Source organism: Arachis hypogaea, chromosome 1, assembly GCF_003086295.3.
Source record: "Arachis hypogaea cultivar Tifrunner chromosome 1, arahy.Tifrunner.gnm2.J5K5, whole genome shotgun sequence".
Lineage (NCBI taxonomy): Eukaryota > Viridiplantae > Streptophyta > Magnoliopsida > Fabales > Fabaceae > Arachis > Arachis hypogaea.
In genome coordinates this window covers 37408745-37480833 of record NC_092036.1, presented here as the reverse complement: position 1 = coordinate 37480833, position 72089 = coordinate 37408745, and the positions used below count along the sequence as shown (strand labels likewise).

Here is a 72089-nt window from a genome sequence, read left to right as displayed (position 1 = left end):
CCGGCTTTTACTGGCTGACTTTACAGAAAGAAGCCACCGAATTTGTCAAAACGTGCCCTCCATACCAGAAGCACGCCAATTTTCACACCGCCCAGTAGGAAGAACTCATCTGCATCACCTCACCTTGGCCATTAGCAAAGTGGGGGCTTGACCTCCTCAAACTATTCCCCCAGGGAGAAGGACAAGTCAAATTCCTCATCGTAAGAATAGATTACTTCATAAAGTAGATTGAGGCAGAGCCACTGGCCGCCGCCACTGCCCAGAGAAGTCAAAAGTTCCTGTACAGGAACATTGTCACAAGGTTTGGGGTTCCATACTCCATCACCACGGACGACGGAACTCAGTTCACTGACACGGGCTTCAGGAATATGGTGGCTGACCTAAAAATCAAGCACCAAATCACCTCAGTGAAACATCCACAAGCCAACAGACAGGCGAAAGCCGCCAATAAGGTCATATTGGCCGGGTTAAAATGCCGTCTGCAGGACGCAAAAGGAGCCTGGGCTGAAGAGCTCCCCCAGGTCCTATGGGCGTACCGAACAACACCATACTCCACTACAGGGGAGTCACCCTTCCGACTTGCTTACGGAATGGAGGCTATGATCCTCGTAGAAGTAGATAAAAAATCCTCTAGGGTGATCCTCTACAATGAGGACGCCAACTCCCAAGCACTCAAGGAAGAACTGGACCTGCTTCCAGAGGTCGGAGAAAGAGCTTGGATCAGAGAGGAAGCCCTAAAGCGTTGAATGGCCTCAAGGTATAATCAGAAGGTAATCCAATGAAGCTTCGCTACCAATGACCTCATCCTAATCCAAAATGACATTGGAGCAGGACGGTCAGGAGAAGGAAAGCTGGCAGCGAATTGGAAAGGCCCTTACCGGATCACAGAAGTACTAGGAAAAGGTTACTATATGGTGGCAAACCTCCAAGGGCGGGAGCTCCCGAGGTCGTGGCACGCCTGTAACCTAAGAAGGTACTACAGCTAGAAAAAGGTCTCGGACCAAGGCGCGCTCTTTTTCCCACTAAAGGGTTTTTTAATGAGGCGCCAGACCAAGACCTAAAGGCTGCCCGACTACCAAGGTAAGCCCTCATATGTACATACTCTTATTTCATTTTCTCATTATACTTTATTTCTAATAAAAATTACAGATTCCTTAAAAAGTTTCCTACCAAGACGCATTAATTTAGGCTCGACAAAACGCAAAATTCATTTCCCGACCACAAAGGTTGGCAAGGTAAAGTAATAAAACTCAAATTAATGCGAGAAGTTATAAAAGTAACCCGTATAAAGCGACCTGACAAGGTATGATAAAATATAACGTTACTAAAAATAACTTGAAAAGGCCCGACAGAGAAGTCGGACCAGCTAAAGGATCACTAAAAAGGGACCTAAGTTGCTAAGCTAAAAGGTAAGCGATCCAAAAAGGACGCTACCTAAAAAGCAAAAGCAATCACGAAATCGAGAAAGGCTCCAAAGTCGTCCAATTCAACTAAAAGAAAGGTTCTGAACAAGAATACTACCCAAAAAGTTATTGGAATTGACTAAAAGCCTACAAAGGTCGAAGCTGCAAAGGACTAAAACATCCAAAAACGGAGTAACATTAAGCTCAATCAAAGCTAGAAGAAGGTAGAAGTTATGAAAGAACACTACCACGAGATCATCAAAGCCTACAACACCAACCAACAAGCTACAAGGACGACATCACCAAAGGAAAAACAAACGTTGTCAATGCAACTAGGAAAAGGCATAGTTCAAAAAGCAAAGGTAGAAGTTCACAGAACGAACACTACCTCAAAGGATGCTACCACAGAAAGCACCAAACACCTAATCCTAAAGCATGAAACCCACAAAGGGATGCCATCCCCAAACAAAAAGGAAACAAAAGGTTGAGAAAACAACCTAAAGAGGAAAGCATTTCGCCAAGGTCGGCCAGCACACCGCCAGAACAGTCAAACACAAATGCTCTAAGAAATTAAAACATTAAAGACTCAAAGGTTGTCCAACGGCAACCCAAGAGTAAAAGTGTTTTGATTAAAAACCAAAAGTTACTAAGAAGCAACTATAAAGCGTCAGAAGAGTTATGCAAATAGTTACAAAACCAAGAGTTCAAAAGGTCTACAAACCGGACCATATCAATACATAATAAAAAGAGGAATAAAAGAGAGAGTCATAAGGGGTCTAGCTTTGCTCCTGTCGCCACGTCCTGAGGAGCAGGAGGAATGACTGAGATCGGGACAGCTCTGACGACACCATCAGGGCCATTCAAAATCTCCATGTCGGGATCAGCCTCAGGTCGGGTCGGCTCAACAGAAGAAGCTTTGGCAGAAGGATCTAGCACAGGAACCTCATTATCATCAGGGGCAGATACAATCTTTCATCCTCCACAACATTATTCATGCTAAACAAGGTGAGGTCGGCATAGGAGCAAGAACTCGGTGGGCTTTCAAGTTCTCATACAGAGCAGTCATACCACTCACCACATGGCCCTGAAGCTCAGCATAATCGTCATAAGCAGACTGGAGTTTCTTCTTGACCTCCAGAAGCTCACCATAAGTCTGAGTGTAGCTCTCCTTAGCCTTCTTTGCCATATCCTCAGCCAAATTGGGAGTAGCCTCCGTGGCAGTAGCCCGGGCCTTCTCCTTTTCCACAGCAAGCTCTAGCCCGACATTCTTCGCCTCCAGCTCATATCCTCAACCCTCGCATGCTCCCAAGGAACTAACGTTCTCAAAAACAATGCCGCAATTAAGGAGCGAAGGCAAAAACGCTTCGCATTATTGAAATAACATTTAAAGACGCGAAACTCGCACAAAAAGGAGCTGACCAGGCGCAACCGTACTGATGCTTGAACACAACTTCCCAAAGAGGTCGAAGCTTGGAAGCACAACCTCGTGGGAAGGTTGAAGCTCAAGCAGGGGCACTGTTCATACCCTAGACTGAGCTATAGGGTCCAGGTTGCACGAAGATAAGGGACCGACCTCTTTAAAGGTTGGCCCATTACAACGAACTCTCCACAAAGAGTTCGGACAATCAACACAAGGGCCCAAGGAGGCCCAAAGTGAGAGAACCACCACCTACTAGAAGGCGGTTGGCTAGAAGATATGATCTCACCTACAAAAGATAAGATAAATGGTAAATCATGATTCACACGTTTCTCACAACTCCGCGCAGCTGACCAGCAAGTGCACTGGGTCGTCCAAGTAATACCTTACGTGAGTAAGGGTTGATCCCACGAAGATTGTCAGCTTGAAGCAAGCTATGGTCATCAATTCATTGGTGGGAATTTCAGATAAGCGTATGGAGATGCTTTGTTCCCTCTGAGCTTCTGCTTTCCTATTGTCCTCATCCAATCATGCGTACTCCCTTCCATGGCAAGCTGTATGTTGGTGGATCACCGTTGTCAATGGCTACCATTTGTCCTCTTAGTGAAAACATATTTTCCCGCATGGCTAATCAGCTGTCAGTTCTCGATCGTGTTAGAATAAGATCCATTGATCCTTTTGCACACTGTCACTGTGCCCAACAGTCACGAGTTTGAAGCTCGTCACAGTCATCCTATCCCAGATCCTACTTGGAATACTATAGACAAGGTTTAGATATTCCGAATTTCAAGAATGCTACCAATTGATTATAGCTTATACCAATAAGACTCTGATCTCACGGAATGGAAGGCTCTGTTGTCAGGAGAGGCAACCATGCGTCGTGAACTAGGAGGCCAAAAGATACATACTCAAGCTCTCGTAGATAGAACGGAGGTGGTTGTCAGGCACGCATTCATAAGGGAGGATGATGATGAGTGTCACGGATCATCACATCCATCAGGTTGAAGTACGAGTGAATATCTTAGAACAAGAATAAGCCTGAATTGAATAGAAAAACAATAGTACTTTGCATCAATTCATAAGGAACAGTAGAGCTCCACACCTTAATCTATGAGGTGTAGAAACTCCACCATTGAAAATACATAAGTGATGAAGGTCCAGGCATGGCTGAATGAACAGCCCCCAAACATGATCAAGAGATCAAAAGTGATCCAAAGATAGTCTCAAAATGATCTAAAGATATGAATACTAAGTGTATGTAGTGCAGAAATCCACTTCCGGGACCTATTTGGTGTGTGTTTGGGCTGAGCATTGAAGCTTTCACATGCATAGGCTCTTCTTGGAGTTTAAATGCCAGTTTTGGTGCCAGTTTGGGCGTTTAACTCCAGCTTTGGTGCCAGTTCTGGCGTTTTACGCCAGAAAAGGGTCTCTGGTGGGTGTTTGGACGTCAGTTTGGGCCATCAAATCTCAGGCAAAGCATGGACTATTATACATTACTGGAAAGCCCAAGATGTCTAATTTCCAACGCAATTGAGAGTGCGCCGATTGGGTTTCTGTAGCTCCAGAAAATCCATTTCGCATGAAGTAGGGTCAGAATCCAACAGCATCTGCAATCCTTTTTTAGCCTCTGAATCAAATTTTTGCTCAGGTCCCTTAATTTCAGCCAGAAAATACCTGAAATTACAGAAAAATACACAAACTCATAGTAAAGTCTAAAAATATGATTTTTGCATAAAAACTAATAAAAATATACTAAAAAGTAGCTAACTCGTACTAAAAACTACCTAAAAGCAATGCTAAAAAGCGTATAAATTATCCGCTCATAACAACACCAAACTTAAATTGTTGCTTGTCCCCAAGCAACTAAAAATAGAATAGGATAAAAAGAAGAGAATATACAATAAATCTCAAGACATCAATGAAACTTAGTTCCAATTAGATGAGCAGGACTAGTAGCTTTTTGCTTCTGAATAGTTTTGGCATCTCACTTTATCCTTTGAAGCTCAGAATGATTGGCATCCATAGGAACTCATAATTCGGATAGTATTATTGATTCTCCTAGTTTAGTATGTTGATTCTTGAATACAGTTACTTTTGAGTCTTGGCTGTGACCCTAAGCATCTTATTTTCCAGTATTACCACCGGATACAAAAATGTCACAGACACATAACTGTGTGAACCTTTTCAGATTGTGACTCAGCTTTGGTAAAGTCCCCAGTTAGAGGTGTCCAGAGTTCTTAAGCACACTCTTTTTGCTTTGGATCATGACTTTAACCACTCAGTCTCAAGCTTTTCACTTGGACCTTCATGACACAAGCACATGGTTAGGGACAGCTTGATTCAGCCGCTTAGGCCTAGGATTTTATTCCTTTGGGCCCTACTATCCATTAATGCTCAAAGCCTTGGATCCTTTTTACCCTTGACTTTTGGTTTAAAGGGTTATTGGCTTTTTCTGCTTGCTTTTTCTTTTTCTTTTTTTTTTGCCACTTTTTTTTCGCAAGCTTTGTTTTTTTTCACTGCTTTTTCTTGCTTCAAGAATCAATTTCATGATTTTTCAGTTTATTAATAACATTTCTCCTTTTTTCATCATTCTTCCAGGAGCCAACAATTTTAACATTCATAAACTTCACTATAAAAAATATGCACTATTCAAGCATTCATTCAGAAAACAAAAAGTATTGCCACCACATCAAAATAATTAAACTAATTTCAAGATAAAATTTGAAATTCATTTACTTCTTGTTCTTTTGCAATTAGAAACATTTTTTGTTTAAGAAAGGTGAGGGATTTATGGGACATTCATAGCTTCAAGGCATAGACACTAGACACTAATGATCTTGTAATAAAGACACAAACATAGATGATGAGCGGATATTTTATACGCTTTTTAGGAGTAATTTCATGAAGATTTTAGCATGTTTCAGTTAGTTTTTAGTAGAATCATATTAGTTTTTAGGAAAAAATCATATTTCTGGACTTTACTATGAGTGTGTGTATTTTTCTGTGATTTCAGGTATTTTCTGGCTGAAATTGAGGGAGTTGAGCAAAAATCTGACTTAGGCTGAAAAAGGACTGCTGATGTTGTTGGATCCTGACCTCCCTGCACTCGGAATGGATTTTCTAGAGCTACAGGAGTCCAATTGGCGCGCTCTCAACGGCGTTGGAAAGTAGACATCTAGGGCTTTCCAGCAATATATAATAGTCCATACTTTGCGCGAAGATAGACGATGTAACTTGGCGTTGAACGCCAAGTTCATGCTGCTGTCTGGAGTTAAACGCCAGAAAAACGTCATGATCCGGAGTTGAACGCCCAAAACACGTCATAACCTGGAGTTTAACGCCAAGAAAGGCCTCTACTCGTGGATAGCTTTAGTCTCAGTCCCAGCACACACCAAGTGGGCCCCAGAATTGGATTTCTACACCAATTATCTTAGTTTACTCATTTTCTGTAAACCTAGGTTACTAGTTTACTATTTAAACAACCTTTAGAGACTTATCTTGGATCTCATGACATTTTCAGATCTGAATTACATACTTTTTGACGGCATGAGTCCTAAACTCCATTGTTGGGGGTGAGGAGCTCTGCAGCGTCTCGATGATTTAATACAATTCCTTTGTTTTCCATTCAAACACGCTTGTTCTTATCTAAGATGTTCATTTGCGCTTAATTATGGAGAAGGTGATGATCCGTGACACTCATCACCTTCCTCAATCCATGAACGTGTGTCTGACAATCACCTCCGTCCTACATCAGATTGAATGAATATCTCTTAGATTCCTTAATCAGAATCTTCGTGGTATAAGCCGGATTGATGGCGGCATTCATGAGAATCCGGAAAGTCTAAACCTTGTCTGTGGTATTCCGAGTAGGATTCTGGGATTGAATGACTGTGACGAGCTTCAAACTCCTGAAGGCTGGGCGTTAGTGACAGACGCAAAAGAATCAATGGATTCTACTCCAACCTGATTGAGAACCGACAGATGATTAGCCGTGCTGTGACAGAGCATAGGAACGTTTTCACTGAGAGGATGGGAAGTAGCCACTGACAACGGTGACACCCTACATAGAGCTTGCCATGGAAGGAGCCTTGCGTGTGTTGAAGGATTTCAAGGAAGAGTTGAAGTCAGAGGACAAAGCATCTCCAAAACTCCAACATATTTCCCATTACTGCACAACAAGTAACGATTTGATTCTCTTTTATTCTTCTTACAATTTTAAATACTTTGACTTCTTACAATTAAATCCAAATAACCTTATTGGCCTCCTGACTAAGATTAATAAAATAAACATTGATTGCTTCAAACCAATAATCTCCGTGGGATCGACCCTTACTCACGTAAGGTATTACTTGGACGACCCAGTGCACTTGCTGGTTAATTGTGCGAAGCTGTGTTAAATAGTCCATTAATATTGGCCACACAATTTCGTGCACGAAGTTTTTGGCGCCGTTGCCGGGGATTATTGAGTTTGAACAATTGAAGGCATATTTTATTTCTTAGATTAGGAATAATTTATTTTTGTTGTTATAGAGTCATCAAATTTTGATAGGATAATTTCTTTTCAAAAATTTCTTTTCAAAAATATTGTTTTTCTTAATTAACTGTTAATTTTTCGTGAGTTTAGTGTCTTATTCTAAGTTTGGTGTTAATTGCATATTTTATATCTTCTTTAAAATTCTCGTGTTAGTGTTCTTGGTTCTTCCTTGATATTTAAGTTGTTCTTGATAATTGGTTATACCCTTTGGAACCTTTTTCAAAAATAATTTTTCTTGGATTGAATCTTGTGCCAAATTTTAAGTTTGGTGTTTTCTTGTTAATCTCTTTATAATTTTCGAAAATTTTATTAAAGTTTTCTAAAAATTTTAAGCTTGGTGTTCTTGTGAATCTTCAAAGTGTTCTTGAGTTTTTCTTGTGTCTTGATCTTAAAATTTTTAAGTTTGGTGTTCCTTGGTGTTTTCCCTTCAAAAAAAAAATTTCGAAAATAAGGAGCATTAGATCTAAAAATTTTAAGTCTTGTGCCTTTTGTGTGTTTTTCTCTTTCATCATAAAATTCAAAAAAAAAATATATTTTTAACTTCTTTTTATATATTTTGTTTTTGTTTATTCCACTCTTATAAAATAAATAAAATCAACATATAAATTATCTCTTGTAATCCAATATGGAAGCAAGTAGGAATGGACAGTCCAAGAGGACTCTGGGGTCATATGCTAACCCCACTACTGCTTCATATAGGAGTAGTATCTGTATACCCTCCATTGGAGTTAGTAGCTTTGGGCTGAATCCTCAGCTCATTATCATGGTACAGCAAAACTGCCAGTACTCTGGTCTTCCACATGAAGAACCTACAGAATTTCTGGCACAATTTCTGCAAATTGCTGATACAGTACATGATAAGGAAGTAGATCAGGATGTCTACAGATTATTACTGTTTCCATTTGCTGTAAAAGATCAAGCTAAGAGGTGGTTAAATAACCAGCCTAAGAACAGCATAAAAACATGGAAACAGCTGTCAGAAAAATTCCTGAATCACTATTTCCCTCCAAAACAGATGACACAGCTAAGGCTAAGCATCCAAGGCTTCAAACAAGGAGATAATGAATCCCTTTATGATGCCTGGGAGAGATACAGAGAGATGCTAAGAAAATGCCCCTCTGAAATGTTTTCAGAGTGGGTGCAATTGGACATCTTCTACTATGGGCTTACAGAAAAAGCTCAGATTTCTCTAGACCACTCAGCTGGTGGATCTATACATATGAGAAAAACAATTGAAGAAGCTCAAGAGCTCATTGATACAGTTGCCAGAAATCAGCATCTGTACCTAAGCAGTGAATCTTCCATGAAAGAAGAAGCTAAAACAGTAACTGCAGAACTCAGTTCGGTGGATCAGGCTAATGAATTTAATCAGCAATTAGACTTTCTAACTCAGCAGCTAGCCGAATTCAAGGAAATATTACAGGAAACAAGAATGGCTAACAGGAATATGGAAGTGCAATTAAAGCAGACAGAAAAGCAACTGTCAAAACAAATAGCAGAAGAATGCCAAGCAGTTCAATTAAGAAGTGGGAGAACATTAAATACCTCACTTCAAAGCAGCAGGAAGCCAAGAAATGAACAGATGTCTACTCAAAATCCCTCTGAGGACAATCAGAGCCCAGAGAGGAATGATGCTGGCGCTGAACGCCCAAACCATGCTCATTCCTGGCGTTCAACGCCAGAAACAAGCATGAATCCGGCGTTGAACGCCCAAAGGGAACATGGTTCTGGCGTTCAAACGCCAGTAACAAATAAGGAAGTGGCGTCTAACGCCACTCCAGCTTCCACCCCTGGCATTCAAATGCCAGTGGGTGATCAGTCACATACAAGTGCTGATAACAACCCTTCTAAAAAGGCTTCCCAACCCACTTCTGTAGGTAATAAACCTGCAGCAACTAAGGTTGAGGAATACAAAGCCAAAATGCCTTATCCTCAAAAACTCCACCAAGTGGAACAGGATAAGCAATTTGCCCGCTTTGCAGACTATCTCAGGACTCTTGAAATAAAGATTCCGTTTGCAGAAGCACTTGAGCAAATACCTTCTTATGCTAAGTTCATGAAAGAGATCTTAAGTCATAAGAAGGATTGGAGGGAGACTGAAAACGTTTACCTCACTGAAGAATGCAGTGCAGTCATTCTGAAAAGCTTACCTGAGAAGCTTAAAGATCCTGGGAGCTTTATGATACCATGCACATTAGAGGGTACTTGTGCCAAGCAAGCTTTATGTGATCTTGGGGCAAGCATCAACCTAATACCTGCATCTACTATCAGAAAGCTTGGTTTAACTGAAGAAATCAAACCAACCAGGATATGTCTTCAACTTGCTGATGGCTCCATTAAATACCCATCAGGGGTGATTGAAGACATGATTGTCAAGGTTGGGCCATTCGCCTTCCCTACTGACTTTGTGGTGCTGGAAATGGAGGAGCACAAGAGTGCAACTCTCATTCTAGGGAGACCTTTCCTAGCAACTGGCCGAACCCTCATTGATGTCCAAAAAGGGGAAGTAACCTTGAGAGTCAATGAGGAGGAGTTCAAATTGAATGTTGTCAAAGCCATGCAACATCCAGACAACCCAAATGACTGCATGAGTGTTGATATTATTGACTCTCTGGTAAGAGAGGTCAATATGGCTAAGAGTCTCGAATCAGAGCTAGATGACATCTTTAAAGATGTTCAGCCTGATCTGGAGGAATCAGAGAAAATAGTAGAACCTCTGAAAATCCCTCAGGAAGAGGAGAAACCTCCAAAACCCGAGCTCAAACCATTACCACCATCCCTAAAATATGCATTCCTGGGAGAAGGTGATACCTTTCCTGTAATCATAAGCTCTACCTTAGAGCCACAGGAAGAGGAAGCACTAATTCAAGTGCTCAGGACACACAAGACAGCTCTTGGGTGGTCCATCAGTGATCTTAAGGGCATTAGCCCAGCCAGATGCATGCACATGATCTTACTGGAAGATGACGCCAAGCCAGTGGTTCAACCACAAAGGCGGTTGAATCCAGCTATGAAAGAAGTGGTGCAGAAAGAGGTCACTAAATTACTAGAGGCTGGGATTATTTATCCTATTTCTGACAGCCCCTGGGTGAGCCCTGTCCAAGTTGTCCCTAAGAAAGGAGGCATGACAGTAGTTCATAATGAAAAAAACGAACTGGTCCCTACAAGAACAGTTACAGGGTGGCGTATGTGCATTGATTATAGAAGGCTCAATACAGCCACCAGAAAGGATCATTTTCCTTTACCATTCATAGACCAGATGCTAGAAAGACTAGCAGGTCATGAATACTACTGCTTCCTGGATGGATATTCAGGTTATAATCAAATTGCAGTAGATCCCCAGGATCAGGAGAAAACAGCATTCACATGCCCATCTGGAGTGTTTGCATACAGAAGGATGCCATTTGGCCTGTGCAATGCACCTGCAACCTTTCAGAGGTGCATGCTCTCAATTTTCTCTGATATGGTGGAAAAATTCCTGGAAGTCTTCATGGATGACTTTTCAGTATTTGGAGACTCATTCAGCTCCTGCCTTAACCATTTAGCACTTGTTCTGAAAAGATGCCAAGAGACTAACCTGGTTTTAAACTGGGAAAAATGTCACTTTATGGTGACTGAAGGAATTGTCCTTGGGCACAAAATTTCGAACAAGGGAATAGAGGTGGACCAAGCTAAGGTAGAAGTAATTGAAAAATTGCCACCACCTGCCAATGTTAAGGCAATCAGAAGCTTTTTGGGGCATGCATGATTCTATAGGAGGTTTATAAAGGATTTTTCAAAAATCGCCAAACCTCTGAGCAACCTGCTAGCTGCTGACACGCCATTTATCTTTGATAAAGAGTGTCTGCAGGCATTTGAGACTCTGAAAGCTAAATTGGTTACAGCACCAATCATCTCTGCACCAGACTGGACATTACCATTTGAATTGATGTGTGATGCCAGTGACCATGCCATTGGTGCCGTGTTGGGACAAAGGCATGACAAGCTTCTGCACATCATTTACTATGCCAGCCGTGTTTTAAATGACGCACAGAAGAATTACACAACCACAGAAAAAGAGCTACTTGCAGTGGTTTACGCCATTGACAAATTCAGATCCTATTTAGTAGGATCAAAAGTGATTGTGTACACTGATCATGCTGCTCTTAAATATCTACTCACAAAGCAGGATTCAAAACCCAGACTCATCAGATGGGTGTTGCTTCTGCAAGAGTTTGATATAGAAATAAGAGACAGAAAAGGGACAGAGAATCAAGTAGCAGATCACCTGTCCCGAATAGAACCAGTAGAAGGGGCATCCCTCCCTCTCACTGAGATCTCTGAAACTTTTCCGGATGAGCAACTCTTTGCCATCCAGGAAGTGCCATGGTTTGCAGACATTGCAAACTACAAGGCAGTGAGATTCATACCCAAAGAGTACAGTAGGCTGCAATCAAAGAAACTGATCACAGATGCGAAGTACTATCTTTGGGATGAACCATATCTCTTCAAGAGATGTGCAGACGGAGTAATCCGTAGATGTGTGCCTAAGGAAGAAGCACAAAAGATTTTATGGCACTGCCATGGATCACAATATGGAGGACATTTTGGAAGTGAGCGAACAGCCACAAGAGTCCTCCAAAGTGGCTTCTACTGGCCTACTCTCTATAAAGATTCCCGAGCGTTTGTGCTTAATTGTGACAGTTGCCAAAGATCTGGCAATCTACCTCACAGTTATGCCATGCCTCAACAAGGAATCTTGGAGATTGAGTTGTTTGATGTATGGGGTATTGACTTCATGGGACCTTTCCCACCATCATACTCAAACACTTATATTCTGGTGGCAGTGGATTATGTATCCAAATGGGTGGAGGCTATTGCAACACCCACTAATGACACTAAAACAGTGTTAAAATTCCTCCAGAAACATATTTTCAGCAGATTTGGTATCCCTAGAGTATTAATCAGTGATGGGGGCACTCATTTCTGCAATAAACAGCTTTACTCTGCTCTGGTACGTTATGGAGTTAGCCACAGGGTAGCTACTCCATATCACCCACAAACTAATGGGCAAGCTGAAGTCTCAAATAGAGAACTCAAAAGAATCCTGGAACGGACTGTAATTAACCGTAGAAAGGATTGGGCAAGAAGCTTGGATGATGCTCTGTGGGCATACAGAACAGCATTTAAGACCCCTATAGGGACCTCTCCATACCAGCTTGTGTATGGAAAGGCATGTCACTTGCCAGTGGAACTGGAACACAAGGCCTATTGGGCAACCAGATTCCTAAACCTTGATGCCAAGTTAGCTGGAGAAAAACGATTGCTCCAGTTAAATGAGCTAGAGGAATTTAGACTCAATGCTTTCGAGAATGCAAAAATTTACAAGGAGAAAGCAAAAAGATGGCATGATAAGAAATTATCATCCAGAGTCTTTGAGCCAGGGCAGAAAGTTCTGCTATTCAATTCTAGGCTCAAATTATTCCCTGGGAAATTAAAATCCCGGTGGAGAGGTCCATATGTAATTACAAGTGTGTCACCATATGGATACGTAGAGCTTCAGGATAATGAATCTAACAAAAAGTTCATTGTTAATGGACAGAGAGTTAAGCATTATCTTGAAGGCAACTTCGAGCAAGAATGCTCAAAACTGAGACTTGATTAAGAGCTCAGTGGTAGTCCAGCTAAAGACAATAAAGAAGCGCTTGCTGGGAGGCAACCCAGCCATTTACAAAGTTTATTTACTAATTAAAATAAATTTTCTTTTCTTTACAGGTATGAGTCTAAGTATCTTCAAAGGTGAAATAGCAATTGGTTGAAGTCACAGAGTTACAGGGAAAATTTGGAAGCTCACTGGCATGAGAAAGCCAGTAAGAAACACTTTGGGCGTTGAACGCCCAAAAGAAGCACCCATTGGGCATTTAACGCCAGTAAGGGTAGCCATCTGGGCGTTAAACGCCAGAAAGGAGCATCTTCTGGGCGTTAAACGCCAGAAAGAAGCACCTTCTGGGCGTTTAACGCCAGTCTGCTAGCATCCTGGGCGTTCAGAAAAACGCCCAGTGACAAAGGACTTCCTGGCGTTCAACGCCAGAAAGAAGCATCAGCTGGGCGTTGAACGCCCAAGAGAAGCAACAATTGGGCGTTAAACGCCCAAAACATGCATCGTTTGGGCGTTTAACGCCAGGATGGTGGGAGGAGGTAAAAATTCGTTTTTAATCCTAATTTTTCTAAATTTTTATGTTTCAATTCATGATTTCTTACATAAACATATTCCAAATTGTCATCCATCATATCAAGTTAGTTTTCTAAAAACCCTGATTTCTAAAATTCCATGTTTCAAAAATTTTAAATATATCTTAATCCAAAAAAACAAATGGTTTTCCAATCCAATCCAACTCTTTTAAGTTTGTTTTCAAAACTCAATTATCTTTTTAAAATCTTTTTCAAAATTAAAAATTTTAGATTTATCTTTTAAATTATCATTCATATCTTTCTCTTTTTAAACTATATCTTTTTCTTATCATATCTATCTTTTATAAATCATATTTTCTATCTTATCTCTTTCTTATTTTCGAAAATTACCCTCCCCCCTCCCTATATTTTGAGTTCGGCGTCTCCTCCTCATCACCATCCAACACTTGCTCTCCTTCTATCCCTCTTCTTTCTTCTCTTTTGCTTGAGGACAAGCAAAGCTCTAAGTTTGGTGTGTTTTATCCGTGATCACAAAAACATACCCACTAAAGATCATGGCTCCTAAAGGAAAACAACCCAACCCAAGAGGCAAGAAAGAAAACACTCCAAAGCCACTTTGGAATCAAGGGAAGTTCTTAACTAAAGAACATTCAGACCATTACTACAAGATAATGAGTCACAGATCAGTGATCCCGGAAGTCAGATTTGATCTGAAAGAAGATGAATATCCAGAGATCCAAGAGCAAATTCGAAACAGGAATTGGGAAATTCTGGCCAATCCTGAAACGAAAGTGGGAAGGAACATGGTTCAGGAATTTTATGCTAATCTATGGCAGACAGAAAGGCAAAGAATAATTAGAGCTGCTCTCTTTGACCATCGGACTGTAGTCAGGGGAAAGATCATTCATACCAATTCTGACAAGATCAGGGAGATATTTAAGCTTCCCCAACTAAAAGATGACCCAGACTCCTTTAATAGGAGAATGATGAGGGTCAATAAAGGGCTGGACAAAGTACTGGAGGATATATGCATCCCTGGAGCCAAGTGGACCACCAGCACGACTGGCATCCCAGTTCAACTCAAAAGGGAAGATCTAAAACCAGTAGCCAGAGGTTGGCTAGACTTCATAGGGCGTTCCATATTGCCCACCAGCAACCGTTCTGAAGTCACTATTAAAAGAGCAGTAATGATTCACTGCATCATGTTGGGAAAAGAAGTGGAAGTCCATCAGCTGATCTCATGTGAGCTATACAAAATAGCAAACAGGAATTCTAAGGACGCCAGATTGGCCTATCCAAGCCTAATCTCTATGCTTTGCAAAGATGCTGGAGTAAAGATGGGAATAACTGAATATATCGTAATTGAAAAGCCCATTACTGGAATATCAATGGTCAGACAACAGCAACAAGATGATTCAACCAAAAGGAGAGCACAAGAAGCCCTCCTAGAACTGCCTCAATTCGAATATTGGGAACATCTTGAGGCTTCTATTTCCAAATTACAAGAAGCTATGGATCAAATAAAGGAAGAACAGAATAATCAAAGTAGCATGCTTTGCAAACTGCTCAAGGAACAGGAAGAGCAAGGGCGTGATCTAAGGGAGCTGAAGCGCCAAAAATTAATCCTTGAACAGCACCCCACAGATTAGAGGAACATCTACTCCTCAAAACAACAGGTTGCTGAGTTCCGATTTTTCTGCTTTAGCTTAGTGATAGTATTATTATAGAAATTCACCTTAGGAGATATTTAGTAGTAATTAGTATGTCTATTTTGATTTTATTTCCAATTAAGCTATAATTTATTTTTCTCATCATCATCAGGCATAAATAAAGTAGTAGATTTTTTTTAGAATAAAGAAGTAATCTATAATTTTCGAGTTCTCAATAATAAAAATTATAATTAATTATATGTGGTGGCAATACTTTTGTTCTCTGAATGAATGCTTGAACAGTGCATAATTTGTACTTTGAATTTGATGAATATTGGCTCCTGAAAGAATGAGGAACACGAAAAATATTATTGATGATCTGAAAAATCATGAAATTGATTCTTGAAGCAAGAAAAAGCAGTCAAAAAAAAAAGAGAAGAAGGAGCAATAGAAAAATCCATGAGCCCTAGGCAAGGGTAAAAAGGATCCAAGGCTTTGAGCATCAATGGATAGGAGGGCCCAAGGAAATAAAATCCAGGCCTAAGCGGCTAAACCAAGCTGTCCCTAACCATGTGCTTGTGGCATACAGGTTCAAGTTACAAACTTGAGACTGAGTGGTTAAAGTCGTGATCCAAGGCAAACAGAGTGTGCTTAAGAGCTCTGGATACCTCTGACTGGGACTTTAGCAAAGCTAAGTCACAATCTGAAAAGGTTCACCTAGTCATGTGTCTGTGGCATTTATGTATCTAGTGGTAATACTGGAAAACAAAGTGCTTAGGGCCACGGCCAAGATTCATAAAATAACTGTGTTCAAGAATCAACATACTACACTAGGAGAGTCAATAATACTATCTGAATTCTGAGTTCCTAAGGATGCCAATCATTCTGAAATTCAAAAGATACAGGGAGATGCCAAAACTGTTCAGAGACAAAAAGCTACAAGCCCCGCTCATCTAATAAGAATCTGAGCTTCATTTAAAACTCTAAAATATTATTACTTCTTAATTTCTGTTAAAACCTATTTTATTTATCTAGTTGCTTGAGGACAAGCAACAGTTTAAGTTTGGTGTTGTGATGAGCGGATATTTTATACGCTTTTTGGGAGTAATTTCATGAAGATTTTAGCATGTTTCAGTTAGTTTTTAGTAGAATCATATTAGTTTTTAGGCAAAAATCATATTTCTGGACTTTACTATGAGTGTGTGTATTTTTCTGTGATTTCAGGTATTTTCTGGCTGAAATTGAGGGAGTTGAGCAAAAATCTGACTTAGGCTGAAAAAGGACTGCTGATGCTGTTGGATCCTGACCTCCTTGCACTCGGAATGGATTTTCTGGAGCTACAGGAGTCCAATTGGCGCGCTCTCAACGGCGTTGGAAAGTAGACATCCAGGGCTTTCCAGCAATATATAATAGTCCATACTTTGCGCGAAGATAGACGATGTAACTTGGCGTTGAACGCCAAGTTCATGCTGCTGTCTGGAGTTAAACGCCAGAAAAACGTCATGATCCGGAGTTGAACGCCCAAAACACGTCATAACCTGGAGTTTAACGCCAAGAAAGGCCTCTACTCGTGGATAGCTTTAGTCTCAGTCCCAGCACACACCAAGTGGGCCCCAGAATTGGATTTCTACACCAATTATCTTAGTTTACTCATTTTCTGTAAACCTAGGTTACTAGTTTACTATTTAAACAACTTTTAGAGATTTATCTTGGATCTCATGACATTTTCAGATCTGAATTACATACTTTTTGACGGCATGAGTCTCTAAACTCCATTGTTGGGGGTGAGGAGCTCTGCAGCGTCTCGATGATTTAATACAATTCCTTTGTTTTCCATTCAAACACGCTTGTTCTTATCTAAGATGTTCATTTGCGCTTAATTATGGAGAAGGTGATGATCCGTGACACTCATCACCTTCCTCAATCCATGAACGTGTGTCTGACAATCACCTCCATCCTACATCAGATTGAATGAATATCTCTTAGATTCCTTAATCAGAATCTTCGTGGTATAAGCCGGATTGATGGCGGCATTCATGAGAATCCGGAAAGTCTAAACCTTGTCTGTGGTATTCCGAGTAGGATTCTGGGATTGAATGACTGTGACGAGCTTCAAACTCCTGAAGGCTGGGCGTTAGTGACAGACGCAAAAGAATCAATGGATTCTACTCCAACCTGATTGAGAACCGACAGATGATTAGCCGTGCTGTGACAGAGCATAGGAACATTTTCACTGAGAGGATGGGAAGTAGCCACTGACAATGGTGACACCCTACATAGAGCTTGCCATGGAAGGAGCCTTGCGTGTGTTGAAGGATTTCAAGGAAGAGTTGAAGTCAGAGGACAAAGCATCTCCAAAACTCCAACATATTTCCCATTACTGCACAACAAGTAACGATTTGATTCTCTTTTATTCTTCTTACAATTTTAAATACTTTGACTTCTTACAATTAAATCCAAATAACCTTATTGGCCTCCTGACTAAGATTAATAAAATAAACATTGATTGCTTCAAACCAATAATCTCCGTGGGATCGACCCTTACTCACGTAAGGTATTACTTGGACGACCCAGTGCACTTGCTGGTTAATTGTGCGAAGCTGTGTTAAATAGTCCATTAATATTGGCCACACAATTTCGTGCACCAATAGACAAACATAAAGCATAAAAAATCGAAAAACATAAAAACAAATAACAAGAAAATTAAAGAACGGGTCCACCTTAGTGATGGCGGCTAGTTCTCCTTCTTGAAGATCCTATGGAGTGCTTGAGCTCCTCAATGTCTCTTCCTTGCCTTTGTTGTTCTTCCCTCATGGCTCTTTGGTCTTCTCTAATTTCATGGAGGATGATGGAGTGCTCTTGGTGCTCCATCCTTAGTTGCTCTATATTGGAACTCAAATCTCCTAGAGAAGTGTTGAGTTGTTCCCAATAGTTGTGTGGAGAAAAATGCATCCCCTGAGGTATCTTAGGGATTTCTTGATGAGGGACTTCCTCATGCGTTTGTTGAGGTCCATGAGTGGGCTCTCTTGTTTGCTCCATCCTCTTTTTGGTAATGGTCTTGTCCTCTTCAATGAGGGTGTCTTCCTCTATGACAATTCCATCTAAACTGCATAGGTGACAAATGAGATGAGGAAAGGCTAATCTTGCCAAAGTGGAGGGCTTATCAGCCACTTTGTACAGTTCTAGAGGTATGATCTCATGAACTTCCACTTCCTCTCCAATCATAATGCTATGGATCATGATAGCCCGATCCACAGTTACTTTGGATCGGTTGCTAGTAGGAATGATAGAGCATTGGATGAACTCTAACCATCCTTTAGCCATGGGTTTGAGGTCAAGCTTTCTTAGTTGAACCGACTTGCCTTTGGAGTCTCTCTTCCATTGGGCTCCTTCCACACAGATATCCATGAGGACTTAGTCCAACCTTTGATCAAAGTTGACCCTTCTTGTGAAAGGATGAAGATCTCCTTGCATAATTAGAAAGTTGAATGCCAATCTCACATTTTTTGGACTGAAATCTAAGTATTTCCCCCGAACCATTGTGAGCCAATTCTTTGGGTTCGGGTTCATACTTTGATCATGGTTTCTAGTGATCCATGCATTAGCATAGAACTCTTGAACCATTAAGATTTCGACTTGTTGAATGGGATTGGTGAGAGCTTCCCACCCTCTTCTCCTAATCTCATGTTGGATCTCCAGATATTCATTCCTTTTGAGCTTGAAGGGGACCTCGGGGATCACCTTCTTCTTGGCTACAACTTCATAGAAGTGGTCTTGATGGACCTTTGAGATGAATCTTTCCATCTCCCATGACTCGAAGGTGGAAGCAATTGCCTTCCCTTTCCTCTTTCTTGAGGTTTCTCTGGCCTTAGGTGCCCTTAATGGTTATGAAAAATTAAAAAGCAAGGCTTTTTCCACACCAAACTTAAGAGGTTTGCTCGTCCTCGAGCAAAAGAAGAAAGAAGAGAGTAGAAGAAGAAGAAAAGTGGGAGATGGAGGCTTGAGAGGGCTCGGCCAAGGGGGATTTTTAGTGTATGTGATGTGTGAAAATGAAGGAGTAATGAGGGGTATTTATAGGGTAAGAGATGGAGTTGGTTCGTGTGAGAAGGGGTGGGTTTGGGAGGGAAAATGGTTTGAATTTGAGTGGGTGGGGGTAGGTGGGTTGTATGATGGGTTTATGGGAATTAGGGAATAGATGTGAGTGGTGAAGAGAATATGGGAAAGAGGGTAAGATTTGATATGTGAGTGGTGTTTTGGGTAGAGTGTTACGGAGAAGTGTAAAGAGGAGAGAGAGTAAGGTGGGATAGGTGGGGATCTTGTGGGATCCACAGATCCTGAGGTGTCAAGAATTTTTCATCCCTGCACCTTTCTGGCGTTAAACGCCCTCTATGTGCCATTCCTAGCGTTTAAACGCCAGGCTGCTGCCCTTTTCTGGCGTTTAAACGCCTAGAAAGATGCCAAACTGGCCGTTTAAACACCCATTTTAATACCTTTACTGGCGTTTAAACCCTAATTTGCCTGCCAGTTCTGGCATTTAAACTCCAAACTGCTGCCCATTTCTGGTGTTTAAACGCCCATTTTGGTATCCTTACTGGCGTTTAAACGCCAGTAAACTCGTCCTCTAGGGTGTGCCATTTTTGATGCTATTTTTTATTTTTCTTTAATTTTTTGCAGTTGTTTTTATGACTCCACATGATCATGATCCTAAAGAAAACATAAAATAAAATTGGGTTACCTCCCAATAAGCACTTCTTTAATGTCAATAGCTTGACAGTGAGCTCTTTTAGAGCTTCACAGATGTTCAGAGCATGATTGTGGCCTCCCAACACCAAACTTAGAGTTTGAATATGGAGGCTTTGCTTGACTTTGCATGGAGGGAATTGAATGAAGCTTTTCATGCTTCTTCCCCATGTTTACAGAAGAAGATCCTTGTGCCTTAAACACAAGGTAGTCCTCATTCATTTGAAGGACTAGCTCTCCTCTGTCCACATCAATTACAGCCTTTGATGTGGCTAGGAAGGGTCTTCCAAGGATGATGGATTCATCCTCATCCTTCCTAGTGTCTAGGATTATTAAGTCAGCAGGGATGTAAAGGCCTTCAACCTTTACCAAGACATCCTCTACAAGTCAATAAGCCTTTTTCTTTGGTTTGTCTGCCATCTCTGATGAGATTTTTGTAGCTTGTACCTCAAAGATCCCTAGTTTCTCCATTACAGAGAGTTGCATGAGGTTGATACTTGATCCTAGGTCACACAGAGCCTTTTCAAAGGTCATGGTGCCTATAGTGCAAGGTATCAAGAACCTTCCGGGATCCTCTTTCTTTTGAGGTAATTTCAGCTGAACCAATGCACTTAGTTCATTGATGAGCAATGGAGGTTCATCCTCCCAAGTCTCATTACCAAATAATTTGGCATTCAGCTTCATGATTACTCCTAGATATTGAGTAACTTGCTCTTCAGTAATAACTTCATCTTCTTCAGAGGAAGAATACTCATCAAAGCTCATGAATGGTAATAAGAGGTTCAGTGGAATCTCTATGGTCTCTAGATGAGCCTCAGACTCCTTTAGTTCCTCAATAGGGAACTCCTTGTTGGCCAGTGGACGTCCCATGAGGTCTTTTTAACTGGGAATCACTGCCTTTCCCTTCTCTACAGGTTTGGCCATGTTGGACGTGTAGATGGTTTTGCACTCTCTTTTTGGATTCTCCTCTGTATTGCTTGGGAGAGTGCTAGGAGGAGTTTCAGTAACTCTTTTACTCAGCTGACCCACTTGTGCCTCCAAATTTCTTATGGAGGATCGTGCCTCAGTCATGAAACTGAGGGTGGTCTTAGATAGATCAGAGACTATATTTGCTAAGTCAGAGAGGCTCTGCTCAGAATTCTCTGTCTGTTGCTAAGAAGATTATAGAAAAGGTTTGCTATTGCCAAACCTGTTTCTCCCACCATTATTGTTATTAAAGCCTTGTTGAGGCTTCTATTGATCCTTCCATAAGAAATTTGGGTTATTCCTCCATGAAGGATTATAGGTGTTTCCATAGGATTTTCCCATGTAATTCACCTCTTCCATTGCAGGATTCTCAGGGTCATAAGCTTCTCCTTCAGAGGAGGCGTCTTTAGCTTACAATCCAGTCAGACTCTGAAAAATCATATTGACTTGCTGAGTCAATATTTTGTTCTGAGCCAATATGGCATTCAGAGTATCAATCTCAAGAACTCCTTTCTTCTGAGTCATCCCATTATTCACAGGATTTCTCTCAGAAGTGTACATGAACTGGTTATTTGCAACCATTTCAATGAGTTCCTGGGCTTCTGCAGGCGTTTTCAGATGAAGAGATCCACCAACAGAGTGGTCCAATGACATCTTGGATAACTCAGACAGACCATCATAGAATATACATATGATGCTCCATTCTGGAAACATGTCAGAAGGACACCTTTGGGTTAATTGCTTTTATCTTTCCAAAGCTTCATAGAGGGAATCACCTTCCTTCTGTCTGAAGGTTTGGACATCCACTCTGAGCTTACTCATCTTTTGAGGTGGAAAGAATTCGGTCAAGAAAGCATTGACCAGCTTGTCCCAAGAGTTCAGGCTTTCTCTAGGTTGTGAGTCTAACCATGTCCTAGCTATGTCTCTCATAGCAAAGGGGAAAAGTATAAGTCTGTAGACCTCGGGATCAATCCCATTGGTCTTAATAGTATCATAGATCTATAAGAATTCAGATAAGAACTGATGAGGATCTTCTGATGGAAGTCCATGAAACTTTTAGTTTTGCTGCATTAGAGAAACTAATTGAGGCTTAAGCTCAAATTTGTTTGCTCCAATTGCAGGAATTGAGATGCTTCTTCCATAGAAGTTGGAAGTTAGTACAACATAGTCACCAAGCATCTTTCTTGCATTGTTGTTATTATTTTCGGCTGCCATGTCTTCTTCTTTTTCAAAAATTTCTATCAGGTTCTCTCCAGAGAGTTGTGCTTTAGCTTCTCTTAGCTTCCTCTTCAGAGTCCTTTTAGGTTCAGGATCGGCTTCAATAAGAATATCCTTATCCTTGTTTCTACTCATGTGAAAAAGAAGAGAACAGAAAAGAAGAGAAATCCTCTATGTCACAGTATAGAGATTCCTTTATGTGAGTAGAAGAAGAGAAGAAGAGAAGAATGAGGTAGAGAGAAAATAAAGAGAATTTGAACAAAGAGAGGGAGAGAGGGTTCGAATTTTAAGAAGGAGAGAAGTGTTAGTAATTAAATAAATAAATAGAAAGAGATGAGAGAGAGAAGAAATTCAAAAATTAATTAAAAGAAAAGAAAAAAGTATTTTTGTTTTTATTTTAATTATTGGTTAGTATTCGAAAATTAAGAAAAGGAATAAAATAAAATTAGAGTTTAAAATAATTAGTTAATTAAAAAGATTTTTGAAAAAAGGAAGGTGATTTTCGAAAATGAGAAGTGAAAAAGTAGTTAGGTGGTTTTAAAAAAGATAAGAAATAGTAAGTTTTGAAAAGATAAGAAGTTAGAAAAAGATTTTGAAATTAAAATTTGAAAAAGATATGATTTGAAAAAGATTTGATTTTAAAATTGATGACTTGACTAACAAGAAATTAAAAGATATTATTCTAAAATTTAAAGATTGAACTTTTCTTAACAAGAAAGTAACAAACTTGAAATTTTTTTGAGTCAAATCCTTAATTGTTAGCAAGGTTTTCGAAAATATGAAATAAAAATAAGAAAAAAATTTTGAAAATCAATTTTTAAATTTTTTTCAAAAATATTAAGAAGAAAAATGAAAAAGATTTTATTTTTTTTTTGAAAAAGATTTGAAAAGATAGAATTTTTAAATTGAAATGTTGACTTGACTAATAAGAAACAACTAAATTTTTAAAAAATTTTTACTAAGTCAACCCAAAATTTCGAAATTTATGAGTGAAATAAGAAAAGATATAATTTTTTTTGAATTTTTAATGAGGAGAGAGGAAAACACAAAAATGACTCAAAACATAAAAATTTTGGATCAAAACCAATGATGCATGCAAGAACACTTTGAATGTCAAGATAAACACCAAGAAAACTTTGAAGATCATGATGAACATCAAGAACACATTTGAAAAAATTTTAAGAAAAGAAACACATGTAAGACACCAAACTTAGAAATTTTTAAAGCTTAGATACTAACAAACTAAAAATGCATATGAAAAACAAGAAAATACACAAAACAAGGAAATCACAAGATCAAACAAAGACAATCATCAAGAACAACTTGAAGATCAAGAAGAACATATGCATGAGTTTTCGAAAAATGCTAGAAAAATAAAAACATGCAATTGACACCAAACTTAAAATTTGACTCTAGACTCAAACAAGAAACACAAAAAAAAAATTTTATTTTATGATTTTTATTAAATTTTTTTAAAAATTTTTGAAAATAGAACAAGAAGAAAATTACCTAATCTAAGCAACAAGATGAACCGTCAGTTGTCCAAACACGAACAATCTCCGGCAACGGCGCCAAAAACTTGGTACACGAAATCGTGATTCACACTTTTCTCACAACTCTGCGCAGCTGACCAGCAAGTGCACTGGGTCGTCCAAGTAATACCTTCCGTGACTAAAGCAAGCTATGGTCATCAATTCATTGGTGGGAATTTCAGAATAAGCGTATGGAGACGCTTTGTTCCCTCTGAGCTTCTGCTTTCCTATTGTCCTCATCCAATCATGCGTATTCCCTTCCATGACAAGCTATATGTTGGTGGATCACCGTTGTCAATGGCTACCATCCGTCCTTTCAGTGAAAACATATCCGCTACGGTTTCCCGCATGGCTAATCAGCTGTCGGTTCTTGATCGTGTCGGAATAAGATCCATTGATCCTTTTGCACACTATCACTGCGCCCAACAGTCACGAGTTTGAAGCTCGTCACAGTCATTGATAAACCACTATTTTATGGTTTATCTTGTGCTCAATTGAGTGGTTTTTATCAAGTCTTTGCACACTTATTCATACTAATCGCATGTTGTACATTTTCCTTTCTGATTTTGTGCTATGATTGAAAACATATTTCTTTGGCCCTATATTTGCTAACTTTAATCCTCTCTTATTACCATTCGATGCCGTGATATGTGTGTTAAGTGATTTCAGAGATTACAGGGCAGGAATGGCTTGGAGGATGAAAAGAAAGCATGCAAAAGTGGAAGGAATACAAGAAATTGAAGGAACTGCAAAGCTGTCAGCCCTGATTTTCTTCCCAACACTAATGTCTTATTTTCTTTATTAGTTCATTGTTGCATTTACATGTTTGATTGCATATTTTCTTGATTTTGTATATATTTTACCACTGCTTGGTTAAAGTAACGCATTTCTTTTTAAGACCCTATTTTCAAAAAAAAGAATTTCACTAATGTAAATCGAAACTTTTCTGTTAAATTTGTTTGAAGTTGTATTTGAAACATGGTTTTTGAGCCAAAGAATACACAACCTGTGAGACTTGAGCTTAATTACATGGTTATATTATTTAACCATAATATTTTATTCTTGTGTGTTTTTCTTCTCTATGATTGTAATCTTTACTTTGTTCCGTTCTATATGTCCAATGTTTAGTATATTTACATGCTTGCATATGATTGAGGCCATTACTTGTTTTTGCTCACTTATCCCAAATAACTACCCTTTTAAGTCACCCTTGTTAGCCACCTTGAGCCTTCTTATCTCCATTTGTTTAATATTTTACCACATCACTAGCCTTAAGCAGAAAAACAAATTAATTACCCCAAATTAAATCTTTGGCTAGCTTAAGATAGAGATTGTGCATCAACTAAGTGTGGGAAAACTGTGGGATCATGGGTTAATAAGGGAATGTATCATGTTTCTAATTCATTTTAATATTGGAAATTTGGAAACCTACTCATGTAAAACCAGAAAAATTAAAAATCCATGTGCATTGATAAGTTATGTTTATTTTTCTATTAAAAAATCCAAAAATATTCAATAAATAAATAAACAAATAAGGGGACAAAATTACCCCAATACAAAGTTAAGTTAATAAAAGATCAATGCACATGTGATAAAAGTAAAGAAATATAAAAAATTTGGTACATGAGTATGTGATACAAAAAGTGGGAATTATGGGTAGCTAGGTATGATTTTAGAATTACATAGAGTGTGTGTGTATGTTAGGTGAAAGCTTAGGTTAGCCAAAGATTCATATTTTTAGCTCACTTGGCCATACATGTATCCTTACCTTTACCTCAGCCCCATTACAACCCTGAAAAGACCTCATGATGTTTTCATGGGTATACTAAATATTTGTTGATTGGTTAGATGAAGAACAAAGTTTAGAAAGCATGACTAGAGAAGAGTAGAGTGAATTAACCCTAGACACTTGAGAGATTATAGTGCATATACACTAACAGTGAGGGTTCAATGCTTGATTCTATGTTCCCTGCTTTCATGAGCTGTCTTCTTACAAGTTTACTTGTCTTTTATTGTATAATTTGAATTAGTGGAATCTGATTTATGTTTGTCTTGAAAAATTTGTTTACTTTTAACCAAGTAGGTAGAAATATTTTGCATGTAGTTGCATTCACATAGATAGGTTGCATTTCATACTCTCTACCATTCCTCTTCACTCCGTTATAGCTTCTCTTGAGTTTAGCATAAGGACATGATAATGTTTAAGTGTGGGGAGGTTGATAAACCAGTCATCCCATCCCAGATCCTACTCGGAATACCACAGACAAGGTTTAGACTTTTCGAATCTCAAGAATGCTGCCAATTGATTCTAGCTTATACCACGAAGACTCTGATCTCACGAAATGGAAGGCTCTGTTGTCAGGAGAGGCAACCATGCATCATGAACCAGGAGGCCAAGAGATACACACTCAAGCTCTCGCAGATAGAACGGAGGTGGTTGTCAGGCATGCATTCATAAGGGAGGATGATGATGAGTGTCGCAGATCATCACATCCATCAGGTTGAAGTACGAGTGAATATCTTAAAACAAGAATAAGCGTGAATTGAATAGAAAAACAATAGTACTTTGCATTAATTCATAAGGAACAGCAGAGCTCCACACCTTAATCTATGAGGTGTAGAAACTCCACCGTTGAAAATACATAAGTGATAAAGGTCCAGGCATGGCCAAATGACCAGCCCCCAAACGTGATCAAGAGATCAAAAGTGATCCATAGATAGTCTCAAAAATGATCTAAAGATATGAATACAATAGCAAAAAGTGCTATTTATACTAAACTAGTAAACTAGGTTTACAGAAAACGAGTAACTAAGTGTAGATAGTGCAGAAATCCACTTCCGGGACCCACTTGGTGTGTGTTTGGGCTGAGCATTGAAACTTTCACGTGCATAGGCTCTTCTTAGAGTTTAAACGCCAGTTTTGGTGCCAGTTTGGGCGTTTAACTCCAGTTTTGGTGCCAGTTCTGGCGTTTTATGCTAGAAAAGGGTCTCTGGTGAGCATTTAGACGCCATTTTAGGCCATCAAATCTTAGAAAAAGTATGAACTATTATATATTGATGGAAAGCCCAAGATGTCTACTTTCCAACGCAATTGAGAGCGCACCGATTGGGCTTCTATAGCTCTAGAAAATTCATTTCGCGTGTAGGAGGGTCAGAATCCAACAGCATCTGCAGTCTTTTTTCAGCCTCTGAATCAAATTTTTGCTCAGGTCCCTTAATTTCAGCCAGAAAATATCTGAAATCACAGAAAAAAAACACAAACTCATAATAAAGTCCAGAAATATGATTTTTACATAAAAACTAATAAAAATATACTAAAACGTAGCTAACTCATACTAAAAACTACCTAAAAGCAATGCCAAAAAGCGTATAAATTATCCGCTCATCAAAAAGATAACAAACTTATCTCAAAGGAAGATCGTCAAACACCACTATAAACACATTGGAGTACCCAGGTATAACTCATACTCCAATTCTACAAAAAATCTGCCTAAAGCCCGTACTGACTTAAGCATCGGAGTCTCTTGCAGGTACCACCACCCCCCGGTGAATCGAGAACTAGCAGCACCTCCTACTCCAATAAGTCGGACGCGGCAGCATTGATCAAACCAGAAGATCTCGTCCGAGATCGACCTCCCAGTTTCAGGTAATCCTCGAAACAATGCCTAATTACAAATTCATTGTACTATCACTTGAAAATACAAAATGTGCAAATTAATCCCATAACTAAAATCACAATTATCAATCCAATGAACATAAAGGTCATTAGCATTATTGCAAATCTGACTTCTGCTTCCAAACTCTCCATTCTTCATGCAATGTTTACTTTCCACTCATCATGATTGCTCTCTACTTCCACATCAATTTCTGCATCTCCATTCCCTCCATCATATTCATCTTCATCAACCCGCTTGAAGAGGTTGTAATGGCTGCCCTTCTGTAGAAATTTAAGGAATCTTATGATTAAAAACCGCCACAACTAGTAACAATATTGAAGATAAAGGAATTTATGAGAATAACTCACCCGGTATCTTGGACATGTGTGGAACAATCTATCTGAGTTTTCCGAAGTTCCAGATTTTTCATTCTTCCTCTTTCTTCGCATAAACGAGCTAGACCCATAGCTAGCAACTGAGTGACAAGAGACCTCTCCACAATGACCTCTGATCCGTTTCCACCACCCATCATGCCGGTAACCTCCAATATTGGTCTCTGAACCTCTGTAACTGCACTCAACGTAAGGGGACATATAAACACTATGATGGGATTAGGGTTTATCAATTAGGAATTAATTTGACAAAATTTTGTGAAGTAGTCATGCTGGTAGACAACTAGAATGGATAGGGGTGTGCTGACATGCATCCTAATGTGCCACATCAGCTTCCGTTAACAGTGTTAGCGAGAGAGTTTACGGAAGGACTAACACTGAAAATCTTACGGGGATATATTTGATTAAAAAAAATATTTCGGGGACTAAATTGGAGATTGCATGATCTTTCAGGAACTATTTTGACTATTTACTCCACAAATATACATGTAAAAATATTATTGTCAAGTTATAGTTGTTGCATCTTCTGTCAACATGTTTCTCCATCGTATGTTTTATTATTGATACAAAATAATTTCTATGTTTTTTATATTTAAATATTTCTCTTAGAAAAATAGAAGATTTCATTTAAATAAATTATAAGTTGAATTGTACACGAATACAAAAAATATAGAGCATAGAAAAAACTACAAAATTTTAGTTTAAAAACACAGAAATTATTTTGACTTGTAAATATTTTTTAGTTAAATGATATAGCAAAATAACACACAAATTTAAGTTTAAAAAACATATATTTTAATTGAATAATATAAAAATTATTTTGAACTGTGAAAAATTTTTAGTTGAATGCCAAAAAAAAACACAGAATTTTAGTAAAAAAAACACAAATATTTCTTATCAAAAAGTTTTGTTCACTTTTAAATAATTTGTGTTTATTGTTCCAAAATTTTTGTAATTATCATTATAAATTTTTATGTACATTAAAAAATTTCTATATTTTTCATCACAAATTTATGTTTATTGTCAATAATTTTAGTATTTTTTCATATACATTTTTTCTTTTTCTTCTTTTTTTATTATTTTTTTTATTTTTTTATTTTTTTATAAGATTTGTTAAAATATACAAATTAATGATACAAAGAAGACAAAGAAGACAAATAAAAAGGAGTAAATGTAGTAGAAGTAGAAGATAGAACACGTAATAGTATAATATGTATGAATTTGATTGTGCTAGTATTAATTTCAATTTTATTTTGACTCTACAAGATGACATATAAATATTTGTAAGACCATATGTCATAAATAGTAATTTAAAATTAAAAGTGAAATTTATCTTTTTAATACTTAGTTTTAATTTAATTAGAATTTTATATTATTTTAGATTATTTCATCAATATAATCATATGAATGATAAATTTTATTAATTCTCTATTTAGGTAATATAGTATTTTTAAGGTGTAACATTCCAACTCTCGAATGTCCGAACAACTACTAATCGTCAGGTGTTACTACTCAATTTATCTACTAAACTCTAGACTCTATATTTATTTATATAATATTGAGCCTGTAGCGTTAGTCGCAATTGATTTTTTTGCATTTCTTTACGTTAGTGTGAGTTGATAAAACAGATAAAGATAAAGTGATCATAAGTACATACAAAAATATAACATAACACATGATATTGATAAAGTTTCATATAATCAGTTAGAAAGAAACTCAAGTCATATAGACTACACAGTATTTCGATATAGACGTAAACTCTATTATCATATATCATATATTATATAGATATTATACAAACACTTACGTAACTAACCCAATCTAGGTTTCAACCCATTCAAAAAGTTCTTAGTCTAAAACATGGTACCAACAGATAGTAGTAAAAATCTAACCCTTACAAAAATACAAACACAGGGAGGGGATTACTCTAGTCTTATGTATCAGCATAACAGATGTCTTCCAATTTATTAGTGAACAACAGTCCCCAACGTTTAGCAGACGACACTGTCCTCTCCACCTATAAGAAATGTGGAGGGAAGGGGATGAGAACCTATGGTTCTTAGTAGGGTACTAATGAAGGGATAAAACGTATATCAGTGTTAGGCCATCGCTCAAACGTTCATATCGTCATACATTTATCGTACTAACTCTAGGTTTTAGTGTTAGCTTCCGCTTATCTATCCTAGTCTCAATCTTTCAGTAACTAGGCCCATAATCTATCACAGAGTTTATGTAGTACAATAGTAAACAAATACAGATTAAACACAATTCAAAAAACAGAGATATTTCACAACCACAGAGAATAAGCATAGAGTACAACACAGAGAAAATGCACAATACGCAAACAATATGATGTATGTTGGTCCTAAGCAGACCATGAGCTCACATGCTGGTTGCTACACAAACCCGACATTACTCGGGACTAGACTCGAATATGATTTTTCCAACTACATATGTTTTGCATATGTGTCTAATGGATAAAAGTGCATTCTGATAGTCGGCAATTGTCGCAAAACTTGATGCCATAGTATGCTAGCATTTGGAGAAATAGTGTGCATTCTAATGGGTATCCTCATCATCATTCTAGAGAGACACAACCGCTACTCTTGCCAGGCATACATTCTAAAGGGGCATACGTTTTGAAATCTTAAAATCTCTACCTTTTTCTTTCAATGTTAAACTTATCATTTGTCGCTTCATTATCAATGTGTGCCCCTTGTTGCCCTTTGGCTTTTTGATAAATTCTAATTTTTTCCTTCTTATGTTTTATATTACGCTTTCATTTTACACCTCCATCTTTTAGTAAATTATCATTATGTTCCTTAATCTTTTCATAAAAGTCTTTCATATCCTCTTTTTTTGTAATTTTTCTTTTTATCCTCAGTTTTTAATTATAATTACAATTTTACTCTTAATATCTTTTACTTATGGCCATTTTCTTTACTCTTTAATATTATCATATTAACTTTATATTTTTTTAAAATAACTATTTTGTCCGAAAATACTTTCTTTAATGACAATCTTACGCTTTTTAGCCTAAATTACTATTTTATCTTTAATCTTTCATTTTTGTTTTGCTATTTTATTACATTTACTCTTTAGCCTCTAAATTTTACTAAAATTATTAATTATACCTAAAACTTTATTTTAATTACGTTTTTAGCCTGAATCTTTTATATAATTATAATTTTATCCCAATTTTTCTATGTTCATATTTTTTAACATATTTTTTTTATACTTTTAACCCATTTTTTATTCTTATTTATATAATTAACCCTAGTGGAGTCTCATACTTTTTCATTGAAGTAAAAACTTGTTTTATTCATCTTTTCTTTACTTTTCTTCAAATTCTATTCTTTTATCTTTTTAACCTTTCCAACTTTATTTTATAAACCTTTTACTCATTTACAATATTTTATAAAATTATAATTTTACCCCAAAGTCTTCTATAATCATATTTTTAAGCCTAATCTCCTATTCTTTATAATTTTAGCTTACTCTTTACTTTAAATTATATTTTAACATCTCTTGGTGCATTCATACATTTTTCATAGACCCAAACTTTTGTCTCTGTCTCTTTTAAGATCATTTAACCACTTTTCTTTCATTCTTTCAATTCTTTACATATTTAACCTTATTAGTCATCATTGTATGAGTTCTTAATCTTCCATATTCATCACTTATCTTTAATGATATTCTCAAGTCTTGTAAGGTCTTTTCTTAAAATTTTTCATTCTTTCTTATAATTAACTTTGGTAACAATTACTTTAAGAATTATTGTGGATTCAGATTATATTTTTACAACTAAAGAGTAATGTTATCAATCTTGACCTCTTCATATTCAAGTGATCATAACTTGAGTTACAAAGGTCTAAATGAGACATTTTTAGTGGTGTTAGAAAGCTAGCATCAAGAGCTTTGAAATAATATGCATATGTCTATGATGGATATTTAGCTTGAGCCACTCACAACCATCATTTTCAAGTCACAAAACCAGCGGCTAAGACTTCAGGTTACACGCCCAAAACTGGCATGCAACGCCCCCAAGTCACACCAAACTTCCATGCATGCCACAAAGCCACAAAGCCACAAAGTGGTGTGAAATGCCACTAAAGATGTGCAATGCCTTCGAGACTCTCCAAGCTGGCATGTAATGCCTTAAAAGTCCTAGAGCTTTGCAAGAATTGGTGTGCCACACCAAACCCAAGCGTGTAACACCGCCAAGCCCAAGTGCAACACCAAGCACAGGCATGCAACGCCTTGAAGCCCATAATAAATTGGCGTGCCATGCCATAAGTCCAAGTGTAATACCAATTAAGACCCATCCTCTAGAAAATGCAATTTTAGTCAAAGTTATGAAAGATTCTATTAAGATAAGATTTGGTTTGGTTTGGTTTTAATTAGAATTTGAAGTATTGTTATTAGTTGTCTTATTCTTTCTAAAAGATAAGATAAAGATTTAGTTTTTGAATTTGAATATTAGGTAAACCTAGGATATAAATAAGTGAACATGGTTCACAAGAGATGATCATCCAGGGACTTCGGATCCACGAAACCCTAGCCATATCCTTTTGTATTTGTTTTTCATCTTTCTCCATGAGTCACTAATTCCTTTGTTAAGGGGTTAGGAACTTTATTTATATTTTCATAGATTATTAATCTAAGTTTTATTTTATTTTATGGTTATGCATTGATTTATTTTCAAGATTGAGATTTCGTTATTCATTCTTCAAAGATTTAGAAGTATTGAAAAATATTTTAACTCTGTTTTGAATTCTGTTATTACTTTAGGAAATTTCATATCGAAATTATAGCTTAAAAACTGTAACACCCTACCATATAGAGTCTTATGCTTAAGTCATAATTCAGAGATGGCAAGATATTACGATCTCTAAAATAAAAATTTAGTACGAATAGTATTGTGAAAAATGATTACAACTAGGAGCCTTTTTAAGAAAAATGGGTAAAACAAAAATCGTAACTCAAAAAGCGCAACACTCCGATCGATAACGTAACGAACAAGGATAAACCAACGCGAGATTATATATATACAAAAGAGTGTCAAAAATGGAAATATCAAAACTCAAATCCGGATGCGAAGATAACCGGTCCGAGCATAGCAATATATACACATAATAAAATAAGGAAACCCCAAGGAAACCCAAAGGGACACAAAAACTGAGAACCTATTCTCCAAATCTCTTATAAGAGGAGTCATCACAGTTTGTATTATTCAATGGAGATAAAAGTATCTAAGAGAAATCATAAAATCAAAACAGAGTCCCGAGAACAAAGGATCTTCGCTAATCCAGAAGTCTCCAGCATGCTTCAACGAGAAGCCTCATGTCCTGCATCTGAAAACCACAAAATCCACATGGGTGAGAACCAGAGGTTCCCAGCATGGTAACAGCTTCCACATATATAATATGTCATAATAGAGGAAAGCCGAAGGCAATCCTAGGACTCCCTCCAGATAAAATCAAAGCTTATAAACCATCTAAACCATAAAGGGCATCTGACTAAAGATTCTTCAGTCTAACTAATACTTCTCTTTTCAATTCCTTTAAACCTCCCAACCACCAGCAGGAGTATAATATAGCAAACACAGTTATATCAGACAAGAGATATACAAATAGGAATAAATAAGGCATTTAGACAAGTAGCAAGTAATATGCATTCAAATAGGCAATCTCAATCAATTCACATAGTATGCATATGATGAATGCTTGTCCTTAATGGCTGATGATATCATCTGTCGGTTATAGAGCCAACCCCACAAGTCCTAGTAGCTAACCATTGGACTGTCCCTCTGTCGCGCATCCCCAACTCGAGTTATACTCATCATAATCCTGATCATAATCATGATCCATATCCATCACCCTCACTGGTGAATATTTACGGGGGCGAGCTCATCCGGGACTTTCACAGTGCCCGGCCACACTTACGACATACGGTCAAAAGAGCTTCATCTCAACCTGGAGCACGTGGTGGCTAGCCACTGCTTTCTCCCAGGGAAACTCTCATCTCCAATAGTGAAAGTGCAAACATTCACAATTCATTCAACAGCATATATGCATTTACACTTAGCCATAATCATGGCTCTGCCGTAACACGGCAATAATCTAGGCATCCGGCTCACGGTTAAATCCATAACCAGCCAATTCATTAACAATTACGGCCCTTCGGCCCATGGCATAACAAGCACTTCCACCATCATCTTCCGCCTCTCACATAATCATCTTTGATCCTCATTGATCATTCATTTTTCCCTTGCTTCACTTGCAAGTTACCACATTCACTAGCTCCTTTCCTCGTTGCTAGGCATATCATAATGATTTAAGACACAAGTGGTGAGATCGGAGGCTTAGAAGTGTGAAATTTGCTTTTAAAACTCAAAAATCAACTTTGGGATGAAAATAGGGCCACGCGTATGCGCACTCCACGTGCACGCATGGATGGCCACAAAAGATCATCGGCACGCAAGCGTCATACATGCGAACGCGTGGGTTAAAAATTAGCCAAACGACGCGTACGCGTCAGCCACGCGCACGCGCGGGTACATTTGTGCCCTAGGCACAAAATTGGCACAACTTTGGCACAACTCTCGGGAAAATGGCTAGGCATTGGGTGCATCACATCGACGCGCACGTGCACGCCATGCGCACATGTGGATGGTGCCTTTTTGAAAAACGGCGCGTACGCGCCAAGTACGCCTACGCGCGGAGGTTCATTCTGCTAAAAATTTTATAAGTTAAAAGCTGCAGAATTCCCAAATTCAACCCCCAATCTTCCGATGGACATAACTTTCTCATTTTAAAACATTTTTCGCCCGTTCTTCGAACGGCATGGACATTCCGGATCCAATTTCGTATCTAAAAAAGTTTGGTACAAAATGGGGATCCGTAGTCGAAGTTATGTCCTGTCAAAGTTTGCCCAAAAATCATGTTTTCATACAAAACCACAAAGTGCCATTTTCAAAACAAGCCATTTTCAACTCTTTTCAAAATCAACCAAAACATGCCAATTTCAACCCTTTTTGAAATCAATCAAAATGTACCAAAATCAACATCAAGCCTCCTCAACTCACACATTAATACTTCACCACAATTCACAACGCATCATCCCACTAATTTAACACTTCTCAATCAAATGGCTAAGAGACAATACATAAACATGTCATACATACTTTCTCATCCCAATTTCCAATAACACCATTTCCAATTAACCATCATTACACATACTCAATATCATACTCACCATCAACATGGTGTCACCCACAATCCAACCTCAATTACTCATCAAGCATATATCACAACACGCATATTTCTCATACATCATACCATCAAGGCATCAATAATCATCATCACATATATGACCACATCATATATCTCAACCATTCAACAATATCAACAATTCAATGCCTATTTTAGGGCCTATAGCCTAAGTATTTCCTACCACATTACATATTAGATACGAGAAACCGAGACCATACCTTAGCCGATTTCTCAAGCTCAACCGGAGCACTTCCAAACCACTTGTCCACAAGCCCTCTAGGTCTCAACACCTCCAAGAAAAAATTTTTACCACCAAAAATCTCTTTTCAAACTTTCCAAGGTCTCAATCAAGCCTCAACATTCACATACACACAACCTAAGCCACAATCATCATAACCATACACAACATCTCAATACCCAAACACCATAAAACAATAAATTACACTAGGGTTGAGAATCTTACCACACCCAAGGTCCAAGGAGATGAGATTAATCTTTTCCTTCAAGAAAGTTGGGTCCTATAACATCAAAGAGCCCAAAATCTCAACATTTTTGCTCATGAAACTCGAAAACGTGGCTTACCTCAAGATTGATTGTATGGGTTTTGTAGAGCTCTCCGCGATGAACACGTGGCCACAAACGGAGCGGCAATCGGAGCTCTAGATCAAAAGTTATGGTGGTTTGAAGATCAAGGGAGAGATAGAACTTGAAAGAGTGTTCTTCCCCCCTTTCTTTTAATTTTCAGCGTGAATGAGAGTGTGAGGAGGAGAGAGAGTGCTGAAAACTAGGATTTTGGTTTAGTTTAGTTGGGCCAAGGGCCCACTTTGGGTCCGGTCGGCCCGGTTTGGCCCGCTCGGTCCAATCTTGGTCCGATTTCTATAAAATTGGTACCCAAATTCTCGTCTCAATCTCCTCTATCATATTAAGCCATAAAAATCACATTCTTGGCTTTCTAGAATAAATTCTCATTTATGAGTTAATTAGCTGTTAATTAACCAGGTCTTATAAAAACTCTTTCTCATGACTTTTTGATCTAACTAGGAATAGTATTTTAAAAAGTGTGTGATGTTATTTCTTTCTTAATTCCCAATTGTTTAATACTAGCTTGAATATGTGACATATATAATTCAACCTGGTGTATGATCCGACAAAATTAACTAGTAAATTGATTAATTAGAACTATGTTATTTGGGATTAAGACGCTTGAAATATGTAAAAAAAATATTAGAATATATAATTTAGAAAGTTAACGGTAAAGTTTGAAGTAAGAAAATTAAATTAAGTGCAAAAATATAATTATTTTGGGAAAAATACATACCGGCATTAAAATTGTCTGTACCGGCTTAAATCTGTCCGGTACTGCGAGTAAGAAAAATTGAAATTGTAAAAATGATAAGGAAAAATATTTAGAACGAAAGCCCGAGCACTTATTTTAAAGGTTTTGGCTCAAAGTTGGGCCAAAGGGCTAAGAACTTGAATTGGGCCACACTGGGTCCAAGCCCAAGGCTTATAAGCCTTTCCCTCTTAGCACATTTCAGCATCCCCTTTCCCTATTTGGTTAAAGGGAGCCGCTGAAAGGGAGGAGAGAAGAGAAAGGTGAGGGCAAACCCTAGCTTCATCACCTTTAATCTACCATAACTTTTGTTTTAGAGCTCCGATTGACGAGCCGTTTGTAATCACGCGTCGCTCTCCTCATCCTCTTGAATTCTATTTGATTAGTTTGGCAAGTAACTTGATATCCCAGCTCCAATTTCTCATTCAAATATAATTTTACATTTTGAGCTTGGGTATTGAGAATTTTTGGTAATTTTGATGTTATAAGAGTTCTCGAACTTGTGTTCTTGGTGGTTTTTATTATTAATTTCAATGGTTAACGGTAAGGATCCCTTTTTTGCTCGTAGTTCATCAATTTATATGAGCCCTAGTTTTGACATTGTGCCAAATTGTATAATATGGTATTAGATTGAGTAATTGGAAGCTTGACTTGGTAAAATTTTAGAAAGAAAAGCTTGGAAGCTTGAAAGTTGCAACATTAAGGTATGGGTTTAAGTTTCGGATAAATACCATGTAATGTGACATGAAATTCTAGGCTAGTGGACCTAGGATTATTGTTGAATTATTGTAGTTGATTGTTTAGTTTAGTGGAAATTGTGATATTTTGGGTGTTTGATTGATTTGGAATAAATGTGATGATAGATTGGTACAAATATGCATATATGTGAACAATATTGGGGTATGATTGATTATGATATTTGATTGTTGTGAAAATTAGACCGAAGGCCATGTAAGGTGAGGAATCTCCTATGTGGAAAGTTGAGGTAAGTGGTGTGAATTGTTGCATGAGATTGACTATGTATGTTAAAGCATTGATTGAGAATATGGATGTATGAATGTTGTGTGTTGTTATTAAGAATGGATATAGTTGATGGAATATTTTAAATAAATTAAAAGTAGGTTGATTTAGGTTTAGAATGATTGAGGATTGATAAATGAGTGTTTGAAATGTGTAAAAATGATTTTGGAATGGTTTAGGATTGAATTGAATTGAGAATTGATGAAATTGAAGGATTGGGTGAAATTGGTAAAAATGAGTTTTTAATCAACTTTGATAGGCCATAACTTGGCATTCAGAGTTTGAATTTGGATGAAATTTGTATTAAATTAAAGGTGGTGTTGAAAGCTTTAAATTGGTTTAAGAATGAAGGAAAATGGAATTTTGTAGAGAAAGTTATGAATAATTGAAAATTAAGAACCACCACCTCAATATACACCATCTCCATATCCTTATCTAGAAGAACCACCTTCGTATTATGAGCCATTTCTCCCAACAAATGAACCCTCCTATCCACCCCAAGCTCCCATAGATGATACCTTTAATGTTATTTGCCAAGGGCAAAGAGAGCTTCAAACCACGCTTACCTCTACTCTCACTGGTCTCACTTAGTGCACTTCTTTTTCAACCACATAATGATATCTCCATCCCACCACTACCCTCCATGAAAGAACACTCATATCCATCAATCCAAGAGCAACACGACCCCAATTATGCTAGTGACATGGAACAAGAGAGAAGGGATCATCTTAGGGACTTAATGGATCGGATTCACGCATCCATACTTTAGGAGAAGCAAGAGGAGGCCCAAAAGGTGGAAAAGGTAGAGACCCTTGAAGATGAAGGAATAGTTGAAGAATTAGGAGAAGTTTAATAAGAGGGAAGTTCCATCATTGAAGACAACTCTACACTAAGTGACATTAAAGATCTTGTTGAAACTTCTTCCATCGGATGTGAAACCAATGTTGAGGAGGAATATACACACCCTCCAACACATGACTTGATCAATGAGGAAGAGTTGGAAGAAGTTAACAGGAAAGTGGGAATTGAAGAAAGTTGTCAAGAGGTGGAAAATATCAAGGAAGAGTTTGATTTTGTACTAGAGCAAGTGGAGAAAGCTGAAATTATCGAAGAAGAGGAAGTGGTTGAAGACTTAGGAGATGCGGAACCTCCATGGAAAACTCAAGTCATAGAGCCTCCTTTTAGAATATTTGAATTTGATGTTGAGGAAGGTGTACAACCTCCAAGGCATATCATGGTTGAAGACTTTAAGGAGGTTGATCATGAAATGGATTCAATAATTGATGAGTTTTTATCTACAATTGAATCCTTTTCCATTGGACTTGAAGAAGGGGTTGATATTGAAGAAGCTTGTCAAGAGGTGAAGATCATCAAGAGGAGCCCAAGAGAGTGAAGCATACATTGGCAGGGCCGCCATTGGAGACATCTCTCCCGAAGCCATCACCATCCGTCCTTCATTTAAGTGGGTAAATCTCTTCCCCTTAAGCTTTAATTTCTCGCTTGCATACAGTTTGCTTGAGACGGATGGATAACTTAGAGCTCTTTGTGGTTTTAAGAGTAAAAAGGGGATGGTTAGTGGTTGCAATACAATCCTAGGTTCGTTATGGTTGGATGTTCAAGGTCTAAGTGCACTGGTTGGTATAGTTCTCAATTGATTGGATCTAGGAAGTTGTTGGGATGCCTTAGTGAGAATTCGGATTACTTGCCACTTAGTTGGAACAATAATGATCAACTTAAAGACGAGTGTAGAAACAAGATTTGGGATTCCGGCATACAAGAGGATCAACTTTGGGAGCTCAAAACTTGTGAAGAACTTCATCAAGGCTTGGTGAATTCACTTGTAAATGTTGGAGCCTATTGGAAGTCCAAGCGTTGGTGGAAATTTCAAGATGAGTTCAAGCACAAGCCACTATGACAAGGAGCTCACCAAATGTCCAACTTAAGGACTTTAACTAAAAGTGCTAGGTGGGAGACACCCCACCATGGTAAATTCTTTCTATTTTATCTTTTATTTATATTGGTAATAAGTTGAATTTTCAACTTTAGTTAGGTTTATTCAGTTTAAGTTGTGGTTTTACTTATTTAAGAATGTTTGGCATTAATTTCATAGCTTGTTTGTTTATTTAAAAAAAAGTGTTCCATGCGTGCACGTGGCCGACGCACACGCATCATAATGAATGTTGCTCTCTGGTACATTTTCCCGAGAGTTGGGCTGGAACTGTGCGAGTGAGGTGCCTAGCGCACAACCCACCCCACGCGTACACGTGACCCACGCATACGCGTCACCCATCCATTTTTTCATTTCAAGCGTATGCGTGAGCGATGCTTACGCGTCGTTTTCTCACCCTGCTATCCACACGTACGCGTGACGCCTACGCATTGTTTCACTTCCTCCATTTCTTTCTTCTTTCTTCTCTCCTTTCTCCTTCTTTCATCTTCCTTTCTTACTTTCTTCTTCTTCATTTCTTTAACTTCTCATCCTTGTTCTCTTTCATTCTCTCTTACTTATTACATTTGCATACTTTCATTTATTACATTTTAACTTTATGCATATTTTTATTTCCTTTTCTAAGTTCGCTATTTTTCCATTGGTGTTGAAATTTCTTACTCATCTGTCGAATATTTCTTCTATTGTTTTGGTACTTAGTGACTTGTTTTACATTGTTAAGTGATATTATATATTTATAGGTCAATGCTACTCTTTTTTTACACTTGTATCCCTTTCGCATTGCTATGAACTTATATTGTCATTCATGACCCACTCTCTCTCCCTCCTTATTGCAATTCCTGCACTATTGATATGTCATTCGCCTATATTATTTTCTCACTTACATGTTGTAGCTACCATGTAGTTGAGAACTTCATTATTATTTGGCATTAGCCCACCCATATTTTATTTGTTTGCATATCTTTGTTTGTGGGTTATTCTTCTTCCTTTTTCTCTTCTTTCAGGATGGCCACCAAGAAGGGAAATGGAATACTTCTACATGGGGCGCCAAACACGTTCTGCCGCACAATCCTTTGATAAAAGCGCATCAGTTGTAGCAACCCGTTCACTTGCACATCTTTGCATGCACCGAGGATGGTACAATCTTTAAGTGTGGGGAGGTCGATACCGACTTCCGTGGGTTAGTTACTTTCTTTTCAACACCAATTCTTACTCTTCTTTGTAGTTAATTATTGCATTGCATGTGTAATTAGTTGCTTGCATTTATGTCTTACTTGGTTGAAGTGATGAATTCTTTTCCAAGAAACTATTTTAGAGCATTTCACTCATTTGAATTAAAATTTTTGTTAAACTTGTTTGAAGATATTTAATTTGGAACATGGTTTTAGAGCTCGAACACACAAAACTAGTGAGATTTTGAGCCTATTTGATTGGTTGCATTTTATCAACCAATATTTTATTTTGGTGTGTGTTGTTCTCTCTAAAATTGTGATATTTGTCTTTCTTGATTCTATATTTCCATTGTTTGATGTATGCATGTACTTATGTGATTGAGGACTTGTTTCACTAAGCTTACATACCCATATGGCCTTACCCTTTCATTATCCCTTGCAAACCAATGTTGAGCCTTTTTAACCTCATTTATTCTTTACTTTAGCTCATCACTAACTCTAAGCGGAAAATAATAATGTCCTTAGTTTGAATCCTTGGGTAGCTTAGACTAGTGAAAGTGTTCATGATTTAAGTGTGGAAAAATTGGTTTGGGAACATCTGGTTTAGGAATTGGGTATTGTATATTTTTGTGAAAATGTGAAAAAGATAGTTGAGCACATATTCTTGCATTCACTACTCTAATCATATGCATTGAGAAAAAACAAAAAAAAGAAAAAAAAGAAGAGAAAAAAAGAAAAGAAAAAGAGCAACTAATAAACGGGGACAAAATACCCCAAAGTAAAGGGTGATAGCAATGCATATGTACTGTACTCAAAATCGGATGCATGAATATGTGGTAAACATAGTTAATACGTAGTTAGATTTTGTATTGTGATTACATGGATTGTCTTAAGTTAGGTGGGAAGTTTAGGTTAATCAAGGATTCAAATTTTAGTCCACTTAACCAAATATAATCCTACCTTGACCCTAACTCCATTACAACCCTTGAAAAGACCTCTTGATATGTATATTCGTGCATTAAACTTTTGTTGATTGGTAGAATAAGAGCAAGTCTTAGAAAGCTAGCTTAGTAGAGAATTGAGAGGATCGAACCTTAAACACTTGAGCGATTAGAGTGTATACACTTCCGGTGAGGGTTCCATATTTGATTCTTTGTTTCTGGCTTTCATGAGCTTTCTTCTTGCAAGTCTACATGTACTTCATTTTATGATTTGAATTAGTGAGATCCAGTTCATACTTGTTCTTGGAGAATTTATTTACTTTTAACTAGGGGTGGAAACAGGCCAGGGCAGGCCAGGCTTTGCTCTTAACAGGCCTGGCCTGTCATACAGTTGATTGGCCTGAGCCTAGCCTGCAGCCTGTTATAGGCTCTTTATAAATTACTAGGCCTGGCCTGTTATTCAGCCTGGCCTGGCCTGAAGCCTGTTAAAAGGCCTGATAATTTTTTTACAAAAATAAAAATATTATTTAAAAAATTATTTTTTAATAAAAATAGTTATATGTAATATGTCATATATTTAATATTTATAAAAAATTTTAAACTTTTAACATATTTAAAATATACAAAAATATTTATAATAAAATATAATAAATTTAAAATATCTCATAATTTTATTAATAATAAATAATTATTTATATATTTAATTATATTTTAACAGGCCCAGGCAGGTCTGACAGGCCTATAAGGCTAATTAGTAAGCCTGAGCCTGGCCTATTAATATATTAAGGCTTTTAGAAGAGCCTGGGTCTGTACTTATTTTATAACAGGCCAGGCCAGGCCAGGCCAAACACAGGCCAGGCTGAAGGCTCCTGGCAGGCCGCCTGGCCTTTTTCCACCCCTACTTTTAACTAAGTCGGTAACAACATTTTGGATTTAGTTGCATTCATATAGATAGGTTGCATTTAATAAGTCCTATCATCCCTCTTCACTCTCTTGCTTTTCTTGAGCTTAGCATGAGGACATGCTAATGTTTAAGTGTGGGAAGATTGATAAATCACTATTTTATTATTTATTTTGTATTGAATTGAGTGGATTTTATCTATTATTCTCACACTTATGCATATAATTCGCATGTTTTACACTTTTCTTCCTAATTTTGTGCTATGATTGAAAACATACTTCTTTGGCCTTAAATTTGCTAATTTTTTATCCTCTCTTTTTACCATTCAATGCCGTGATATATTTGTTAAGTGTTTTCAGGGTTTATAGGGCAGGAATGGCTTAGAGGAGGAAAAGAAGCATGCAAAAATGGAAGGAACACAAGAAATCAAGTATTTCAGAATCTGGTAGCGACGCACATGCGTGGGCAATGCGTACGCGTGACCAGGAATTTGTTCACAGACGTGTACGCGTGATAGCACATCACGTGTTGCAATTTACAGAAAATGCTGGGGGCGATTTCTGGGCTGCTTTTGACCCAGTTTCAGGCCCAAAATTACAGATTAGAGGCTGTAGAGTGAAGTTGGAAGGGAAACTAACTTTCATTCACACAATTTTAGGTTTTGGATGTAGGTTTCTAGAAAGAGAGGCTCTCTCCTCTCTCTAGGTTTAGGGTTTCTTCTTTCAATTTCTCCTTAGGTTTAGGTTCAATCTTCTTTTAATTTAGTTTTATCTTACTTTCATTTGTTTAAGCACTTTAGTTCATCTTCTTCTCTTGTTAATTTCCCTTTTTCACCATTTTTATGTTTATGAGCTCTTGTTACGTTTGATATCTTTTAATGCAATTTATGTTTTCTATGTTTAGTGTTACTCTCTTTAATTGTTAGTCATTGACTCTTGCAATTGGTTATTTAGATTTTATTATCTCTTATTAATTTTCTATGTTTTTATTTTGTGCCTTCCAAATGTTTGATAAAATGCTTGGTTGGATTTTAAATTAGATTTTTATGTTCTTAACTTGGATTGATCAATTAGAGACTCTTGAGTTATCAAACTCTTTTGTTGATTGGTAATTGAAGATTGCCGGTTAGCTTGAACTTCACCAAAGCTAGTCTCTCACTATGAGTTGACTAGGACTTGCGAACTCAAGTTAATTGTATGCACTTAACCTTCTTCCATTGGTTAGAGGTTAACTAATTGAAGGCGGTTCACATTTACCATCACAATTGATTGATGATAATAAGGATAAGACTTCTAATTCTCAATCCTTGCTAAGAGCTTTCTTACTTATTAGTTTATTTTTCTCACAATCTATATTTTCTTATTCCTTATTTCAAAAACCCCAAAAATATACTTTCCCATAACCAATACTAAACTACACTTCCCTGCAATTCCTTGAGAGACGACCCGAGATTTGAATACTTCGGTTAAATTTATTGGATTTGTATTTCTGACAAACAATTTGAACATTGACTAAGGATAATTTGTTGTTTAGAACTATACTTGCAATGTGATATTTTTGTAAAAATCTTTACCGACATTTTTCCTCCGTCAATGTGCACATTGTATTTAGCTTGACTTGTTGAATAATTGTATCTATATGCTATTTGAGCTAATTTCTTTATCTGTTCTTTGTATTTGTGTATTCTTTGTATTGTTTTGAACGTGTTTTTGAACTACTGAGAGATCCCTTATGTTGGCGTTGGTCACGCCGAGGGTTGTTCTTGATGCGATACAATGAATGGAGGTTTGTGGAAAACTGAGAATAAATAGATAGAATAGAATCCCTTAAGTAAGTTGCCAATTTCTGGTTTAGTGAGAACCCTAGACTTGGATCAATAAAGCTTTGAAGATTAAGATTGCTTAGAGAATTTCTATTACCTTATATTGTATTGATTCGGCACTTTTACCCTATTGGGAACCCGGTGGTTTGGGTTCTCACCCATATATTATTTCTGTTTTCAGATGCAGGTCCCAGTGCTCCTTAGTGAGCGAGAGTTTTATCTGGAAGATGGCGAAGAAGATTTTTGTTTCTATTTTAATTTTAGATTCTCTCATTCTTTTGGAAAAACTTATATGATGTATTTATTTTAAAGACTTGCCTTTAGAGGCTTATGATGTATTTTTGGAGAGATAAGGTATGTATATAAAACTGTCTTACTATTGTAACTATAGCTGGCCTAATCTTCGCGGACCGAGACTGGTAGATATTTATATATACTTATATATGTTTCTTTACCCTTATTCTTTCTACAAGCTTTTAATTATCTACTTTTTCGACACGCTGATGTATGTTATCAAGTGTGAACAAATGACAAATTATCTCTTTATCCGAAGCTTAATTTTTTTTACAGAATTTGTCATCACAGCATTCCAATGTATTAGATTAGTATTTTTTGTTTATTGTGACATCACAATTTTAGGTTTAGATATTTTGTTAAATTTTAAAATCTTTTAAAAATTATTTATTAGTATCAGAATCTTTTAAATACTTATTTAGTATTTATCTCTTTAAAAAATTTATTAAAAATAACAAAAATTAGAGTTTAAGTATTTTTATCTTTTATCACAGAAAACTCATTTTTTATGAATATAATATTAATTTTCTTGTGTAATGAGTAGTTTTATTCGGCGTTTTTAGAATTCATAGATACAAATTATTGCTTTTCCAAAGTTAAAAAAAAAAAAGAAGAAGAAGGGATCCAAAAGGAATAACTGAATATAACTAGGACTATAGGCGGCCAAAGGTTAATCAAAACTCATAATTAGGAAATCCTCACACAAATAACCACACACCCCCTTTTGTGGCCTTATACTACTTACAGGCATACGCATTCATTGAAGGCCAAACTCTCTTCAGCACAAAATTTCTTCTACAACCATCCCCTCATTCAATTTTTCCCCCCTTACGCTAGGGTTTTTCACTTTTCACCTTCTATACGACAGCGTTTCGAGTTTCAACCAACTGTTGTCGTTCTTCTTCTTCACTGGCGAAACAAAGAAGAGAAAACGTGTGTGAATGGCTACAGCACCGTTGAAGTCTCAGCCTCTGCACAACTTCACTTTACCGTTTCTGAAATGGGGAGGTACCAGCACTGCCAAGAGCCACCACGCCACCACCTCCAACAACCACCACCGCTTCCGCCGCCCTGTCTCCGATCACGAGCATGACTCTGTCTCCGATAACCGCCTACCACGTGTCGGATCGCGACCACAGAGGACTAACCGCTATGCTGTTTCCCCTTCCAACCACCACAGCAACAGCCACAACCAAAACCAAAACAAAAACCACACTCCTCCACTTCATACCAACATCAGCAACACCAATAACGAGCATGAGGCCGAAGACGAGGAGGAGAAGAAGCATGAAACCGAGGTAGCTGAAGCGGCCGGGGCGGAGGAGGCGGTGCAGAAGCCGTGGAACCTGAGGCCGAGGAAGCAGACAGCGCCGGCGGTTACGGGTGGAACATCGAGGAGCGGGAGTGGCGAACGAGTGGAAGCGGCGAACGCGGAGGGAGGGAAGTCAATGAGGCTGAGAGGGATGATGGCAGCGATGGCGGGGCCGGCAGCGGCGAGGGAGGGACAGTGCTCGTCGGAGAAGAGGAAGTTCTGGATCGCGCTTTCGAGGGAAGAAATCGAGGAGGACATCTTCATCATGACTGGGTCCAGGCCCGCGAGAAGGCCCAGGAAGAGGCCCAAGAACGTTCAGAAGCAAATGGATGTACGGACACTATACGATACGAAATACAATACTACCAATGCATCCTTTTCGTTTTGTTTAGATAGGTGAAGTAACTGTTCCGTTTTATTGCTACTAAATTTAATCTATTTTTTTTAATTTTTTGTTAAATTTCAGTGTGTTTTCCCTGGGTTATGGCTGGTAGGGGTTACTGCCGAAGCGTACAGGGTGGCGGATGCTCCGGCAAAGGTTCTGTCTTTTTCTCATTCTTTTTATTATTATTATTATTTGGATGCATTTTGTGGTTGCGACTCGCAAAGCATGCTGTGTGGAGGGTTTGAAATATGATTGTGAATTTTTGTGATTTTGCAAGGACGAGAAAATTGATTAGTTATTTGGCGGTTGGTCATTTCTTTCTTGATTGCAGAGGTAACAAAGAAGCTGCGGGGGAGTGGTTTGCAGCTTCTTGCGAAGGCTGTTTTGGTTTTGGGGGAGGCATGGTAAATTGGGACCAGGAATGGAGGTATAAATGCGCAGAATTTGTGTAAAGACAGAAGGAAATTACATGTCTAAGTTGGGAAAAGAAGACCCAGCAGTTATATGATAACATATATGCTAGGTTCTTTTTGTCCTTCTTCCTTTTTGTAGCTGTTTTGTGTGTTGCTTCCTAGCACTAGCTTTGGATATGCAGGATGGCAAGTTTAGTTTAGATGATTACCTAAGTAGTTTAAGTTACTCATTCCTTGCAGTCTTCTCTGCAAGTAAAGGAATATCCATATCCATATCTATAACTATTTCTCTCTCTATATATGATATAATAGGTTAATTATGAATTAATTAGTAAATAAAAAATCTAAAGTCAGTGATGATTTCAGAGGTTTCTTGTTTGAATTATAGTTCTGATGATGTGTACAACCGGTTTCAACGTTTTGACAGGCTTCCCCTACATTGTTTTCTTTTTTTGTTTTTTCGGGGGGTGGGTGGGCTACTAGTGAGTGTTATGATGTTATAGTTAAATTTTGCGAACCAACAGGTCAGACACAGATGCATATGTTTCCTTCTGGCTTGGGAAGAGGTCTTTTATTTTAACATTCATGATGATGAGGTTGAAACTTGAAAGTTTTACGGCAAAATATTACTGCCTGCTTTCTTCCCCTTAGATGTTGAGTTTTATGATGTTAGTTTCATTAGATGTATTATATACACTGAGCCAAACGTATTTTCCGCTCTTGGATAGTGTGGGATCCACATAAGATGGGTCCACATCTTATTCAATGGTGAGAAAATGAAAATGAAAATGAAAATGTGTATTAGCACTTAGCAGTTACTCAGTTAGGGGTGCACAGCACAGCAGCACATGGGGCAGAGTTTGGGCCGGGTGAAGTGAGTTTAGTTTTGAATTCAATTTGGTCTTAAATAATGATTGGATTTAATTTTTTAAATTTTTATTTGGTCTTAGATTCTAATAAAATTATATTATTTTTGAATTATACTAAAGTTAGGTCTAGACTAGATAAAATTTGATAAATTTTATGCCAAAAAATTTATTTGTTATTAAAAAGTTAATATTTATATTTAAATTTAAATTTGTTCATAAATTTTAATTTTATGGTTATTTTATCTATTTTTTAATTTAACAAATTTGATTAAAAATAAAACAATAAATTTATAATTAATATAATATAATATTAAAATTAATTTAAAAGACATGTGTCTTTTTATGGTGCATCAAGACATCATCAAAATTTGAATTTTATATTTTTAAATTTTCTAAAACAATTATTTTATAATACTGCAACATTTACATAATAATAATTTAGAGTTTAATAATAATTTAAAATTCTATAATAATAATTAGTCAATTACACGCCAAAATATATATTCAAAGTCTCATGAGAATAAAATGTATTTTTTTTATGTAGGTTCAATGGGTTGGGTTTGAGTAGTCCAAACCCAATTTAATAAATTAGTAGGATCATTTATTGAAACTTCGAGTCTTATCGTCGGGCTAAATTAGTCCCAAAATAGATGGATCCGGACTGGATTTTTGAATCGGATTGAATCATAAACACTCCTATTAGTAATATATTGGCAGAATAATTATATAAAAGATGCGATATAGGATATTTATGTTACAGTAGCTACAGTAATTATGGTACTTTAAAAAATATTGTTAAAATTTAAATAATATTTTTTAATTATTTAACATTTTTAATTATTACTAAAAAAAAGTATTATCAAAATATAATTTTAATGTTTAACAACACTTATATAACTATCATAATTATCGTAAACATAGATATATTCTCTCTGTATACAATAATTTTTTAAATATTACTAAAAAAAGTATTATTAAATTATAAAAAAATTATAATTTTAATGTTTAAAAACACTTGTATATTCACCGTAAATATAGACATACTCTCCCTATATAAAAAACTTATCATTATATTTCACACCCTTTAATATTTGTTTAGCTTTGATAATCCTAAGCATAACCTCGCTAGCATTGCATGAGGAAAAGGCTAATCCTTTGACACCAATTAGAAAGCAACTTTTAAAGGCATTTCAAATTTCAAAATCCCCGTCACTGATTATAACCAAGTTTACAAGCTTTAAAATTAGTTGTGAATAGTCATTTCGGTTTTCCTTTCCAACCCCAAAAGAACCTTTATCTGCACATTTCTTTTTCAGCGGCATGGTTGGATGATATGGCAATCCTTTCCCTTTATGCTTTAGGCAGAGTTGAAATTTGAGCTAGTAAATTTGCCGTGAGTGTAATACTGTATGTGCTGAAGCTTTTGCAGGCTTGAAGCCAATAGTTTCCTTTTACGTGGTGGAACTGGAAGGGCTTTGAGTCTTTGACCTCGCTTGTTATTTTATTAGTCTTTGGAGACCAAGGAGAGTTTGAATGCTTGCTTCTAGTCGTCATTTTCTTTGACCAAAGAAACATGCTCTCCTGATTAGGCAAACATTGTTGAACAACGAGGCTACGGTCAATGATCCCAAACTCTCTTTGTCCAAATCAGTTCTGGTACTATTTATTATTCAGGAGGGGAAATCGTTGTTCATAGTCGTTGATTTTTCAATTACAATATTTCGATCAATTCTTTTTAAGTGAAGAGATTGGTCCATGAAATGGTTTTTAGTTTTTAGAATTTTTAGTTTTTAGAATATAAGGTAAGAAAAGAAATGGTCCCATGAAATCAATCCGCCACACGTTAAACAACTCTATTTTCAAAATAATTTGGTGCGATATTTTACTGTGTTTGGGTAAATTTTTAGTTTTCTGACATTCGTCACAGTTCTTCACAAATTTGATATATGCACATCTTTAGTAGTTTTTAGTTGTTATTTCTTTAAATAGTACTTTACTATTCTTATATTTTATTTTTTAGTCAATTACATTCTTACGGTTTAAGTTCTTGTAATTTAAATTTTCAGTACTTTACTTTTTCATTCTTTACTTTTAAGTCATTTATTGTTTCCATTTATTTATTACTTAAAGTGATTTACATTTTATGTTTCTCTTATCAATTGTTAATTGTTCCAAATCAAACTAAGAATTGCCTAACTGGAATACTCAATTAACCATTATTTGCTTAATTTCTTAATCCTCATGAGATCGACACTCACTTACCGGTAGTTATACGAGATTGTAAAATCCTGTATCAAATTTTCGGCACCATTGCTGGAGACTAACGGTAATTAACAAACTACCGGTTGATTAATTATCTAGATTAGGCATCTTTTCTCTTTTTGTTTTATTTATTTATTTACTTTTAATTCTTCTTTTCTTTTTACTCTTTAACTGTTTGTGTTATTGCCTAAATTGAAATTTCTTTCACTTTGATTGAAGAAATTTCAAACTCTCTTTTCTTTTGTTGTTTTCTTTCCGTACATACGAAAAAATCAAGAGGAGCCTCTCCTCTTTGATTCCGAAATTGAAAGAACTCTCTGGAGGATAAGAAAAGAGACAAAAAACAAAAGAGTGGTAGAAAAAGGTGACGGAATCTCAGAAAAAATTATAGCAGAACCTCACAACAACAATGAACCCAATGGTATCTCACATGATAGAAAGACATTAGAATCATATACTACTCCTAATCCTGAAAATTGTGGGAGTAGTATTTTGACTCCAAATGTCAATGCAAATAATTTTGAACTCAAGTCTTAATTAATCACTCTTCTTCAATAAAATTGCCAATTTGGAAGAAGCCCCCAAAAAGATCCAAACCAACACATTTCAAGTTTCATCCAAATTTGTGATACGGTAAAAATAAATGGAGTGTCACCGAAAGCCTGTAGATTGCTCTTGTTCCCATTCTCTCTTAGAGATAGAGCAGCTCAATGATTGGAGACACATCCTAAGAAAAGCATTGCTACATGGGAAGACTTAGTTAGCAAGTTTTTAGCTAAGTTCTTTTCCCCTCAAAGATTAATAAAGTTGAGGACGGAGGTGCCAATCTTTAGACAACATGAGAGAGAGTCATTATATGAACTATGAAGCATGGAAAAGATAAAAAGAGATATTGAAGAGATGTCCACCAAATACGTTTGTGGATTGGGTTCAATACCAAATTTTCTATGATGGAATCACTCAAACCTCAAGAAATTCATTGGATAATTCATCAGGGGGATCATTACACATGAAGACTCCTAGTGAAGCTATGAAACTCATTGACATTATTGTAAATAATCAATATCTCTACTCTTCATAGAGAAATTTGAACACAAAAAGAGGAGTAATAGAACTAGAAACTCTTGTGGCCCAAAATAAAATCATGTCTCAACAACTCTCCACACTCACTAAAAGAATGGGAGGAATGCAAGTCTCTGCCATCAACACACAAAGCTCATTGTATGACATGAATGGAGTAAATAAACTTGGTAGAAATTTTGACTCATTCAACACTGATCAACCACAAGTGGAGTAAGTCAATTTTATGAAAAAAATTTTCGAAACACAACAAAATGATCCATACTCCAAAAAATATAATTCTGGTTGGAGAAACCATCCCAATTTCAGGTGAAAAAACTAACAAAGGCAAGACTAAAGAAGCCACAATCTCAATCATGCAAACACTTTCAACTCTCAACCAAACATTCAAAATCACTTCCAAAACCAACAAAACACCCCCTTTCAATTCTTCAAACAATTATCACCAACCACAACCTACACAACCTTCTCAAGAGCCCCAAAAACTCTTTAATCTTAAACTTGTCCTAGAGAAATTTATGGAAGAAACAAGGTCTAATTTCCAAAATCAAGGTGCTTCACTTAAGAAATTGGAGATACAAATTGGCCAAATTACTCAACAACTAGAAAAGTTCACTAACACTTCTTTAAGTGACACTGAGGTCAATTCAAGAGAGGAATATATGGCAATCATATTGAAAAATGGAAAAATTGTGGAGAAAGAAGCCACCAATCATGAAGTGCATAATAAAAAAACTTCAAAGGAGGAATTGGAGGAGCAAAAGTAAGAAAAAAAAGTCTCCACACAAAGTAACACTCCAATGAAGAAAGAAGCAGTGGAGGTATATAAATCAAAAATTCCAATTCTGCAAAGATTCAAGGAAGAAATTAAAGAGAAGAAGACTCCAAGTTTTTAGAGGTATTCAAAATACTCCACATCAACATTCCTTTCATAGAAGTACTTGAAGAAATGCCAATGTATGCCAAGTTTATGAAGGAATTGTTATCAAAGAAAATATCCTTAAAAGGAGGACAAACTGTGGTCATGATTAAGGAGTGTAGTGCCATTATAAAAAAGGACTTGCTAACAAAGAAGAAGGATCCAGGGAGTTTTCAAATTCCCTGCACCATAGACAACACAACATTTGAAAGAGCATTATGTGATTTTGGTGCAAGTATTAATCTAATGTCTCTCTCTGTGATGAAGAAGCTCCAAATCCATGAATTACAACCAACAAAAATTGCTCTTTAATTGGCTGACAGATCCATGAAGCAAGCACATGGAGTTTTGGAAAATGTTTTGGTAAAAGTGAAAAAATTCTTTCTCCCAACTGATTTTGTCATCCTTGATATGGAGGAAGACTACAACACCCACATTATTTTGGAGATGCCCTTTCTGGCTACTGATAGACTTTGATTGATATTAAAAAGGGAGAATTGATTATAAGAGTGCATGACGAACACTTGGTGTTCCATGTTTTAAAACCATGCATGAGTCAAATCATGAGGAAAATTGTATGAAGATTGACTCCAGGAACCCAAACTTGAAGAAGACACCCAATGAGTCATTTCAAAAGCCACCACTCCCAAGCTTGAAAGAGAACAAAGAAGTAGAAGTGAAACAATAAGCTGAAGGGATCATTGGAGCTAAAGATGATGCAATCAGAGATCAATTACAGCAAGTACAATAAATAACAATTAGACCAAAATTATCAGATAGGCAAATCAAAATATTTAAACACACCCAGACAAAGCAAATAATTTTAGTATGATGCATCTCTGTCTTACTGGCTGTGAGCTCACGTGTTGGTTATTACTTTACCAGAACCTGACATATCTGGTAGCTAACCCAGATATCGCCCTCTTGAAAACCGGTAGGCGGTACATTACTTTTTCGGCATTGTTTTTAGGTAGTTTTTAGTAAGTTCAAGCTACTTTTAGGGATTTTTTCATTAGTTTTTATGATAAATTCACATTTTTGGACTTTACTATGAGTTTGTGTGTTTTTCTGTGATTTCAGGTAATTTCTGGCTGAAATTGAGGGACTTGAGCAAAACTCTGAAAAAGGCTGACAAAAGGACTGCTGATGCTGTTGGAATCTGACCTCCCTGCACTCGAAATGGATTTTCTGGAGCTACAGAACTCCAAATGGCGCACTCTCAACGGCTTTAGAAAGTAGACATCTAGAGCTTTCCAGCAATATATAATCGTTTATACTTTATTCGGGAATTGATGATGTAAAGTGGCGCTCAACGCCAAGTACATGCTGCTGTCTGGAGTTAAACGCCAGAAACACGTCACAACCCGGAGTTGAACGCCAGAAACACGCTATAACTCGGCGTTCAAATCCACTAAAAGCCTCAGCTCGTGGATAGATCAAGATCAGCCTAAACATACACCAAGTGGGCCCCGGAAGTGAATTTATGCATCAATTACTTACCTATGTAAACCCTAGTAGCTAGTTTAGTATAAATAAGACTTTTTACTAGTGTATTAGGATATCTTTTGACTATTCGGTCTTTTGACCACGTTTCATCTTTGGTCTCAGTTTTGTTTTATTCTTCATCTTAAGAGGCCATTGATCACGTTTAGGGGGGCTGGCCATTCGGCCATGCCTGAACCTTTCACTTATGTATTTTCAACAGAGGAGTTTCTGCACACCATAGATTAAGGGTGTGGAGCTCTGCTGTACCTCAAGTTTCAATACAATTACTATTATTTTCTATTCAATTCTCTCTTATTCTTATCCCAAGATATACGTTGCACTTCAACTTGATGAATGTGATGATCCGTGACACTCATCATCATTCTCACCTATGAACGCGCGTGACTGACAACCACTTCCGTTCTACCTTAGGCCGGGCGCATATCTCTTAGATTCCCCAACAGAATCTTCGTGGTATAAGCTAGATAGATGGCGGCATTCATGGGAATCCGGAAAGTCTAACCTTGTTTGTGGTATTCCGAGTAGGATTCCGGGAATCTGGAAAGTCTAACCTTGTCTGTGGTATTCCGAGTAAGATTCCGGTATTGAATGACTGTGACGAGCTTCAAACTCCTGAAGGCTGGGCGTTAGTGACAGACACAAAAGAATCAAGGGATTCTATTCCAACCTGATTGAGAACCGACAGATGATTAGCCGTGCTGTGACAGAGCATTTGGACCATTTTCACTGAGAGGATGGGATGTAGCCATCGTCGACAAGGGTGATGCCTCCAGACAATTAGCCATGCAGTGACAGCGCATAGGACCATTTTCCAGAGAGGATGAAAAGTAGCCATTGACAATGGTGATGCCCTACATACAGCTTACCATGGAAAGGAGTAAGAAGGATTGGATGAATGTAATATGAAAGTAGAGATTCAAGAGGAGCACAGCATCTCCATACGCCTATCTGAAATTCCCACTATTGATTTACATAAGTATTTCTATCCTATATTATTTTCTGTTTATTATTAATTTTCGAAATCCATAACCATTTAATCTGCCTAATTGAGATTTACAAGGTGACCATAGCTTGCTTCATACCAACAATCTCTGTGGGATCGACCCTTACTCACGTAAGGTATTACTTGGATGACCCAGTACACTTGCTGGTTAAGTTGAACGGAGTTGTAAGCTTCTCTAACAGTGCCTGTAACTCTTTTGGTCCAACAACAACACTAAGCTGTTGGTGCCATTACCAGGGATTATTAAGATCCCAATTCATCATACCATGATCTCTTTGGGGTATTTTTGATTTCATACAAATACAAGAGACCAATTTTGAGGATCACAATTTCGTCCACCAAGTTTTTGGCGCCGTTGCCGGGGATTGTTCGAGTATGGACAACTGACGGTTCATCTTGTTGCTCAGATTAGGTAATTTTCTTTTCAAAAACTTTTTCAAAATTTTTCTTTTCTTTTTCGTTTTTTCAAACTTTATTTTCGAAAAATATAATAAAAATACAAAAAAATCATAAAATCATAAAAATCAAAAATATTTTGTGTTTCTTGTTTGAGTCTTGAGTCAATTTTTAAGTTTGGTGTCAATAGCATGTTTTTAAAATTTATGCATTATTTTCGAAAATTCCATGCATTCATAGTGTTATTCATGATCTTCAAGTTGTTCTTGACAAATCCTCTTGTTTGATCTTGATGTTTTCTTGTTTTGTGTCTTTTGTTGTTTTTCATGTGTATTTTTCGTTTGTTAGAGTCCATGCATTAAAGCTTTCTAAGTTTGGTGTCTTGCATGTTTTCTTTGCATCAAAAATTTTTCAAAAATATGTTCTTGATGTTCATCATGATCTTCAAAGTGTTCTTGGTGTTCATCTTGACATTCATAGTGTTCTTGCATGCATCATGAGTTTTGATTCATAATTTTCATGATGTGAGTCATTTTTGTTGTTTTTCTCCCTCTTCATCAAAAATTCAAAAATCAAAAAAATATCTTTTCCTTTTTTCTCTCCAAATTTTCGAAATTTTGGGTTGACTTGGTCAAAAATTTTCAAAATTAGTTGTTCCTTACAAGTCAAATCAAAATTTCAAATTTTAAAAATCTTATCTTTTCAAAATATTTTTCAAAAATCATATCTTTTCCTTTTTTTTTCTTTTTCGAAAATTTCAAAAATCTTTTTCAAATTATTTTCAAAATCTTTTTCTTATCTTTATATCAAATTTTCGAAAACTCACTAACAATTAATGTGATTGATTCAAAAATTTGAAGTTTGTTACTTTCTTGTTAAGAAAGGTTCAATCTTTAAATTCTAGAATTTTATCTTTTAGTTTCTTGTTAGTCAAGTAATTAATTTTAATTTTAAAATCAAATCTTTTTAAAAAATATCTTCTTTTTTTTATCTTTTATATCATATCTTTTTCAAAATTTTATCTTTTTCAAAAATTTGATTTCAAAATATCTTATCTAACTTCTTATCTTCTTATCTTTTCAAATTTGATTTTAATATCTTTTTCAACTAACTATTTAACTTTTTGTTTGTTTCTTATCTTTTTCAAAACCACCTAACTACTTCTCCCTCTCTAATTTTTGAAAACATCTCATTCCTTTTTCAAAAATTCTTTTTAACTAATTGTTTTAAATTTTAATTTTAATCTTATCTTATCTTTAATTTTCGAAAATCACTAACCTCTCTTTCAAAATTATTTTCGAAATCCATAACCATTTAATCTGCCTAACTGAGATTTACAAGGTGACCATAGCTTGCTTCATACCAACAATCTCTGTGGGATCGACCCTTACTCACGTAAGGTATTACTTGGATGACCCAGTACACTTGCTGGTTAAGTTGAACGGAGTTGTGAGCTTCTCTAACAGTGCCTGTAACTCTTTTGGTCCAACAACAACACTAAGCTGTTGGTGCCTTTACCAGGGATTATTAAGATCCCAATTCATCATACCATGATCTCTTTGGGGTATTTTTGATTTCATACAAATACAAAGAGACCAATTTTGAGGATCACAATTTCGTCCACCAACGATCCTCGCAAGATTTTTAATTGAAAAATACATACCCGTGAGCGGTAAATAACCACGATCCCCACCATCTATGAGCGGTACACCACCACGATTCCCACAGACATTGCGACGCTGGACAAGTGGTACACTAGCATAATCCTTTCCAGGTCAAAACTCTCATTCAAACCACAATCTTTTAAAATCTTGACTTGGAGCAAGTGGACAACACCACTGCATCTTACCCGATGTCTCAACTTTTACCCAGATCAAGTGGACAACGTCACCGCATCTTACCCGGTGTCTCAAATACTAACCCGGAGTAAGTGGGACAGACGACAACCCTTGCGTACTGCCCAAGTGTTACAAATATCAAAATCTCTCTTTAAAAATAATTCAAATCCATTTCTTAATAACTCAAAATCAAATCATATAATTCTTAAATCCAAATCTTTCTAAATAACCGCTTCAAAAAAAGCATCCCCTCTAAAACTCAGACTTTGCTACCCTTCTCGAGTCCCATCCAAACATTTCTCAAATCCTTCTCAACCATTTCCAAATAGCAAATTATTTTTTAATATTCAAATCGTTTTCAAATATCAAATCCTTTTCAAATTTGTTTTAAACTAAACTCCGATATCAAATTAGGTTCAATATCAAACCACTCTCAATTCTACCATTCTCAATATCAATTCATTTTTTTCAATATCAATTCAACTCTAAAATCAAGAAAACCATTTTTCATAATACTCAATCCAATCAAATCTACAATTCATTTTTATCAACAATCACAAACCACTTCAAGTAATCAATAATTTAATTCAGTAAACAACTACATTCATTCATAAGACTCACTTAATCATAGAAATATGTTTTCATATCAATATCTATTTATAATAATTTCGTAATATAAATAAATTTTTAGAAAAGTTCCTACCTTAAATAGTCAAACCTATAAAACCAAACGCATCTAAAAACCTTATTTCTCTTGCCTAGCAACAGTGGCAACCATAACCACAGCTCCATACCACTTTCACAAAAACAACGACAACTCCAAACGTGACATGCAAGGACCGAAACTCAACCTATACTTAGAGAAGAACCAAGGAACAGAGCAGCTGCATCTTTGGTGATGATTTCCGATGAGCAGAACGGTAGCAGAGAGCTTCGGTGGCAATGCAGCTACTTATTGTCACACGCAGCAACGCCACCATCACATACACTCTTCCAGTCAGCCTCAAATAGCTATGGCAGCGGCTCCTGACGGCTCCAGTGGCTGCAACCACCTTCCTCTCTTCTCTATCACGTCCTCTCTCTATCTCGTCTGACTCTTCTCGTGGCGGCTTGATGCGTGAGCATCTTATACCCTTTTTCTTAGCATTTTCTAGTTATTTTTAGTTAGATTTTATTTAGTTTTACTTAATTTTAGTGCAAAAGTCTTCTTTGGATGTTACTTTGAGTTGTTCTGGTATTTTTATGATTTCAGGTGAAACTCAGAGCAATTTGGCAGAGTTTGGAGCAAAAAGAAAGAAAGCATGCAGCACCCTCCCTGAGCGCTAAACGCCCAACAAGCGTTTAGCGCTAGCAAGGGACCTCAGCCAGCACATCATCACTCACCCTAGGGCGTTTAACGCCCATCTCTAGCGTTAAACGCCAGCAAGTAGTCCGAGACACCTTCTCTTAGGCCCCTCAAGTGGATTTAGCACTTATTAGTTTTATTTTATTTTCTTTTTTTAATTTTTGTTTACAAATAATATCTTTTAGGTTTAGAATTTATTGTTTTATTTTATTTTCGTATCAAATTAGGTTAGTATTTAAAGAATAAGAAGCACCCTTTCTATGTCATTAAGCATCATTAGATGGCATACTTTTGGAAGAACTTTATTTTCTCTGTAAGTTATGAGCAACTAAACCTCTCTTTGTTAAGATTAAGAGCTCTATTTATTTTTATAGATTAAGATTATTATTCTTCTATTTAATTAATGTTTTAATTCAATTCTAAGGATTATTTTCATTCTTAATCTTATGAATTGGGTGGAACAGGAGTATGACCATTTTCTACATCAGTTCTTATGATTTTCGAGAGAGTTATCTCACTTAAATTATAACTTGAAAATAAATTCTTCCTAAATTGCTAATTACACAAACTGATTTGGATATGTGACACAAAATCCTATTAGTTTTGGGTAATTAGAGTTTTTGTCGGTATAAACTGGTTTTTGAACTTAACCCTCTAATCGGAATTAAGTGACTACGAGAGTGGGGTTAATGAAGGTTAGAGGATGTTAAATCACTAAGAGATTAGGGTTTAGACACTTATGGTTTGCCATAGAATGAATCATTCATTGTTAAAATAGTTGGTAAGAAACTTTAATCCGGAAAGATAAACATCTCGAAAACATTAACTATTTTCTCTTTATGTTTTCACACCAAACTATTTATTGCCTTTTTTATATGCCTGTTTACTGCTTTATACGTTTCAACTATCAAAAACCACTTTCCTATTCATCTAACTAAACCAACCTAACAACCATTGTTTGCTCAGTCCGACAATCCTCGTGGGATCGACCCCCACTTTCCTGAGGTATTACTTGTAACACCCTAATATTCAAATCCTTATGCTCGAGTCATAATTCAATGATATTATGATGGTACGACTCTCAGGTGGATTTTTAATACATAAATATAAGTAATTTCGAAAGGAGTATTAATCGAGAAGTCTGAAAAGAGTAAAAAATAAAATCGCGAAGACGTATCACTCGCGTTTCAACAACTAAAAGATAAAACGTGAAGTCGAAAGCGATATAAGGATAAAGGCATAAAGGAGATTAAGAGAAGGACATCATATAGATATAAAACATAAGTAGATAGCCACTAGTCGTGACCCACAAAGTTTAGGCCGGCTAGGGTACAGTATGAGAGTAGTTGACAACAGTATCTCCTAATCTCTCCCAAATAAAATATGAAAGCCTCTATAGGCAAGTTCAAAAGAGTTCAATACATAATATGAGCTTTTCAAAATAAAGGTGGAGAGATTCTAAGCACAAAATTAAGTAGAGAATATAAAGATCTTTGCCATCTCTCAGGTGAACCATAGCTCTCTTCTGAGTACCTCGACCTGTATCTGAAAAACAAGAGATATATACAGAATGAGAACCCCCAACCCATGGGTTTCCAGTACGGTAAAAGTGCCAAATAAATACAATGCACTCCAATAAAAACTCACTAAGCATCCTAAACTTCCTTTCGCCAAATATTCACCCCATGTTCTCGCTAATCCATAAACAGGCACCTGTCATAAGGGAATGCTAAATCTAATTCATATTTCTCATGCTTTCTGACTTTCTAACTCTCCAACAAACCAGGATCAGAATTATAAACAAAACCATCACCAGTTATTCTGTCTCAGTAAATCTATAGCAATACTTCGTATCCTCACCTGGAGCAAGTGAAATCACTTCACTGCGTCTACCCAGGAAATACAATTTGTCTCATTCAATAATCATCATTTCAAATTAATCATATCATTATTCCATTTCAACAAGAATAGTCCTCAGCGTCAGCCGACACCAACATGAGGGACCTCTCAGTTGTACAAACACAAACAATACAGACAATTAATACACAATTAAGATACAGGTAGAACAGATAGCATATAGTCAGATAGCATAGCATATATGATATAGCAATCCAAACAATTCAAACATATGCAAATGATGTATGCCTGCCCTATGGCTGATGATATCATCTGTCGGTTATATAGCCAACTCAACACGTCCTGGTAGCTAACCATGGACAGAAACACCCATCGCAGAGCAAGTAGGTTTGAGCTATCACCCCCTTGCTACTACTCGCTCAACCCAGAGCCAGTGGAATAACCACTACTGCAGCTACTACCCAGGCGGGTGTTTAAAAGCTCAACCTGGAGCAAGTGGAATTACCACTACTGCCGCTACTATCCAGGCGTCACAATCTCTGACCCTGAGCAAGTGAGACAAACCACAACCATTGCTACTGCCCAGGATCTCAAAACATACATTCATTCAGTTTAAAATCACTTATTATTGTTATCAAATCTCAAACATTAACCTGAAGTAAGTGGGATGAACCACCACCTCTACTACTACTCAAGTATCACAAATACACATTTATTCATAATCACCCTTCATTATTATCAATTCTCAGACAATGACCCGAAGCAAGCGGGACGAACGACAACCCTTGCTACTATCCAGGTATCACATATACACATTTATTCAATACTCTATAATTAAACTCATTTATCATAATCTTCCTTCCCCATCTTATACCCGGAGCAAGTGGACAACGCCACTTCCTACTACCCGGAGTTGCACGTCACATTCAACATTTTTCATCACTATTCATTTACCACATTCATTAATCATATATGCATCTCTGGCATACTCGCCACATGTTCAAGCCTCCTCAATCAATCATAATCATTTAATCATTAATCATATACATGTACATACTCAACCATATTTCAATGCTTGTCACGGCCATCTAGCTCATAACATACACAGCACTCTCACCATCATCCTCAGCAACTCATACAATCATTATTAGGTATTATTCATCATTGATTCTTACTTTACTTCATCCACAAGTTACCATATGTCCTAGCTTCTTTTCATTACTAGGCATGCTATAAAGATTTAGGACCTAGAGAATGAAAATGGAGGTTTAAAAGTCTGAAATTCGGCTTTAAAAACTCAAAAACCAACTTTTGCTGAAAATAGGGTCACGCGTGCGCATCGCCCATGCGCACGCATGGAAGCCATAAAAACAATGTGACGCATGCGCGTAGCCCATGCGCATGCGCACGCGTGGTAGTCAGAAAGGCAGAGCAACGCATACGCGTCAGCCACGCGTACGCGTGAGTGCATTTTGTGCTCCTCGCACAAAACCAGCACAGCACCCGCACAACTCTCAGGATTTTCTATGGGGTATTCACATCAGTGCAGCGACGCATACGTGTCGGCCAGGCACACCCGTGGGTGTGTAAAAATCGAGACTGACGCGTGTGCGTCGTCCACACGTACGCGTAGAAGCACGATTTTTCAAAATTTTTACTAAGTTAAAAAGCTGCAGAATTACACGTTTAAACCCCAAACTTCCAACACATAACTTCTTCTACAAAATTTCATTTTCAACCATTTCTAAACCTTTGGAAAGATCTTTGAATAAACTTTCAAAAAAAATCATTTTTGAAGGATTCCGAACTCTGTGGACCGAGTTACAGACCGTCAAAGTTGGTCAAAAAATCAGTTTTTACCCAAACATAAAAATCACCATTTTTTTCAATATTCACAAGCCAAATTCTTTTCCACTCATCCAAATGACCACAACCCAACTACATTCACATAATTACACTCAACTAAACCAAACCTACCTCCTCTATACAATTTCACCCAAAACTATCAAATTCCACACCTCAATTTCCTCAAACCTTATTGTTCAATAACCAAACCAATTATTCATACATTCAATATCAAAAATCCATCCAATCTCTTATATCATCACACAATACATACATCAACTTACCTTCCTTACCTCTTCTGGCCTCCGACCCAAAATTCACGGCCTCCGGCCTAAATTCACAATTTAAATGTATATTCCACAAACCAATACTCACTATCCAATTCATCAAATTCTCAACACACCAAACATACAATTCACACAATTCTCAACCCAATTATTAATTTATATTACATATCAACTATACATATTAGCAACAACCATTTACACAATCCAAACTTAATCCTAGAGAAATCTAGCCTAGCAATTCTCATCACACCACACGGTACATAAATAAAACTTAAATCGTACCTCTTGTAGCCACAATAATTGAGCCTCTTCTTTGGAAGTCTCCACCAACCTTTAGCTTCAAGCCTCACCAAGTTCTACAAGAAACACCAACCTCCCAATTGTGCACCAAAATCACCAAATACACTAACATAACCAATTTCACATATATACATCAACCTAGGATTCATGAAAATGATAAATCACAAGGATTGGAGGGTTTCTTACCTTAACCCACTGACGTTTGTGATAAATATTATCCATGGCTCATACTAGAGCACTCCTAAACAACCAAAATCACAAGATTTTCTCAAAACCCAAACCAAATTCGAATTTAAATCGCACTTTAAATATTTCTACCTTTCCTAATTAAAATTCCTAATTTCTTAAATTTATTTACATATAATCAATTTTCTCAACTGCAGTATCAGACTGATCTCAGCCGGTACTGCTGGCCAAAATTCCAATGCGCGTTTTTACGCAAAAAACTATGTTTTCCGACTCAGAAAAATTCATTGAATCCAAATATCATATTTAAATTATTAAATTTCGATTGCTAATTTTTCTAACCATTTTCGCTCATATCTAATTTATTATTTAATTAATTACGGTTAGACTGGATTTTACATTACTTGGATGATCAGGTGTACTTGTCGGTTAAACTGTACGAAATCTCTTTTCGCGCACCACAGTTCGACAGCAACGCTCCTCACAACTGTGACTTTGGAAGGTTTAGCGGCTTTCTTTGGTGACTTCTCCCAAATAAAAATGACGTCAATGTCAAAAATAGGAAGATACGAACACTTTAATTAGATTAAATTTTTTATTGGAGTAATGAATCATAAGAAATTGAACCCCGAAGGTCAAGGTTCCATGGTTTTCACGTTTTTTCTCTCTTGGTTCTTCTTTCTATATATATATATATAGCCACGTTTTTTTTCTTTTCTTTTGTCTCCTTAATGGCTTTGGCCAAAATGAATGGAACTAAGGAAATGGTGATGATTAATGGTAATTTAATGGCTAGGTGTCTTGGTTCATTAAATGCAATGGTTGGATGTCTAAGTTCTGGAACTGCTGAGTCAATGATTTAAGTTATAAATATCTTAAACAGATAATTATAAAAGGTGGATATATTAAAATATATATATATATAGAGGAATAAATATATATGAGTTATTAATATAAATGACATTAATAACATAATAATAAAAGATATACGATAAAATATTAGCAAAATTAAGTTTACCAAAGAGTATCGATATTTATTCATAATTGTAGATTTTGAACTTAATAATAATATTAAATAAACTTCATTTTAAAGCGAGTAATAATAATAATAATAATAATAATAATAATAATAATAATAATAATTTTATCATTTCTCAAAATATATCGATATAATAAAGAATTATATATAAATCATAATTAATTTAAATTTTAATAATCATAAAATCAATTTAATTATTGTTAGTAAATTAGTTTCTAGAAATAAGGAGCTCTAATTAATAAAAGAAATTATAATTTATTTATGTTTAGATTTTTCGAAAATATGGGTCGTTATCCTGAATTTTCGAAAATTGAATAATAAATTATTTATAATTTATTATATTTATTTAGAATTCTATTTTTAGAGATTTTTATATTAAAATGGGTAATTTTTTAATTATAATTTGAAGTTTTAGTAATTAAAAAATAATGAGAATTTTATATACTATATCTTAAATATTTAGATCTTTAACTTTATTTTTATGAATAAAAGAAAATTAGTTTAATTATCTCTAATTATTGAACTAGATTATATATTTAAAAATAAATTTTTAGTTGATAATTAAATAGTATTTTATAGATATTATTATTAGATTTAAAATTAGTTTCAATTACTCTATTACCCCTGATTTTATTAAAATTACCAAAGCTACCCAAACTCTAATCCTAAAACTTAACCCACACAACTCTAACCCTAATTCGTTCCTTCCCAGCCACCATCCATCCCCTTTGTTACATACGCACATGGTTGGAGAGAGAGAAAAAGAAAGGAGAGGGGAAGGAAGGAGAAGACGGCGCTGGCGGACGTCACTGCCACCGTCGTTGCCATAGGAAAGAAAGAGAGGGAGTGTCGTTGAGAGAGAGTGAGCGAGTCGCTGTCGGGAGCGACACCACTACCAGGGTCATCGTCGAGGAAGCTCGTGCGAGTTGGAGTGCGCATCGTTGTCGTCGCGTCGTGTCGCCACCCGCAGAGCACATCGTCGTTGCCGTTTCATCGTGTCACCGTCGAGGAGGGAAGACCGAATGCCGTCAAGCTTCCTGCCACCACCGTCGCGCGAGAGCCAAGAGGAAAAGGGAGCTGCTGCAATGAGCTTGCCGTCGGAGAAGCTGCCATTGCGCCAGTTGCTGTCGCTGCCATCGTTTCTGTCACCACCGAAACTTTGCGTTGCCGTTATGACCACCGAAAATCACCGCTGGAACCCCTGTCTACTTGGGTTGAGTTCCGGTTCTTGCATGCTGAGATTTATGGTTGGTGCATGCGACATCAAGCTGCTACGTCATTACCGGAGCTGTCGCTGCTCCATTTTCTCGGTTATTCGTAAGTATCGTAAGTTGTTCCTTGTTCCAAACTCTTTTAGTCCTGTTTTGTTATCTTATGCTGAGGTTTTGTGATGTTATTATGATAGGATCGAGTTTCAGCCATTGCATGTTATGATTAAAGATGCCGTTGTCACTGCGGAAGCAAGACATAGCCATAGTTGCGGCTGCCGCTACTGCGGGCCGAAAGAAAAAGAGTTTATACACATTTTATAGCTTTCGGGTTTTGACTATTTGAGATAGGAGTGATTTCTTAAATTCTATTTACTTTCAAGAATTGTGACAAATCGATATCAATGCGAAAAATATATTTTTTATGATTTTTGTAAGTCTTAAAGATTGAATTGAATTTCCTTGGATGAATGAGATTGTTTATCTGATTGAATTATTGATAGATTGAAGAGGTTGTATATTCAGACTGTCTTATCAATTATATTGAGTTGGCTACTGTTGGAATGATTGCTGTATAATTTTGTATTAGCTGTAGAATTGGTTAACTGAGTTTGGATTAAGAATTGCCTTACTTGATTAGTTTATGAATTGATTGAGAATGTTTAGTTGGGTCTTATGCTTGGTTTGCAGTTGTTATGATGATGATTGAATTGGGGCTATTTTCTGAATACTAGGATTGATTGTTTGCTGCAAGTTTGGTTCAAATTGTGATTTACTGGAACTTATTTGATTTTGCTGGTAATGAATTATGATTTGGAAATGATTTGAAAAGAGTTTGAGAAATGGTTTGGTTGGGACGCTTGAAGGATGGCAAAAGTCCGAGTTTTAGAGAAAATTCTGCCAAAATTTATAAGAAATTGAAAGTTCTGTTTTGGTTAAATTGATTAAAGAACTATTTGATTTGATTTTGATTTTTACTAAAGGAAGGAGCAGGTTCTGAGGTGTCTTAGCAAATTTTTAAGTAGTATTGAAGAATAAACAATTATATTTCATTTAGAATTTATAATTGGGGATTTAAAATGGTTTTAAATCTTTTGGGAATAGTTTTTAAAACATAAAGTGAAGTTAAAATTAGTTTTGGAAAAAAACGGACGAAGAGTTTAAGGAGTTTTCTATGTGCCTGATTTTGTTTTATGGTTCATATATACAGTTATAGTTCTCCCTCGACTTTATTATTATATGTGTAAGAAGGATAGGAGTTATAATGATATGTTTTGTATGTACATTTATAAGTTACTTGTATAAGAATTTTTGTATATGTATGTTTGTTTGCAAATAAAAAGAACTTTCGGGCTTTTCTACATCGAAGGAGTGTACTTTTTTACCTTACAACCAGAGAAAGATATGGGAGAAAATAATACGAAGCAGAATGCCTTTCCACATTTCCCACGTCCATACCACGACGATCAAAACATCAATCATAATCTCATTCCATTCACAATCATAATCAAACATAACTGAATCAGAATCAAAACCACAAGTATATATATGATCGCATTTCAAATCAACCATATTACGATCTTAATTCATTCTGTTCACAAGATCACAAGGATATTCCTTAAATCGATTTCAATTTCATCCTTAAGTTCAAAACATTCCCAAGATGCTTAGAAATCATTCCATTTCGCTAAATCAAAATCATTTAAATAATTAAGTTGCTCTGGATGATTGTAATTGCTTGTCTGGTGGAGTTATTGACTGCTTGAGAAGGTTGAATATTTGAGTTATTAATTTTGTTAAATTAGCGGTTGCCGAATTAATTTTTTTGAGATTTGGAAATATTTTGTTATTGAAAATGAGTTGACTTAGTCCGAATTAATTTTTTTGAGATTTGGAAATATTTAGAATTTGATTTAGTCCGAAAGTTGAGTTTATTTGATTTGGACCGGAGGCCAAGTTGATTTGATTTGGGCCGGAGGCCGTGATTGGTTGAATCAGAGGTAAGTTTTAGTTAAAATAGTTTCTTAGTAAGCGGTGAAATGTATGGAATGTTATCTTGCGTAAAATTTTTTATAATAAAAAAATATGAGTTTTAGATTTGGACAATGAACTGATGATAACTGCGATTGAAAATAGTTTTATTTAAAATATATTCTTATAACAATTCTTAAACCCTCTACTGAGAACCTGCGAGGACAAAGTTCTCACTCCTTTATAGGCTTCCCTTTTTAGGACGGATGAGGAAGCTGGTGAAATTTTTGCTAAGTCCTTAGCTGTACTGTTTCTGTTTGTACATATATTAGTCATAGGTTTTTCCTCTCCTTTGTCATTATAATTTTGTAACAGGAATATGAATTGTATGATTTGTATGCATATAATATGTATAAGTTACTTGTATAAGAAGTTTTGTATATATGTATATGCATGTTTGTTTTCAAGAAAAAGTATTTCCAATTTTCCAAGAAAATAGCAATAAGGTTTTGAGTTAAAGGCTCATATCTTATTATTAAATATATGAAAGTCATCGTAATATTTTCGCTATTAGAGTGATGCAGCCAGAAGCGTGACATTCTAATAGTGAGGGTGTTACATTAGTAAGGCTAGAATCCCAATGTTTCATTAAATTCTTAATCCAAAATCAGTTAACCAGTTCTACAGTTAATACAAAACTATCCAATAATCACTCCAATAATAGCCAACTCAAGATAATCGATAAGACAATCCGAATATCCAGCCTCCTCAATCAATCAATAATTCAATCAAATAAACAATCTCATTCATCCAAGGCAATTTAATTCAATCTTTAAGACTTACGAAAATCATAAAAATTACATTTTTCGCATTAATATCAACTTATAACAATTCTTGAAAGTAAATAAATTTTAAGAAATCACCCCTACCTTGAATAGTCAAAATTCGAAAGCTATATTCGGAGAGGAAAGAGGAGAGGATAGACGAAGAAACCTTCGGATACTCCAAGGCCCATAATCAATGGGTTGGCCTCGGACGTAGCTAATATAAATTGCTCCTCATCTTAATCCTCCTCTTCGTGGCTCAACCAAGCATTAGCATGAAATTCATGGACCAAGATGAGACCACGTTTCTTGGTGGGTTTTCAAGGAGCATCCATTACTAATTGGAGATCTCAGCTTGAATCATCGGATACTCGTCCAGTTTCAAATCGAATCTCATGTCGGGGATTATGGTATTCTCCTTCAACCATGTTCTATATTGGGTTTCATGCATCTGGATTTGAAATCAGGTGACATCAAAATATGGGGTGGCTGATTCCTTCCCCTTTCTTTTTGTTTTAACAAAGGCATTATAGTGTTTTATTTATACTTAGAAAAATATAAGGCATGAATTCCAAACCTAAAGTTTGGCTGCATGGAGAAAGTGAAATATAAGTAAAGAAAGAAGTGAATGCTAACCTCTGTCGGCACCATCCTTTTCCTCTTTCTTCTTTTTATTCTCGTTTTTCTTTCTCTCGGTGTGGGTGAAGTGGCGGCTGGAGGAGAAATAATAAGGAAAAGTGTGTGTTATAATAAAATTAAGGTCACGGTTTAAATTAAAAGGGTAAAGAAATGAGGTTTAATTTAGGTATTTTGATAAAATTAGAGAGTAAGTTGGTAATTGAAAACCAAATGTAATCTATTAAAATTATTTTAAAAATATTATTTATTTATCATCTTACAAATTAGTTTTTAAATAAGTATTCTAATTTAAAATTATAGATAATATAATTAATTTTCTTTTAGTTCATAAGATCAACTAAAAGTTTCAATTATTTAAATTAAATTATATAAAATTCTTATTATTTTTCAACTATTAAAACTTTAAATTTTAACCATGAAAATTATTCAATTACTATAAAAATCTCCGAGGAATAATTAATTTAAACTCAATTTATTAAAACTTGATTTACTTATAAAAAATAATTTATAATAAAACTTCTAAAAATTCAAAATTTTACATATATTTATGAAAAATATTTTGTTGTTTTTAAAATTCACTTATTATTTAAAATTTTTACAAAAATAATTGATAAATAAGTATTTTTTAAATAAATTTTTAAAAAATATTTTTATCTTTCTAATAATTTAATGTACATATTCTATCAAAATAGTATAAAATGTATTAAATTAATACATAAATTTTGAAAAATAATACAAAAATTATAATGTAACAATATATAAGTTTTGTAGAAATAAAAGATCATAAAAAGAAAGATAAAATTGAGATAATAATAAAAAAATGAAGGATGAAAAAGAAAGAAGAAAGAGAAAAACAATTTCTCTAAGGCTCTAATAGTAGAAGAAGAGGAAAAATAGAAAAATAGATATAGAATAAAAGAAAAAGAAAAACGAAAAAAAGATATGAAGAGTAAAAAATAGAACTTAGTCGAAGCATTAATTAAAAAAGCACATGTACTGTTAAAGTTTTTATTAACAAAATTTTAAATTTAATAAGTTTTACCCATACGTTGAAAATATTTAAATATTGATAATTAAGTTGGAATTGTTTGGCATAATTTAGTTGCTTGTTGATTCAAGTTTTTGGTTGACTTAGTGTGTGTTTGGATTTTTGTTTGTATAAAATTGATTTTGTAAATTTAATTTTGATGAAAAATAAGTTTGTGTGGCACTCAAGGCGCCATGAGAATTATAGTTTGGAATTGTCGGGGTTCGGGGAGACACCTGACAATTCACAACCTAAAAGGAATATGTAAATCTCACTCCCCCGAAATTGTGTTCATAAGTGAAACAAAGAACCAATCTCGACAGGTGGAAGCAAAACTCTGGGCATGCAGCTATGAAAACTGGCATATTGTTAACCCGTCAGGAATGGCAGGAGAACTTGCGGTAGCTTAGAAGGATAGCATCAATGTTCAAATTATAAACAGTGAAAAATTCTTTATAGCAGTTGAAGTTAAGGAGTTCGGAAACAATGGGGTATGGACATTTCTTGGTGTCCATTTGAGCTGTTCGGAGCAAATTCGAGCCTTATAGTTTAAGGAGTTTACAACAATGAGTCAACAACTGGAAGGAAAAGTGGTAATAACGAGAAATTTTAATGCTATAATAAATCAAGTGAAAAAGGAGGGTAGAGGCCAAAAATCAGTAACTACCATTGTAACATTCATTAATTTTATTGATAGCAACGAATTAATGGATATTGGAATGGTGGGGCGGCCTTTCACGTGGACAAACCGAAGACAAGGAGAGGATTTGGTGAAGGAGATGCTTGACTGCTATTTAGTAGGGATGGGATGGAAGCTGAAGTTTTCGAATACAGTGGTGCACAGACTCACAGAATCAGGCTCGGATCATGCTCCTATCTTGATGAAAACTGAACCTCAATCCTGGCATAGTAAAAGGCGTTTTAAATACCAGAAATGTTGGTGTGGAGAAGATGATGTCAAAAGAATTGTTAGCGAAGTGTGGAAATAGAAGTAGTAGGCTCGGCTATGTTCTCCTTGGCCCAAAAGTTAAAAGAATGTAGACATAGATTAGTTCAATGGCAAATAACTCACAAAGCAAACTCTTGGAAAGAAATTGAGGACCTTCAAGCTATCCTAGAGGAGCTGCAGATGGCTAAAATCAATGGAGAATAGGAGATTACCATATTGGAAGAGAAGTTGGAGCTAGCATATATGAAAGAAGAGAGCTATTGGAGAGAAAAATCTAGAGTCAAATGTCTAAGAGAAGGAGATCAGAACACCAGATTCTTTCACCAGAAATTTCAATCAAGGATGCAAAGAAACATAATTTGGAGATTAGTTGATAGGAACAATGAGATTACATCGAAACCGGAGGATATTGCAAAGGTAGCTGAAGACTACTTCTGCGATATTTTTACTTCTTCTTGTTCGGTTGATCCGAATCCATATTTAGAGGATTTGGAGCCTAAGGTTACAGCTTCCATGAACCGTAGGCTCCAAAGGCCAGTAACTATGGACGAGGTCAAAAGAGCTACATTCAGTATTCATGCTCAGAGTGCTCCTGCTGATGACGGGTTTATAGCTAAATTTTTTCACTTTTTCTGGGATATAGTTGGAGGTGACATTTTTAAGGCTTTGCGAAGTTTCTTTCACAGTGGCAGAATTCTAAAAAGCTTCAACCATACTCAAATTTGTTTGATTCCAAAGGTGCCAGATGCCAGTGACATGACTCAGGTACGACCGATTAGTTTGTCCTCAGTTATGTATAAAATTATTTCTAAAGTTATGGTGTACCGACTACAAGGTATTATGAATAAAATCATAAGCCCAAATCAGAGTACTTTTCTCAAAGGTAGACTCATTTCAGATAATATTCTAATTGCACATGAATGTATGCACTATTTGAAAAATAAAAGAACTAGAGCAGATCATGAGATGGCTATTAAACTAGATATGAGCAAGGCTTATGATAGGGTTGAATGGCACTTCTTATGGTACATCATGGAAAAGCTGGGCTTTGATGCTAAATGGATTAACTGGACTAAGGAATTGGTAACGACTGTTTCTTACTCTGTTGCTGTGGAAGGGCAACCTTTTGGCTACTTTAGGCCAAATAAGGGCATCCGACAAGGTGACCCCCTATCTCCATATCTATTTATTTTTTGTGCGGAAAGGCTTTCTTTCTTGCTACACAAGGCAGAGCAAAACAGATTAATTCAAGGAGTTCAAGTTAATCGGAGATGCCAAATAGTTAATCACCTTTTGTTTGCTGATGATTCAATTCTTTTTAGCAAGGGCTCACCTAATACAAGCCAAAGCATTTTGGAATTACTAGAGATCTATGAGGGCTTCAGTGGGCAAAAAGTCAATTTGAACAAGTCGGCCATCTTTTTCAATCACAACACACCTCAGAACACAAGACTAGTAATTGCGCAGACACTAAATATTGAACATATTGGAGTCCAAGACAAATACTTGGGGCTGCCCTCCATAGTTCAAAAATCAAAGAAAGCAACCTTTGTAGCTATCAAGGATAAAGTTCATAAGAGAATTATGGGTTGGAAAAGAAGTTTATTGTCCTTATGTGGCAGGCACACGCTATTGAGAGCGGTGGGGGAAGCAATTTCTATTTACACACTCTCTTGTTTCAAGCTCCCGGACACGCTGTTAACTGGGATTCATAGCATGCTCTCGCAATTTTGGTGGGGTCAAAAAGGCATAGAATGAAGAATGATTTAGATTAAATGGGACACAATGACGAGACCAAAGAAAGATGGAGGGTTGGGGATCAAAGATCTAAGGGCACAAAATTTTGGCCTTATTAGGCAAGCAATGTTGGCGTCTAATGAAATACCCTAACTCTACACTGTCAAGAATGTTCAAAGCTAAATATTTCAGATATATAGATTTCTTACATGCAAAGATAGGAAGCATAACGTCGTGGGGCTGAAGAAGTGTTCTTGAAGGCCGCAAGGTGATTGAGAAAGGCTTGTTATGAAAAATAGGCTCTGGTGCTAATGTCTGCATCTTCCATGATCCCTGGCTCCCACCACCATTGCCCTTTAATGTCCCTTAAGCTGCAGTGACAATCCCACCGAATCTGCAAGTGTATTATGTTAGTGCGCTACTAAATCCTAATAGAAGTTGGAATAGAAACCTGATTGGGTCCATTTTTCTAGTTGATATATGCAATAAAATTTTTTCCATCAAACCAA

General features: G+C 36.4%; 1 protein-coding gene and 1 long non-coding RNA gene across 2 annotated transcripts; one reads left to right on the top strand and one right to left on the bottom strand.

Annotated features, from left to right (window-relative positions):
• Positions 1 to 44951: 44951 nt before the first annotated feature.
• LOC112802362 (uncharacterized) lies at positions 44952 to 46864 on the top strand. Its single transcript, XM_025845545.2, has 3 exons — positions 44952 to 46026; positions 46162 to 46233; positions 46412 to 46864. Exons 1-3 carry the CDS (start codon positions 45325 to 45327, stop codon positions 46415 to 46417), a joined length of 780 nt encoding a protein of 259 aa, XP_025701330.1. The 5' UTR covers positions 44952 to 45324; the 3' UTR covers positions 46418 to 46864.
• A 20277-nt stretch (positions 46865 to 67141) lies between these two features.
• LOC140183940 (uncharacterized) lies at positions 67142 to 67960 on the bottom strand. The gene is made up of 2 exons (XR_011880520.1): positions 67865 to 67960; positions 67142 to 67679 (listed from the first exon to the last, which is right to left on the bottom strand). It is a non-coding gene; the product is annotated as an uncharacterized lncRNA (long non-coding RNA).
• Positions 67961 to 72089: the final 4129 nt, after the last annotated feature.

Excerpts from the sequence above, each read along its gene's own strand:
- LOC112802362 (XM_025845545.2), top strand. The coding sequence starts at position 45,325 with ATGGCTACAGCACCGTTGAAGTCTCAGCCTCTGCACAACTTCACTTTA. Across the intron at positions 46,027-46,161 it reads ACGTTCAGAAGCAAATGGAT|TGTGTTTTCCCTGGGTTATG; the intron begins GTACGGACACTA and ends GTTAAATTTCAG.